This window comes from Aegilops tauschii, chromosome 6 (genome assembly GCF_002575655.3).
Source record: "Aegilops tauschii subsp. strangulata cultivar AL8/78 chromosome 6, Aet v6.0, whole genome shotgun sequence".
In the NCBI taxonomy this organism is placed as follows: Eukaryota; Viridiplantae; Streptophyta; class Magnoliopsida; order Poales; family Poaceae; genus Aegilops; species Aegilops tauschii.
In genome coordinates, this window is record NC_053040.3 from 137,704,720 (window position 1) to 137,776,808 (window position 72,089).

General features: G+C 45.1%; 1 protein-coding gene, 2 long non-coding RNA genes, 1 other non-coding gene and 1 pseudogene across 4 annotated transcripts; 2 read left to right on the forward strand and 3 right to left on the reverse strand.

Annotated features, from left to right (window-relative positions):
- Positions 1-19,585: 19,585 nt before the first annotated feature.
- On the reverse strand, positions 19,586-22,274 carry LOC109756387 (F-box protein At4g00755-like; annotated as a pseudogene).
- Positions 22,275-25,926: 3,652 nt separating this feature from the next.
- On the reverse strand, positions 25,927-26,032 carry LOC120967531 (U6 spliceosomal RNA). Its single transcript, XR_005761281.1, has one exon. It is a non-coding gene; the product is annotated as a U6 spliceosomal RNA (small nuclear RNA).
- Positions 26,033-32,548: 6,516 nt separating this feature from the next.
- On the forward strand, positions 32,549-34,567 carry LOC109756384 (uncharacterized). The gene is made up of 2 exons (XM_020315232.4): positions 32,549-32,902; positions 34,140-34,567. Exons 1-2 carry the CDS (start codon positions 32,713-32,715, stop codon positions 34,259-34,261), a joined length of 312 nt encoding a protein of 103 aa, XP_020170821.1. The 5' UTR covers positions 32,549-32,712; the 3' UTR covers positions 34,262-34,567.
- A 490-nt stretch (positions 34,568-35,057) lies between these two features.
- LOC120966287 (uncharacterized) lies at positions 35,058-39,699 on the reverse strand. Its single transcript, XR_005759715.2, has 2 exons — positions 38,772-39,699; positions 35,058-35,862 (listed from the first exon to the last, which is right to left on the reverse strand). It is a non-coding gene; the product is annotated as an uncharacterized lncRNA (long non-coding RNA).
- On the forward strand, positions 35,547-38,419 carry LOC123494338 (uncharacterized). The gene is made up of 4 exons (XR_006665185.2): positions 35,547-35,832; positions 36,271-36,475; positions 37,156-37,243; positions 37,770-38,419. It is a non-coding gene; the product is annotated as an uncharacterized lncRNA (long non-coding RNA).
- Positions 39,700-72,089: the final 32,390 nt, after the last annotated feature.

Sequence of the window (72,089 nt, forward strand, 5' to 3'; positions counted from 1 at the left end):
TACACTAATCCATGCATGGCAGATTAAGTTACAATTATTTGCTAATTGGGGGATAGAGAGGGGCATTAAAAGTGAGAGCGCTTGCATGTAATGGCTAGAGGGGAAAGGGGACTGACCAGAGCTTCCAAAGGGTGTCCTCTTACCTAAGTCCCTTTTGATACCTAAAAAGGGATGCGTGCATGAGAGGCAAGAGCAGAATAGATCTGGAGGTGAAAAAAGGCGCTTAATACCACTCAGATCTGAATTTTATGGGGGGCATTGCAGGAGCGATTCAATGATTCTGTCCACGGTGAAGTACTATTGCCCCTGCATTTTCCTGGACAAGCTTGCGGCAGAACTATCAGTGCTAGTCCATCATATGTGTCCATACTTTTATGCAGTAAGATCACTCAGAGATGTCATCATGGGCAAGGCCCAAAGGTTGAATAATTTCATAGCTCATGAAGATTTTGGGAATTAGAGAACACCATATACTGGTATCAGTCTGAGTATATACACCCTCCCAAGACTCCCCACAAAGGAGTACTCATGGTAAGCAATTAGTGGTGGTACATCAAGCTTTTTTTTGACGGGTTTTTTTTTTTTTTTTGACGGGAAGAAGCGCATCAAGCTTTCTACCATGAACTCTGAAGTCGCCTTAGCTTTGTAATTAACTCAGAGTTTGGGGTCGAAATTAAGGCAGACTTTTTATTCCTTACTGTTTTCCTGGATATAGAATGTACTACTGCCGGAAAGCTCTCACTGATGATTAGCAGTACTTCCATACGTGTAAGTGACATGACACATTCCATTTGAAGATTTGTTAGTACTGGTGCGTCGCTGTGGTGGCTCTTTGCATGCATGCATGCATGCACGGAGCTGCCATGCGTTATGGCCGCCGTGGATTCGTGATAAATGGTGTCTGCTTTCATTTGTGGTTGGTGCGTTGTTGATCGTATAAATGCTGGGTGGGGTACACGGACACGTATGGTGGGGCGGCAGCCACTTGTGTATGTAGTACTCCCTCCGTTCCTAAATATTTGTCTTTTTAGATATTTTAAATGAACTATCACATACGGATGTATATAGACATATTTTAGAGTGTAGATTCATTCATTTTGCTCCGTATGTAGTTATCTGTTGAAATTTCTAGAAAGACGAATATTTAGAAACGGATGGAGTAGTACGCATGCACGTATGTCCCCTGCCCCACGCCATTGTGTATTCCTGCAGGCCAGGGACACCGGTTTATTAGCCATGGCTAATAAGTAAAGCCATTTCTCTTTGTCGAGTAGTGCCTACTTTACCGCGACTCTTTTTTCACTGCCTTTTGTTGTACTACTACCCTTTGTTATTTGAGGGGGAGCTTTAATCTATTGGGCTAAAGCCTGGCTTTGAGTTCTCCGTCACATGGAACGAACCTTTGATGTTGGCTTAATTTGTTCTCTGCTGAAATGGGTTTGGTGAGTGCTGATGATTAGAGCAACTCCAAAGGGTCGACCCATTTCGTCCGCCTGCGTCTGTTTGGGTCGGCGCGGACAAAAGTGGCGGCCCAACGCGCCGACCCAAACCCAAATCACGTCCGCGTCGCGTCCGCGCCGACGCATTTGCGGCCCAAATTTGCGCCCCAAATGCGTCGGCGCGGACGCCGAATGGACGCTTCGCGCGCCTTCTCGCTATCCGCCGCGTCCCCACATGGCTGGCGGGTGTCAGTTTTTCCAACTTTAGTTGAACCGAGTGTGGCTACGCCCGGTCCTTGAGAAGGTTAAAACAGCACAAACTTGACGAACTATCGTTGTGGTTTTGATGCGTAGATAAGAACGGTTCTTGCTAAGCCCGTAGCAGCCACGTAAAACTTGCAACAACAAAGTAGAGGACGTCTAACTTGTTTTTGCAGGGCATGTTGTGATGTGATATGGTCAAGACATGATGCTATATTTTATTGTATGAGATGATCATGTTTTGTAACCGAGTTATCGGCAACTAGCAGGAGCCATATGGTTGTCGCTTTATTGTATGCAACGCAATCGCGCTGTAATGCTTTACTTTATCACTAAGTGGTAGCGATAGTCGTAGAAGCAATAATTGGCGAGACGACAACGATGCTACGATGGAGATCAAGGTGTCGCGCCGGTGATGATAGTGATCATGACGGTGCTTCGGAGATGGAGATCACAAGCACAAGATGATGATGGCCATATCATATCACTTATATTGATTGCATGTGATGTTTATCTTTTATGCATCTTATTTTGCTTATATCGACGGTAGCATTATAAGATGATCTCTCACTAAATTTCAAGGTATAAGTGTTCTCCTTGAGTATGCACCGTTGCGAAAGTTCTTCGTGCTGAGACACCACGTGATGATCGGGTGTGATAGGCTCTACGTTCAAATACAACGGGTGCAAAACAGTTGCACACGCGGAATACTCAGGTTAAACTTGACGAGCCTAGCATATGCAGATATGGCCTCGGAACACTGAGACCGAAAGGTCGAGCGTGAATCATATAGTAGATATGATCAACATAGTGATGTTCACCATTGAAACTACTCCATCTCACGTGATGATCGGACATGGTTTAGTTGATATGAATCACGTGATCACTTAGAGGATTAGAGGGATGTCTATCTAAGTGGGGGTTCTTAAGTAATTTGATTAACTGAACTTTAATTTATCATGAACTTAGTCCTGGTAGTATTAGCATATCTATGTTGTAGATCAATAGCTCGCGTTGTTGCTCCCCGTTTAATTTTTATATGTTCCTAGAGAAAACTAAGTTGAAAGATGTTAGTAGCAATGATGCGGATTGGATCCGCGATCTGAGGTTTTTCCTCATTGCTGCACAGAAGAATTGTGTCCTTGATGCACCACTAGGTGACAGACCTATTGCAGGAGCAGATGCAGACGTTATGAACGTTTTGACAAAAGCTCGGTATGATGACTACTTGATAGTTAAGTGCACCATGCTTTACGACTTAGAACCGGGACTTCAAAAATGTTTTGAACGCCACGGAGCATATAAGATGTTCCAAGAGTTGAAATTGGTATTTCATACTCATGCCCGTGTCGAGAGGTATGAGACCTCTGACAGTATTTTGCCTACAAGATGGAGGAGAATTGCTCAGCTAGTGAGCATGTGCTCAGATTTTCTGGGTACTACAATTGCTTGAATCAAGTGGGAGTTAAACTTCCAGATAAGATAGTAATTGAACTATAATATGCAAGGGATGACGAAAGTAATTCCCGAGCTGTTCGCAATGCTGAAATTGGCGAAGGTAGAAATCAAGAAAAAACATCAAGTGTTGATGGTTGACAAGACCACTAGTTTCAAGAAAAAGGGCAAAGGGAAGAAGGGGAACTTCAAGAAGAACGGCAAGCAAGTTGCTGCTCAAGTGAAGAAGCCCAAGTCTGGACCTAAGCCTGAGACTAAGTGCTTCTACTGCAAAGGACTGGTCACTGGAAGCGGAACTACCCCAAGTATTTGGTGGATAAGAAGGATGGCAAAGTGAACAAAAGTATATTTGATATACATGTTATGGATGTGTGCTTTACTAGTGTTTATAGCAACCCCTCGGTATTTGATACTGGTTCAGTTGCTAAAAGTAGTAACTTGAAACGGGAGTTGCGGAATGAACAGAGACTAGTCAAAGGTGAAGTGACGATGTGTGTTGGAAGTAGTTCCAAGAATTGATATGATCATCATCGCACACTCCCTATACTTTCGGGATTAGTGTTATTTGGTGTTTGTGTTGAGCATGAATATGATTTGATCATGTTTATTGCAATATGGTTATTTATTTAAGTTAGAGAATAATTGTTGTTCTTTTTACATGAATAAAACCTTCTATGGTCATACACCCAATAAAAATGGTTTGTTGGATCTCGATCGTAGTGATACACGTATTCATAATATTGAAGCATGCAAAGTTAATAATGATAGTGCAACTTATTTGTGGCACTGCCGTTTAGGTCATATTGGTGTAAAGCGCATGAAAAAACTCCATGCTGATGGGCTTTTGGAATCACTTGATTATGAATCACTTGATGCTTGCGAACCATGCCTCTTGGGCAAGATGACTAAAACGCCGTTCTCCGGAACAATGGAGCGAGCAACTAACTTATTGAAAATAATACATATTGATGTATGCAATCCGATGAGTGTTGAGGCTCACGGCGGGTATCGTTATTTTCTGACCTTCACAGATAATTTGAGCAGATATGGGTATATCTACTTGATGAAACATAAGTCTGAAATATTTGAAAAGTTCAAAGAATTTCAGAGTGAAGTGGAAAATCATCGTGACAAGAAAATAAAGTTTCTACGATCTGATCGCGGAGACGAATATTTGAATTACGAGTTTGGTCTTCAATTAAAACAATGTGGAATTGTTTCACAAATTCGTGCCACCTGGAACACCACAGCATAATGGTGTGTCCGAACGTCATAACCGTACTTTATTGGATATAGTGCAATCTATGATGTTTCTTACCGATTTACCACTATCGTTTTGGGGTTATGCATTGGAGACAACTGCATTCACGTTAAAAAGGGCATCATCTAAATCCGTTGAGACGACACCGTATGAACAGTGGTTTAGCAAGAAACCTGTCGCTTCTTAAAGTTTGGGGTTGCGATGTTTATAAGAAAAAGTTTCATCCTGATAAGCTCAAACCCAAATCGGAGAAATGTGTCTTCATAGGATACCCAAAGGAGACAGTTGGGTACACCTTCTATCACAGATCCAAAGGCAAAATATTCGTTGCTAAGAATGGATCCTTTCTAGAGAAGGAGTTTCTCTCGAAAGAAGTGAGTGGGAGGAAAGTAGAACTTGATGAGGTAACTGTACCTGCTCCCTTATTGGAAAGTAGTTCATCACAGAAATCTGTTCCTGTGACTACTACACCAATTAGTGGGGAAGCTAATGATGATGATCATGTAACTTCAGATCAAGTTACTACCGAACCTCGTAGGTAAACCAGAGTGAGATCCGCACCACAGTGGTACGGTAATCCTGTTCTGGAGGTCATGTTACTGTTGGAAATATGCCCTAGAGGCAATAATAAATGGTTATTATTATATTTCTTTGTTCATGGTAATTGTCTATTATTCATGCTATAATTGTATTGTCCGGAAATCGTAATACATGTGTGAATACATAGACCACAACGTGTCCCTAGTAAGCCTCTAGTAGACTAGCTCGTTGATCAACAGATAGTCATGGTTTCCTGACTATGGACATTGGATGTCATTGATAACGGGATCACATCATTAGGAGAATGATGTGATGGACAAGACCCAATCCTAAGCATAGCATAAAAGATCGTGTAGTTTCGTTTGCTACAGCTTTTCCAATGTCAAGTATCTTTTCCTTAGACCATGAGATCGTGCAACTCCCGGATACCGTAGGAGTGCTTTGGGTGTGCCAAACGTCACAACGTAACTGGGTGACTATAAAGGTGCACTACGGGTATCTCCAAAAGTGTCTGTTGGGTTGGCACGGATCGAGACTGGGATTTGTCACTCCGTGTGACGGAGAGGTATCTCTGGGCCCACTCGGTAATGCATCATCATAATGAGCTCAATGTGACTAAGGCGTTAGTCACGGGATCATGCATTGCGGTACGAGTAAAGAGACTTGCCGGTAACGAGATTGAACAAGGTATTGGGATACCGACGATCGAATCTCGGGCAAGTAACATACCGATTGACAAAGGGAATTGTATACGGGATTGATTGAATCCTCGACACCGTGGTTCATCCGATGAGATCATCGTGGAACATGTGGGAGCCAACATGGGTATCCAGATCCCGCTGTTGGTTATTGACCGGAGAGGCGTCTCGGTCATGTCTGCATGTCTCCCGAACCCGTAGGGTCTACACACTTAAGGTTCGGTGACGCTAGGGTTGTAGAGATATGTGTATGCGGAAACCCGAAATTTGTTCGGAGTCCCGGATGAGATCCCGGACGTCACGAGGAGTTCCGGAATGGTCCGGAGGTAAAGAATTATATATAGTAAGTCAAGTTTCGGCCACCGGGAAAGTTTCGGGGGTTACCGGTATTGTACCGGGACCACCGGAAGGGTCCCGGGGGGCCACCTATCCCGGAGGGCCCCGTGGGCTGAAGTGGGAAGGGAACCAGCCCCTAGTGGGCTGGGCGCCCCCATGGGCCTCCCCCCCCTGCGCCTAGGGTTGGGAACCCTAGGGTGGGGGGCTTCCCACTTGCCTTGGGGGGCAAGGCACCCCCCCTGGCCGCTGCCCCCCACCCTAGATGGGTTCTGGCCGGCGCCCCCCCCCCCTCCCAGGGGGCCTATATAAAGGGGGGAGGGAGGGCAAGAGAACTACAGCCTTGGGCGCCTCCCTCTCCCCCTGCAACACCTCTCTCTCTCGTATATGCTCGGCGAAGCCCTGCCGGCATCCCGCTACATCCACCACCACGCCGTCGTGCTGCTGGATCTCCATCAACCTCTCCTTCCCCCTTGCTGGATCAAGAAGGAGGAGACGTCGCTGCACCGTACGTGTATTGAACGCGGAGGTGCCGTCCGTTCGGCACTCGGTCATCGTTGATTTGGATCACGGCGAGTACGACTCCGTCATCCACGTTCATTGAAACGCTTCCGCTCGCGATCTACAAGGGTATGTAGATGCACCTCTTTCCCCTCGTTGCTAGTATACTCCATAGATGCATCTTAGTGAGCGTAGGAAATTTTTTAAAATTATGCTACGATTCCCAACAGTGGCATCATGAGCCAGGCCTATGCGTAGTTACTATGAACGAGTAGAACACAAAGAAGTTGTGGGCGTTGATGTTGCCAATTCTTCTTGCCGCTACTAGTCGTTTCTTGTTTCGGCGGCATTGTAGGATGAAGCGGCCCGGACCGACCTTACACGTACGCTTACGTGAGACAGGTTCCACCGACTGACATGCACTAGTTGCATAAGGTGGCTAGCGGGTGTCTGTCTCTCCTACTTTAGTCGGAACGGATTCGATGAAAAGGGTCCTTATGAAGGGTAAATAGAAATTGGCAAATCACGTTGTGGTCATACGTAGGTAAGAAAGGTTCTTGCTAGAAACCTACAAACCACGTAAAAACTTGCAACAACAATTAGAGGACGTCTAACTTGTTTTTGCAACATGTGTTATGTGATGTGATATGGCCAGAAGATGTGATGAATGATATATGTGATGTATGAGATTGATCATATTCTTGTAATAGGAATCACGACTTGCATGTCGATGAGTATGACAACCGGCAGGAGCCATAGGAGTTGTCTTTATTATTTTGCATGACCTGTGTGTCATTGAATAACGCCATGTAAATTACTTTACTTTGTTGCTAAACGCGTTAGCCATAGAAGTAGAAGTAATCGTTGGCGTGACGACTTCATGAAGACACGATGATGGAGATCATGGTGTCATGCCGGTGACGAAGATGATCATGGTGCCCCGAAGATGGAGATCAAAGGAGCATGATGATATTGGCCATATCATGTCACTATTTGATTGCATGTGATGTTTATCATGTTTTTGCATCTTATTTGCTTAGAACGACGGTAGTAAGTAAGATGATCCCTTATAATAATTTCAAGAAAGTGTTCACCCTAACTGTGCACCGTTGCGAAGGTTCGTTGTTTCGAAGCACCACGTGATGATCGGGTGTGATAGATTCTAACGTTCGAATACAACGGGTGTTGACGAGCCTAGCATGTACAGACATGGCCTCGGAACACACGCAATACACTTAGGTTGACTTGACGAGCCTAGCATGTACAGACATGGCCTCGGAACACGGAGGACCGAAAGGTCGAACATGAGTAGTATAGAAGATACGATCAACATGGAGATGTTCACCGATCTTGACTAGTCCGTCTCACGTGATGATCGGACACGGCCTAGTTAAAATCGGATCATGTTTCACTTAGATGACTAGAGGGATGTCTATCTGAGTGGGAGTTCATTAAATAATTCGATTATATGAACTCAATTATCATGAACTTAGTCTAAAATCTTTACACTATGTCTTGTAGATCTAATGGCCAACGTTGTCCTCAATTTCAACGCGTTCCTAGAGAAAATCAAGCTGAAAGATGATGGCAGCAACTATACGGACTGGGTCCGGAACCTGAGGATCATCCTCATAGTAGCCAAGAAAGATTATGTCTTAGAAGCACCGCTAGGTGATGCACCAATCCCAGAGAACCAAGACGTTATGAACGCTTGGCAGCAGCGTGCTGATGATTACTCCCTCGTTCAGTGCGGCATGCTTTACAGCTTAGAACCGGGTCTCCAAAAGCGTTTTGAGAAACATGGAGCATATGAGATGTTCGAGGAGCTGAAACTGGTTTTTCAAGCTCATGCCCGGGTCGAGAGATATGAGGTCTCCGACAAGTTCTTCAGCTATAAAATGGAGGAGAATAGTTCTGTTAGTGAGCACATACTCAGAATGTCTGGGTTGCACAACCGCTTGACTCAGCTGGGAGTTAATCTCCCGGATGACGCGGTCATTGACAGAATCCTTCAGTCGCTTCCACCAAGCTTCAAGAGCTTTGTGATGAACTACAATATGCAGGGGATGGAAAAGACCATTCCTGAGGTATATTCGATGCTGAAATCAGCGGAGGTGGAAATCAGAAAAGAACATCAAGTGTTGATGGTGAATAAAACCACTAAGTTCAAGAAGGGCAAGGGTAAGAAGAACTTCAAGAAGGACGGCAAGGGAGTTGCCGCGCCCGGTAAGCCAGTTGCCGGGAAGAAGCCAAGGTATGGACCCAAGCCCGAGACTGAGTGCTTTTATTGCAAGGGAAGTGGTCACTGGAAGCGGAACTGCCCCAAATACTTAGCGGACAAGAAGGCCGGCAACACCAAAGGTATATGTGATATACATGTAATTGATGTGTACCTTACCAGTACTCGTAGTAGCTCCTGGGTATTTGATACCGGTGCGGTTGCTCATATTTGTAACTCAAAACAGGAACTACGGAATAAAAGGAGACTGGCGAAGGACGAGGTGACGATGCGCGTCGGGAATGGTTCCAAGGTCGATGTGATCGCCGTCGGCACGCTACCTCTGCATCTACCTACGGGATTAGTTTTAAACCTCAATAATTGTTATTTAGTGCCAGCTTTGAGCATGAACATTGTATCTGGATCTCGTTTAATTCGAGATGGCTACTCATTTAAATCCGAGAATAATGGTTGTTCTATTTATTTGAGAGATATGTTTTATGGTCATGCCCCGCTGGTCAATGGTTTATTTTTGATGAATCTCGAACGTGATGTTACACATGTTCATAGTGTGAATACCAAAAGATGTAAAGTTGATAACGATAGTCCCACATACTTGTGGCACTGCCGCCTTGGTCACATTAGTGTCAAGCGCATGAAGAAGCTCCATGCAGATGGACTTTTGGAGTCTCTTGATTACGAATCATTTGACACGTGCGAACCATGCCTCATGGGTAAGATGACCAAGACTCCATTCTCCGGAACAATGGAGCGAGCAACCAACTTATTGGAAATCATACATACCGATGTGTGTGGTCCAATGAGTGTTGAGGCTCGCGGAGGATATCGTTATGTTCTCACTCTTACTGATGACTTAAGTAGATATGGGTATGTCTACTTAATGAAACACATGTCTGAAACCTTTGAAAAGTTCAAGGAATTTCAGAGTGAGGTTGAGAATCAACGTGACAGGAGAATAAAATTCTTACGATCAGATCGTGGTGGAGAATATTTAAGTCACGAGTTTGGTGCACACTTAAGGAAATGTGGAATAGTTTCACAACTCACGCCGCCTGGAACACCTCAGAGAAATGGTGTGTCCGAACGTCGTAATCGCACTCTATTGGATATGGTGCGATCTATGATGTCTCTTACCGATTTATCGCTCTCATTTTGGGGCTATGCTTTAGAGACTGTCGCATTCACTTTAAATAGGGCACCGTCGAAATCCGTTGAGACGACACCGTATGAATTATGGTTTGGAAAGAAACCTAAGCTGTCGTTTCTAAAAGTTTGGGGATGCGATGCTTATGTCAAGAAACTTCAACCTGAAAAGCTCGAACCCAAGTCGGAAAAATGCGTCTTCATAGGATACCCTAAGGAAACCATTGGGTATACCTTCTACCTCAGATCCGAAGGCAAGATCTTCGTTGCCAAGAACGGGTCCTTTCTGGAGAAGGAGTTTCTCTCGAAAGAATTGAGTGGGAGGAAAGTGGAACTTGATGAGGTGATAGTCACCCCTTCCGAACCGGAAAGTAGCGCAGCGCGGGAAGATGTTCCTGTGGTACCTACACCGACTGGGGAGGAAGTTAATAATGATGATCATGAAGCTTCGGATCAAGTTACTACTGAACTTCGTAGGTCCACCAGGTCACGTTCCGCACCAGAGTGGTACGGCAACCCTGTCCTGGAAATCATGTTGTTAGACAACGGTGAACCTTCGAACTATGAAGAAGCGATGGCGGGCCCGGATTCTGACAAATGGCTTGAAGCCATGAAATCCGAGATAGGATCCATGTATGAAAACGAAGTATGGACTTTGACTGACTTGCCCGATGATCGGCGAGCCATAGAAAACAAATGGATCTTTAAGAAGAAGACAGACGCGGATGGTAATGTGACCATCTATAAGGCTCGACTTGTCGCTAAGGGTTATCGACAAGTTCAAGGGGTTGACTACGATGAGACTTTCTCACCCGTAGCGAAGCTGAAGTCCGTCCGAATCATGTTAGCAATTGCCGCATACTATGATTATGAGATATGGCAGATGGACGTCAAAATGGCATTCCTTAATGGCTTCCTTAAGGAAGAGTTGTATATGATGCAGCCGGAAGGTTTTGTCGATCCTAAGAATGCTAACAAAGTATGCAAGCTCCAGCGCTCAATCTATGGGCTGGTGCAAGCATCTCGGAGTTGGAACATTCGCTTTGATGAGATGATCAAAGCGTTTGGGTTTACACAGACTTATGGAGAAGCCTGTGTTTACAAGAAAGTGAGTGGGAGCTCTGTAGCATTTCTCATATTATATGTGGATGACATATTATTGATGGGAAATGATATAGAATTCTTGGAAAGTATAAAGGCCTATTTGAATAAGTGTTTTTCAATGAAGGACCTTGGAGAAGCTGCTTATATATTAGGCATCAAGATCTATAGAGATAGATCAAGACGCCTCATTGGTCTTTCACAGAGTACATACCTTGACAAGATATTGAAGAAGTTCAATATGGATCAGTCCAAGAAGGGGTTCTTGCCTGTATTGCAAGGTGTGCAATTGAGCACGGCTCAATGCCCGACCACGGCAGAAGATAGAGAAAAGATGAGTGTCATCCCCTATGCCTCGGCCATAGGGTCTATTATGTATGCCATGCTGTGTACCAGACCTGATGTAAACCTTGCCGTGAGTTTGGTAGGAAGGTACCAAAGTAATCCCGGCATGGAACACTGGACAGCGGTCAAGAATATCCTGAAGTACCTGAAGAGGACTAAGGATATGTTTCTCGTTTATGGAGGTGACGAAGAGCTCGTCATAAAGGGTTACGTCGACGCTAGCTTCGACACAGATCTGGATGACTCGAAGTCACAAACCGGATAAGTGTATATTTTGAATGGAGGAGCAGTAAGCTGGTGCAGTTGCAAGCAAAGCGTCGTGGCGGGATCTACATGTGAAGCGGAGTACATGGCAGCCTCGGAGGCAGCACAAGAAGCAGTCTGGATGAAGGAGTTCATTACCGACCTAGGGGTGATTCCCAATGCGTCGGGCCCGATGACTCTATTCTGTGACAACACTGGAGCTATTGCCCTTGCGAAGGAGCCCAGGTTTCACAGGAAGACCAGGCATATCAAGCGTCGCTTCAACTCCATTCGTGAAAGTGTTCAAAATGGAGACATAGATATTTGTAAAGTACATACGGACCTGAATGTAGCAGATTCGTTGACTAAACCTCTCCCTAGAGCAAAACATGATCAACACCAGGACGCAATGGGTGTTTGATTCATCACAATGTAACTAGATTATTGACTCTAGTGCAAGTGGGAGACTGTTGGAAATATGCCCTAGAGGCAATAATAAATGGTTATTATTATATTTCTTTGTTCATGGTAATTGTCTATTATTCATGCTATAATTGTATTGTCCGGAAATCGTAATACATGTGTGAATACATAGACCACAACGTGTCCCTAGTAAGCCTCTAGTAGACTAGCTCGTTGATCAACAGATAGTCATGGTTTCCTGACTATGGACATTGGATGTCATTGATAACGGGATCACATCATTAGGAGAATGATGTGATGGACAAGACCCAATCCTAAGCATAGCATAAAAGATCATGTAGTTTCGTTTGCTAGAGCTTTTCCAATGTCAAGTATCTTTTCCTTAGACCATGAGATCGTGCAACTCCCGGATACCGTAGGAGTGCTTTGGGTGTGCCAAACGTCACAACGTAACTGGGTGACTATAAAGGTGCACTACGGGTATCTCCGAAAGTGTCTGTTGGGTTGGCACGGATCGAGACTGGGATTTGTCACTCCGTGTGACGGAGAGGTATCTCTGGGCCCACTCAGTAATGCATCATTATAATGAGCTCAATGTGACTAAGGCGTTAGTCACGGGGATCATGCATTGCGGTACGAGTAAAGAGACTTGCCGGTAACGAGATTGAACAAGGTATTGGGATACCGACGATCGAATCTCGGGCAAGTAACATACCGATTGACAAAGGGAATTGTATACGGGATTGATTGAATCCTCGACACCGTGGTTCATCCGATGAGATCATCGTGGAACATGTGGGAGCCAATATGGGTATCCAGATCCCGCTGTTGGTTATTGACCGGAGAGGCGTCTCGGTCATGTCTGCATGTCTCCCGAACCCGTAGGGTCTACACACTTAAGGTTCGGTGACGCTAGGGTTGTAGAGATATGTGTATGCGGAAACCCAAAAGTTGTTCGGAGTCCCGGATGAGATCCCGGACGTCACGAGGAGTTCCGGAATGGTCCGGAGGTAAAGAATTATATATAGGAAGTCAAGTTTCGGCCACCGGGAAAGTTTCGGGGGTTACCGGTATTGTACCGGGACCACCGGAAGGGTCCCGGGGGTCCACCGGGTGGGGCCACCTATCCCGGAGGGCCCCGTGGGCTGAAGTGGGAAGGGAACCAGCCCCTAGTGGGCTGGGCACCCCCCCATGGGCCTCCCCCCCTGCTCCTAGGGTTGGGAACCCTAGGGTGGGGGGCTTCCCACTTGCCTTGGGGGGCAAGGCACCCCCCCTGGCCGCCGCCCCCCACCCTAGATGGGTTCTGGCCGGCGTCCCCCTCTCCCAGGGGGCCTATATAAAGGGGGGAGGGAGGGCAAGAGAACTACAGCCTTGGGCGCCTCCCTCTCCCCCTGCAACACCTCTCTCTCTCGTATATGCTCGGCGAAGCCCTGCCGGCATCCCGCTACATCCACCACCACGCCGTCGTGCTGCTGGATCTCCATCAACCTCTCCTTCCCCCTTGCTGGATCAAGAAGGAGGAGACGTCGCTGCACCGTACGTGTGTTGAACGCGGAGGTGCCGTCCGTTCGGCACTCGGTCATCGGTGATTTGGATCACGGCGAGTACGACTCCGTCATCCACGTTCATTGGAACGCTTCCGCTCGCGATCTACAAGGGTATGTAGATGCACCTCTTTCCCCTCGTTGCTAGTATACTCCATAGATGCATCTTGGTGAGCGTAGGAATTTTTTTTAAATTATGCTACGATACCCAACAGTTACTTGACCATGACGAACCTACGAACTATGAGGAAGCGATGATGAGCCCAGATTCCGTGAAATGGCTTGAGGCCATGAATCTGAGATGAGATCCATGTATGAGAACAAAGTGTGGACTTTGGTTGACTTGCCCGATGATCGGCAAGCCATAGAAAATAAATGGATCTTCAAGAGGAAGACAGACGCTGAGAGTAGTGTTACTATCTATAAAGGTAGACTTGTTGAAAAAGGTTTTTGACAAAGTTCAAGGTGTTGACTACGATGAGATTTTCTCACTCGTAGCGATGCTTAAGTCTGTCAGAATCATGTTAGCAAATTGCCATATTTTATGAAATCTGGCAAATGGATGTCAAAACTACGTTCCTTAATGGATTTCTTAAAGAAGAGTTGTATATGATGCAACCAGAAGGTTTTGTCGATCCTAAAGGTGTTAACAAAAAGTGCAAGCTCTAGCGATCCATCTATGGACTGGTGCAAGCATCTCGGAGTTGGAATATACGCTTTGATGAGTTGATCAAAGCATATAGTTTTATACAGACTTGCGGTGAAGCATGTATTTACAAGAAAGTGAGTGGGAGCACTACAGCATTTCTAATAAATATATGTGAATGACATATTGTTAATCGGAAATAATGTAGAATTTTCTGGAAAGCATAAAGGAGTATTTGAAAGGAGTTTTTTCAAAGAAAGACCTCGGTGAAGCTGTTTACATATTGAGCATCAAGATCTATAGAGATAGATCAAGACGCTTGATAAGTTTTTTCAATAAGTACATACCTTGACAAGATTTTGAAGTAGTTCAAAATGGAACAGTCAAAGAAAGAGTTCTTGACTGTGTTACAAGGTGTGAAATTGAGTAAGACTCAAAGCCCGACCACGGCAGAAGATAGAAAGAGAATGAAAGTCATTCCCTATGCCTCAGCCATAGGTTCTATAAAAGTATGTCATGCTGTGTAGCAGATCTATTGTATACCCTACACTGAGTTTAGCAAGGGAGTACAATAGTGATCTAGGAGTAGATCACTGGACAGCGGTCAAAATTATCCTTAGTGGAATAAGGATATGTTTCTCGATTATGGAGGTGACAAAAGGTTCGTCGTAAAGGGTTACGTCGATGCAAGTTTTGACACTGATCCAGATAACTCTAAGTCTCAATCTGGATACATATTAAAAGTGGGAGCAATTAGCTAGAGTAGCTCCGTGCAGAGCATTGTTGACATAGAAATTTGCAAAATACATACGGATCTGAATATTGCAGACCCGTTGACTAAACTTCTCTCACAAACAAACATGATCACACCTTAGTACTCTTTGGGTGTTAATCACATAGCGATGTGAACTAGATTATTGACTCTAGTAAACCCTTTGGGTGTTAGTCACATGACGATGTGAATTATGGGTGTTAATCGCATGGTGATGTGAACTATTGGTGTTAAATCACATGGCGATGTGAACTAGATTATTGACTCTAGTGCAAGTGGGAGACTGAAGGAAATATGCCGTAGAGGCAATAATTATTTATTTCCTTATATCATGATAAATGTTTATTATTCATGCTAGAATTGTATTAACCGGAAACAGGATACATGTGTGAATACATAGACAAACAGAGTGTCACTAGTATGCCTCTACTTGACTAGCTCATTGATCAAAGATGGTTATGTTTCCTAGCCATTGACATGAGTTGTCATTTGATTAACGGGATCACATCATTAGGAGAATGATGTGATTGACTTGACCCATTCCGTTAGCTTAGCACTTGATCGTTTAGTATTCTGCTATTGCTTTCTTCATGACTTATACATGTTCCTATGACTATGAGATTATGCAACTCCCGTTTACCGGAGGAACACTTTGTGTGCTACCAAACGTCACAACGTAACTGGGTGATTGTAAAGGTGCTCTACAGGTGTCTCCAAAGGTACTTGTTGGGTTGGCGTATTTCGAGATTAGGATTTGTCACTCTGATTGTCGGAGAGCTATCTCTGGGCCCACTCGATAATGCACATCACTATAAGCCTTGCAAGCATTGCAACTAATGAGTTAGTTGCGGGATGATGTATTACGGAACGAGTAAAGAGACTTGCCGGTAACGAGATTGAACTAGGTATTAAGATACCGACGATCGAATCCCGGGCCAGTAACATACCGATGACAAAGGGAACAACGTATGTTGTTATGCGGTCTGACCAATAAAGATCTTCATAGAATATGTAGGAGCCAATATGGGCATCCAGGTTCCGCTATTGGTTATTGACCAGAGAAGTGTCTCGGTCATGTCTACATAGTTCTCGAACCCGTAGGGTCCGCACGCTTAACGTTCGTTGACGATATAGTACTATGAGTTATGTATGTTGGTGACCGAATGTTGTTCGGAGTTTCGGATGAGATCACGGATATGACGAGGAACTCCGGAATGGTCCGGAAGTAAAGATTGATATGTGGATAGTAGTGTTTGATCTCCGGAAGGGTTCCAGAATTCATCGGAAGGGGTTCCGGATGTTTCTCGAAATGTTTGGGCACGAGAACACTTTATCTGGGCCAAAGGGGAAAGCCCACGAGGTTTTTGGAAAGCGCAAAAGGAAGTTTTGCGGTGTCCAGGGGTCTGGCCCTGGAGTCCGAGAAGGACTCTTGCCTTTCGGGTGAAACCGACTTTGTGGAGGATTTTACTCCAAGTTTCGACCCCAAGGCTCAACATATAAATAGAGGGGTAGGGCTAGCACCCAAGGCACATCAAGAAACACCAAGCCGTGTGCCGGCAACCCCGTCCCCTCTAGTTTATCCTCCGTCATAGTTTTCGTAGTGCTTAGGCGAAGCCCTGCGAAGATTGTTCCTCACCAACACCGTCACCACGCCGTCGTGCTGCCGGAACTCATCTACTACTTCGCCCCTCTTGCTGGATCGAGAAGGCGAGGACGTCACCGAGCAGAACGTGTGCAGAACTCGGAGGTGCCGTGCTTTCGGTACTTGGATCGGTCGGATCGTGAAGACGTTTGACTACATCAACCGCGTTGATAAACGCTTTCGCTTACGGTCTACGAGGGTACGTAGACTACACTCTCTCCTCTCGTTGTTATGCATCACCATGATCTTGCGTGTGCGTGGGAAATTTTTTGAAATTACTACGTTCCCCAACAGGTTCGCCTTCGAGCACGAGGAGGCGAGGCGACGGGGCGTGCGCGAGGTCGACCGGAGGTCGCCGCCACCGGCGCTCATCGTCCGCGAGGAGGACCAGGCGACCCTTGCGGCCGTCTACCGGGAGAGCGAGGAGGACGAGCGGCGCAGGGCGGAGGCGGAAGAGGAGGCTCGGTACGAGGCGGCAATGGCGCAGACCCTTGCCCTCTCCGCGGCGGGCGACAGCGTGGTGCCGCCGGTGGCCCCGCCGTCCCCCATCAAGCCGGAGCCGGAGCGGGAGCCGTCCCCCATCGAGCGCTACTCCTGGACGGGAGTAGTGCGCGAGTGGGTACGCGCGCCACCGGTCTGGATGGGAGCGACGCCGGCGCAGGAGCAGGCGTACCTCGAGCACTGGCGCACGATCAGGGTGGCCGAGGAGCGCCGCGACAGCGAGTACCTCGAGATGCTCGAGCGCGACCTCGAGGAGGAGGAGCGCGAGGCCGAGGAGGAGGCGCGCCAGGCCGCGGCTGCACAGGCAGCCGCACACCCCCCCGCGCCGGCACTGCCTGCGCCGGCACTGCCCGACATGACGGCGCTCTGGAACACGGCGTTCGCCTGGGCCGGGCCGGCGCCGACGCTCATCGACCTCACGGACCCCGAGGACGACAACGACGACGCCTAGGGCAGCGCGCCGTCTCGTTGTTTAGGCTGTTTTTATTTTGTTTAAATGCAAATGTGGACGCGTGGACTCTCGCCGGCCTTCGTGGCCGGCTTTAATGTTTAATTAATGTTGTTTCTCTTTTTTAATATGCATGCATTCAATTTTTTTTTCGCCGTCAAAATAGCTTCAGGCTAGCATTGGGCGCACGCGCCGACCCAAATGCGGAAGCGAACATCCGTGTCTGTCTGGCCGATCCAAACGAATAAAAAGCGGACGAAATCGTCGTCCGTTTGGGTCGGCCCGTTGGAGTTGCTTTTAGGGATGAGAAATTGTTGTGTGGGGACTTAGGCGAAATTGGCTATAGGAATGTCACAACACTCTAGACTCTAGAGTGGTGGCTTTATCTGCCACCGGACGTACGTAATATCTCAACACGCAAATCGTAAATTCATGTTGGGCAGCTAATTCATTTTGGGCAAGGGCCACACCGCAGCCTATATAGCAGTGTGTTCCAACCCAACAGGAAACACCTTTTGTGTTCTACAGTACATAATAGAGACACTACTCTTCATCACTCAACTAGCACAGTAGAAATTTGGTGGATGATTTGCTAGCAGGCTGCAGCGTGTGCCTCCTTGAACACTGCTCCAAAATTAAGTTAGATACAGTAACCGAGCTTGTCAGCATTGTTCAAGAAGGCAAGCACGATAACACTGTCGTCCTTGCATTATTCACTAGTGTCAAAAACGCTCTTATATTATACTGACGGAGGGAGTATCATTTAGGTGCCCTATGCAACAGAAGGAAGCGTCCCTGACAAATTAAAACCCTCTCCATTCACCATGATACGCAGGCCTTCCAGAATTGCCAGCAGCAGAGAGCGAACAGCAGGTGCAGTTCGCAGTTTATAATGCCGATGAAAATTACCAGTACGGCATCAGCCATTGCGGGACGCGATACAGATTGCAAATATTCCCTCTATTCACTTTTATAAAACCTTGAAGACATTTCAGACAATATGTAAAACAGCCTATTTTAAGTTGTATGAAACGACTTACAACAGTGAACGGAGGGAGTAGAAGGAATGGCAAGATATACAATGGAATCCGGTAACTGTATGTAGGACGACAGCTCCACCAGCTCCGCAGAATACAAGGATATGCGGAGTACCTCTTTGCCCACTCCATGATTTTCAATTACGGCTCCGGCCGCTCCGGGAGCGGAGTCATGGAGTGGAGAGCCTCCGAACAGGGCCGTAATGAAAGGCTTTGCAGATTCTACCATGACTGAACTGGGCACTGAAATGCTAATGATATGTCTGGTTGAATGATGCCTGAAGAACCACAAACACCAGCATTTCCAGGTTTACGCCTCACAGCATGATAATGCAAATGTTCGGCGGCCAGTGCCAGGACTAATTCAGAAAAGATGAAGGTGATACTTTCAAGGCAAAATGGCGCCACATTTATCTATAGTATGCATGAGACAGTGACTCTTCACTAAGAAACTAACCTTGTTTTTTGGGGGAAGATGGTCTGGAGAAGTTATAGAAGGAAATATCCGTCTCACGTATGAAGAGAGCTTCAGGTTTGGGCTGTCCGTGATGAAGCTTCATACTCAGATAAAAGGATATCGTTGTGTGATAGATAGTGGCCATGCGAGTTATTTTCCTCTGCCATGTTGACATTCACATGGAAACTACGGTTTTTGAAATGTTAAATATATCTAAAGGGACTGGTTCTGGACATGCAACGCCAGATTACGATCCAAGCATGCACAAATATGGAAATCCAATCTATAGTCTCGTTCAAAACTTACCAGGATACCAACATGGTGACTGATGGCATAATGACTCGTGCTTCGCAGATGCCATGGTCTTGGGGCCACATCAAGGCATCAAGGTTCCACCCGGTAGTCCACAAAGGTTCCAGAGCCTAAGTCCCAGGCAAGCTCAAAGAGTAAACGCTCAGTGCTGGAGATGCAACTCCACGACGATTAGGATTGCATTCAGCATATATATACAGTAAGTCTACAGTATCATGCATTCATAGTGTGCCATAAGATTCAGTAATCCATCCGCAAACAGCATTTATTTGAAAAGTAATATATGACAAATATTCACCACTAAACGAAAAACACAAGAGAAAACACGAGCAAGCTTGAGCAGAGTTGCAAACCATAAGAGCAACTTGTCTCGATCAGGTCCTCTAGGTTCCAGAACCGAGGCTTCAGAAATGCTTGCAACAAAAGCTTGCAGAGTTCCGAGGTGTTCACTAAACTACAAAGAGTAAAACCACGGCAGAGTTGTAGCTGCAGTCCAGCACACAAATCTACACAAGATAATCATCGTCTGAGATGCCACCTACATCATCTTCATGATCATCGTCTGAGATGCCACCTACATCATCTTCATGATCATCGTCTGAGATGCCACCTATATCATGCATGTAATGTACAGGCTCCAGAAGTGCACTCACTACTACTGCTCTGTGATTCATCTGCCTGTATCTATCAACAAGATAGTGCCACTCCGGCGAGTCTTTGGTATCATCTTGCAAAAAGTCATCGATGGATAGGTCCTTGGCACCCGGTAAGTACTTGAGGATTGAATAACCTTCAGGATCCGAGATTTCAACCATGAAAAGTGGTGAGAGTGAACGCCCCATCACTTCAGCATGGCAAACGCTGTTACATGCAAAAGGGGGAAAAGATACTGATGTTTCAGCATTTCTAATTTACATCATTTCGGGTTTACAAGGCTCATACGCATTTTGAGGCCAACTTTGACCAGCAATTTCACTACCAAAATATAATCATATGTCATAATAAATGTATCATCGAATTTGCATTCCAAAAAAGATTTAATGATATAATTTTTATGGCACACAACTCATATACTATTGGTCTAATTGACGGTCAAAATAAATCTCAAAATGCATGCAGGCCTTGTAAACCTAAAAGGAGCGAGTATGCGAGGAAAAGGACCTAAATTGAGCAAACTTTACTACAGGATTCAGATTAACGCTTTATAATATTATGCAAGAAACTGACAAGTGCATCTTCTAAATGCTACGGTACAAGCACCACAAAAACAATATATGCACCATGATGAAGTGTGAGGACAAAGTTGCTGACAATCATTATTTAACAGAAATAAGTTCCTGACATGCACAATTTCATTCTTCATGGTGCAGTGAACGAGTATTAAGTTTTGCATTTCCACTGGCAGCCTGAGACTGGAGTTACATCAAGCCTCTGAATTTGGATCATCATGCCATTTTTTGCAAAAGCTAATCATGCCATATTCAACTTACCATATGTAGTACATATCATCTGCTTCTTGTTTCTGTACTCTGCCCAAGAGTTCAATCATCACCACACCACCAATGCAAAGGACAGGGCGTGGGAGCTTGAAGGATTGTAGTTCGTTTTTCTATCACACCACAAATAGATGATATCATAAGGTCATCGCTATATCCAATATCAACCAACATGCTAATTTGCTAGACCATGGCAAGTAGAACTAAAAAGATTACATCATTAGTGGATCTCGTAATCACAAATTACTGACTCGTTATTTGTCCTAAACATGAGAAATTCTGGCTAAGTGGAATATAAGAGTTCTTTGACTGAAAAAAGTAACTATGCGGAGTCTCATCGTAGAATTTTCCCATCAATCTGTAGATATATATCAACAATAAAAGGATGCACCAACTCACCTGTAACATAGGGAACGCTGGCGAAGTGTAAGTCCACGTGTATTTTTCATCAGCATTTACCATCTTATTCTCATAATCATCCATTACAAACGTCTCTGATCCTCGCGGAAGCTTGTAATGGCCCATCCGAAATCGCACCATCTTTGAAGAGTATATAGGGTCACCATCCTGAAAAAAGGCTGGCAATTCGAAGCAAAGGGGCATATAAATACTATCGATCAATCACCTGACAGGATAAATCTAATCAAGACAGAAATTTGCAGTGCCTTGGGATCCTCAACTAATTTGGGACTATAGTACTTAGCCTAATCAAGCAAGCAATCAATTAATGGTGTGCACTATGAAAGAGCTCGAGCAATTGCAATACCACGGCTAAATCAATCAATAATAACGCACCTTGGTACGGTCGCACCCGAATCTCATCGACAATGCAGATGTCAGAGTTGAGCCTGTAGGTAAGGCTCTCGGGCGGAAATTGATAATCTCCTCCTCGTCGAGGGTGTTCTCCATGGTCTCTGCTGGGAAGTCGTCGGTGCTGGAGGCGCCGATACAGTCCAAGATGCATTCCGCGGAGGGCTCGGCGGAGTCGGAGACGTAGGCGCCGGCGAGGTTGGAGTATATCCTGTAGTCCCTCTCGTAGCCTGATTCAGGGGCGGCGGTTGAAGGCGGCGATCTGGACACCTCTGCGGCCGCGGCGACGGTGGCGACCTCGGGGCACAGGCGCAGGCAAAGGCTCTTGCTCAAGCCGCTCTCGACCACTGCGCGGAGGAGGGGAAATCAGGGCGCGGCGATGGTATATATTAGAATCGACAGCCATCGGGGAGGAGGGCGAGAATTGCTCACCGCATCTGCGCCAGGTTCTGGAGACAGCGGCGGCGCGGACAAGGTCGGCGGGGTGGTCAAGGCGGCTGAAGACGCATGCTGAGACGTCAGGGCCGATCCACTCCAGCAGGTCCGCGCTGCAGCACTCCTCCGCCATGGCGGATGGGGAAGTACAACAAGTTTTCGAGAAAGAGAAGAAGGTGGGGACGATAAGGGGGTCTTTTTTTTTTCTATTTATTAGATTCCTTTTTACTATTACTAGTAAAAAACGATTTGGTAGATGTCTTATCCGTTTACTTCACCTTCATCTTTGGAACCGCCATTACACAAAGAGTAGCAACAAAACTCTTTTCAAATCCCCATCACCCCTGCAGGCTGCAAGTGGAGGTGATGCAACACCTTTGGACTTGTTGTTTGACTCGGATTCTGCTGCAGCGTCAGATTGTTTCATCTATATCTCAATGCTCCGGACGAATTTGAAGGTGAATCCAATTGGGTTGGAAAGAACACGAAATATACTTTCCAACAAAAAAGGAATCACCCAATTCGAAGTCCGTATGAAAAAGTTGTTGGCGTTTTGAGTCAGGTATGTCTCTGCAGTCCGAATCTGAATTCAGAACGTGGGCGACTTGGACTCTATCTTCTCTTGGCCCAAAAATGACGTGAGAGGACTTTTTGAACAGAACCTAAACTTCTCCTTTTCCCTTATCTTCATATGTGGATTGTACAAATATCTCATACACCTGCAATTAGACAAAACACAAAAGTGTGTGAAGTATTTTTGTTCTGATAACATAAATAGATTATTGAATAGTTTGCACTAGAAATCACCTGATAAATATGCATGTATGCAATATTTTTGGTCGTATCCAAGGTAGTCATGTCCTCATCATCCTCCCTTTCTTGAAAACAAAGCCGTCCTCGGCGCTGCTTAATCTGAAATGTGGCTAACAAAAGAGACAAGGTATACATGTTGTATATTCAATCTCGTCCAATCCTGCTACTTCCTATCTGTCAATCTTTGTCGAGTTGGGTTTATTTTTCATTCAAGAAAGTTACACATACTCACGTAGACGCATCATTCATATGCATGCACACCCTATTCATAGCATCTTCATGGTAGAGTTGGCGAGTTATTGAGATTGATGAAGTCATCACAGTTGATTCATTCTTTATTGACGGGAATGAGCGCCTACCACTAAAAGAAATTATGGGTTAAATTTTCTAATCCGGCAATCCTCATTATTCAAATCTTGCAACGTTGGATGATCCATTGTGTTTGCTATATGTTTAAATCCTCCGCCTCTAGACACGATGCTCAATCCCTATCGCCGCGCACACTCACAATCGCCGCACCTAGAAAACTGCAAAAGAGGAACGCAGCAGCATTGCTTGTTTCATTTTGAGAGAATTGCACGATGGCCTCACGTTGAGCTCACTTTCTCTAGTGAGGACTACAAGCATCCTCGTGACAAAGGCAGTTGCTCACCGTGTTCTGCCTCGTCTCTTTTTGAAAAAACTTCTGATCTATTCATTCATGTACATAGACCACCTAGCGACGACTACAAGCACTAAAGCGAACCGAAGGCCCACCGTCGCCATCGCCCTCCCTCACCGGAGTCGGGCAAAACTTGTTTAAGTAAACAGTAAAAAAAATTGTCGTACTAAGACCCCCAAAGGACCAGCGCACCAGAAAAGCAACCATCACTGATGAAAAAACGTAGATCGTAGACACATAAACGTAGACGAACGAAGATCGAATCAACGCAGATCCATCGAAAACAAACAACGATCGAATCCCATGAGATATGTCGAAGACACACTTTCACGTGCACTCTGACGGAGACACACCGCCGAGACGAGGGCTAGGCGGGAAGAACCATATTTCGTCTTCAGTAGCCGCCGGCGCCTCGCCTTCTTGAGCTGGACACAAACCTCATATGGTTTGACACTTATTGGCCTTCTTACCCCCTTCACGTGATTCTCAAATGAAAGTATGTAGATCCAGTACTTGCAATGAAATGTATATAGGATACCACAATTATGGAAATGAAAATAGTAGATTTCCTCTTTCATGTTGTTTGAATTCATATCCTTGAAGGGTGTCTTTTTTTTCTACTACGACATGCGAGTATTGCACTTCCCAATCGTGCCAAATAGAAATATATTTTTATTTAGGGTTGACTTAAAGTAATTGGTAAATTTTATGATATGTCTTATGTGCTTTGAAAAAACATGATTCATAATTTGGAGTTTTAAATGTGGTTGTGTACTTAGGGTCTCTTTGATTCAAAGGATTTTTCATAGGATCTTTGAAGGATTATAATCCTTAGGATTTTTTCCTACGTTGGGGGCCTCTTTGGATTGAAGGATTTTTCATAGGAATATTGGAGGATTCCAATTCATTGCATTTTTTCCTAAGGAAGCCCTTTGGATCAAAGGAATGACACCTCCAAAATTCCTATGGATTGCATTTCTACACCTCAATCCTACAGGAATTTCAACATCCACTCTAGCCTCTTTTTTACACTGATTCGCGTAGGATCGAGGCACTTTTCCTATGTTTTCTGTATTCCATCTAAATGATCATTCCTGCAGTTTCCCTCTGTTTTGTAATCCTCTCTTTTGCACCTACAATCCCATCAAATCCCTGTGTTTTTCAAATTCCTGTGTTTTCTAATCCTATGATCCAAAGAAGCCCTGGTTGTTTGATTCGTAGGATTGAATCCTGTAGGATTTTTTCCTAAGGGTTCATTTGTACTACATTTCACAGGAATTCTAACATCCACTCCAACCTCTTGGAAAAAATCCTTTGTTTTTCCCATGACACAATCAAACAAACTCAAATTCTATAGGATCCAATGGACATGCCATTCCAATCCTACGTTTTTCCTATTCCTATGTTTTTGCAATCCTATGAATCAAAGGGGCCCTTAATCTTCATGGACTGCTACTTGACGTGTTGTAATAAGGTGGTCCTGTTTTTGCGCAGTTCTGCATTAGAATCAATGTTCCAATCAAGTTAACAATGGTAATTCTTTTGATCAACACATCACCATAGGGGAAAATGCTTAGTTGAACCCCCCCCCCCCCCCCCCCCCCCGCGCCACCAACTAGGCGACACAGGTAGTTCCGAGGCCAAACGCCGCCTCCTCCTCTTTCCCCACTCCTCCCTTGTCGTCGCGGTGCAAGATGTCTGTCGAATCTCGGTGGTCGCGGCAGCGGCGGGGCTTCCTCGAGAGCGCAAGGCGCGATCTGGATAGCAAATAAACGGCGTCCGCAAGTCCCATTTAGTTAGATTTACCTATCTCGATAGTTCAGTTTCCCCGAAAATATAATAATAACTTAACTTTAAGATTATAAGTGGGTTTAAACCGGACCAGTTTATATCCCTAATCATGAGACTGTCCTGGTGGACACGTACGGTGTGGAGGACGCTTGGAGACGATGTGAGGGGGCTTTGCAAGGTTCTATTGGGCCGGATCAGGACTTGGGCAGACCTGCATCTTGGCGGGGAGATCTTGTCGTCCTGCAACGACGACCAACGGTGGCATGCGCCAATAGTGTGTGTCTCAGTTGCATTGCCGTCAAGGATCTATAGGTGGCCGACGCGTGGATCGACCTCTTCGTGCGTCCTTTTCCACGACAAGGACTGCGATCGGTGGTCTTGGTTGTTCAGCATGCTATGAGTCGTCCTTGCGTGTGGCGGGGCGGTAGCGCCAAGTTTTGGGTGGCATCGGGCAACGCCCTGCCACTGGATCGTCCTCGCTAGGCCTGTCAGCGGAACGAGATGCACGCGCAAGAGGTTTCCGCACACACATTTTCCTCTCCCACTGTGGTCTCAGCTGCATTCACGCTCAATCCACGTAGAATAAACAAGTGTTTTTTGTTTTTGCAGTGTCATCCTTACGCAAGACCATTCTAATCTTTTCCCTATTGTTGCAACTTTATCAAATGGGACATAAGCAAGCATCTAGAAGGCCACTTTAATTTTCATGCATCCTTGTTGATAATGAGAGGTGAATGAGATTTTCTTTATGTTGCACACGGTATTCTCACACATGTTTATTGTGTATGTCGGAGTAATTGGACACGGGTATCCCGAAGACGGCAAGACAATATTTCAAGACATCGGGGCTAGCAAAGCCCCTCAGTCCGACTGCCCGGCCGCTCCTGCCGGCTCCCCGTCCGACTGCTCCACCCGGCCGGCTGCCCGGCCGGCTGCCAGCTGACCGACTGCACCGACTAGCCGGCTGCCGACTGCAGTCCGACCCGGCATCGACAAGACACCGACAAGACGGCCATACCGCGGACAAGACAACCGTACCGCGACACCGTCATGTATAGTGTCACTTGTCCCCTGGTACTATTCATGAAGTGACCTAGGGAACAAGCATGACATGCACCATGCCTTGCTCCCATACCTCCACATAGCTTAGATACAAAGCTACCTCACACTATAAAAGGAGCCATCCATCCATCCATCCACACACTAACTCTCACGCACACTCACGGCTATGAGCATGGCCGGCCACTAGCATGCCCTATATGCATATACCAAATCAGATGCACTTGGCACTGATCTCAGATATAGCTCCAGGAGCAACCCTGTACCAGATATACTACAGATACACAGACATGCAGGAGTAGGGGTATTATCTCTCCGGAGAGCCCCGAACCTGGGTAAACTACCGCGTGCTACTCGCATACCCGCTCCCGGTCCTATCAGCAGCAGTCTTACCCTCACACAAAGCCCTTGTGGCATCTGTCGATTCACACCCCCCGTGAGAATACCACGACAGTTGGCGCCCACCGTGGGGCGGTACTATGCTACCGCGCTGCTGCTAGTTTCGCAGTCCGGGCGGGACCATCTTCGCCATCACCACCGCGGCGTCGCGCCATCCCTTCGATAGCGGTCCAGGGCTCGATATCGACTCACCCTCGGAATGGCCGCGAGTGGCGGCGCGTCCTCGCCGTAGGCCTCGCCTTCGCCATCACCGCCGCGGCGTCGCGCCGTCCCTCCGATAGCGGTCGAGGGCTCGATATCGACGCACCCTCGGAATGGCCGCGAGGGGCGGCGCGTCCTCGCCGTCGGCCTCGCCTTCGCCATCACCGCCGCGGCGTCGCGCCGTCTCTCCGGTAGCATTCGGGGGCTCGACTTCGACCCACCCCCGGAGCGGCCGCGCGGGACGGCGCGTCCTCGCCGTTGGCCTCGCCTTCATCACCACCACCGCGGCGTCGACTGCGTCGCCGCCGTCCCAGCCTCCCCTTCGCGCCCGCGCACGTCCCCGTGTCTGCGCGCCGGCCGGCCGGGTCGCCGGCTACGCCACGCCGCTCCAGCCGGCTCCGCCTTTGCCCCTCCGGCCACGCGGCGACCTCCTCCGTTCGCCCGCCTCCACCCCCGCCCATGGCCGCCTGCTCGCTTCGGCCGGCTCCCGCAGTCGCCGGCTCGCGCCTCCGCCAGCCGCCCCCGAGCGCTACCCCGGCCCTGGCTTCCTTCTACTCCGCGCGAGCGCCGCCGACGGGCCAGCCCGAGCCCTCCGCCGCCGGCTCTCCTGGCGCACCTATGACCGGCTGCGTGGCGCGCCTAACGCGCAGTCGCGCCGCTCGACGCCGTCTCCGCCGTCTGCGTCGAGTCCGGCTCCGCCCCGCAGCCGTCACGCCGCCTCCTTCCTCGCGGGACCACCAGCCGGCTTTGCGCCTCCGCGGCCGGCTCCGCCTGCTCCGCCGGGCCGCCTCCTCGCACCGGCTCGGCCGCGCGCGCGCTTGCTCCACCTCGAGCCTGGCCGCGTCCGGCTCCCCGGTGCCGCCCCGCGCCCAGCCAGGACCCGCGAGCGTCGCGCGCGGCGCCTCCCGCTCCCCCGACCGCCGGCTCCGCCTCCGCTCGCGGCTGGGTCGCGCGCGCCGGCTCCGCCTGCCGACCCGGCGACCCGACCGGCTCCGCCTGCTCCGCCGGGCCGCCTCCTCACTCCCGCTCGGCCGCGCGCGCGCTTGCTCCACCTCGAGCCCGGCCGCGTCCGGCTCCCCGATGCCGCCCCGCGCCCAGCCGGGTCCGGCGAGCGTCGCGCGTGGCGCATCCGGCTCCCCCGACCGCCGGCTCCGCCTCCGCTCGCGGCTGGGTCGTGCGCGCCGGCTCCGCCTGCCGGCTCCCCCCAACACGGACGACCGGCTCCGCCGCCTGCCGTCTCCGCCGCAACTCGGCCGCCGGCTGCCGCCGTCCCGCTCCTGCCGACTGGAAAAAAAAGGAATGGGGGCGGGTGAGAGAAGTCAGGGGCCGGCTGCCCAGGCCGGCTGAGAAAAAAGTGGTCGAGTCCAAAAAAAAGAGAGAGAAGGAAAGAAAGAGGTCGGCTGGGATAAAGAAAAGGAAAAACTCCGTCTATCCGTCCGCCTGCTTCATCACTCGGACGGCTGGACGCAACCTGGCCTGCCTGTCCGCCTCGACGCCTGGCTGGTCGAACCTCGGCCCAAATCTCGGGGGCTACACCCAGCGGGTGCGCTGACGCGCCCCCGCGAGGAGAGAAGACAAAGTAGTCGCCGGGAGATCCGGCCCGACTGCTCAGCAGTCGGCCCGAATCTCGGGGGCTACACCCAGCGGGTGCGCTGACGCGCCCCCGCGAGGAAAGAAGACAAAGTTGTTGCCGGAAGATCCGGCCCGACTGCTCAGCAGTCGGCCCGAATCTCGGGGGCTACACCCAGTGGGTGCGCTGGCGCGCCCCCACGGAGACAAGAGAAGAGTTTCGTCCGGCTGCCAGCAGCCGGCAGAAGAAGAAAAGGGTGCTGTAAGACACCTCGCCGCCTGACTAGCCAGGACCCTCCTTCGAGCGGCCAGGGGCTCGAAGGCTACACCCAGCGGGTGCGCCGGCTCTCTCCGGCAAACTCCGCCTCGGCTACACGAAAACCAATGTGAGCTCCTCACCCGTAGATTTTTCCACCGCGAGAGCACGGATAACCCCGAGCGATGCTCGGGGACTATCTCCGCATTTCATTACAGTTGCATCACTGTTCGCCCCGGCGCCAGCCAGAGTTGGCCCGGGGGCTGGCCGCTTGGCCTGAGACGTTAGTTCCCGCAGACGGCTTAGTAGCGTGCGCGGTATGAAAAGCCCACTCTTAGTCACAGACCGCAGAGCGGCTGTCCGACTGGCAAGAGTGAACGCTGGAGGCCACCCACGCGAAAAACGTCCGGGAAGAAAAACGCTTCGGGCGACCCGACCGTTTTCTTTATGAGTATCTACTCGGTTAAATTCGCTCCCAGAGTCTGAGTATTGTACACTCCACTCCGCGGCCCACTCTCAGCCACAGACCGCAGAGCGGCTGTCTGGCAAGCGAGAGCACAAGCCAAAGAGCGGAGGGAACATGAAAAAGATTGAAGGGGGCTCGGACGAAACCGAGTTGGCACCCTCCGCATAAAACTTGCAGTGCTAAAAAGCAATCATTCGATATATCTGCATGGACTAACTTTGTCTTTTGCATGATCATTTCCATGAACACTCGCGAAAAAACCTCCGCCCGACTTTGCCAAGTTGCCCGGAGGCTTGGGGGCTACTGTCGGAGTAATTGGACACGGGTATCCCGAAGACGGCAAGACAATATTTCAAGACATCGGGGCTAGCAAAGCCCCTCGGTCCGACTGCCCGGCCGCTCCTGCCGGCTCCCCGTCCGACTGCTCCACCCGGCCGGCTGCCCGGCCGGCTGCCAGCTGACCGACTGCACCGACTAGCCGGCTGCCGACTGCAGTCCGACCCGGCATCGACAAGACACCGACAAGACGGCCATACCGCGGACAAGACAACCGTACCGCGACACCGTCATGTATAGTGTCACTTGTCCCCTGGCACTATTCATGAAGTGACCTAGGGGACAAGCATGACATGCACCATGCCTTGCTCCCATACCTCCACATAGCTTAGATACAAAGCTACCTCACACTATAAAAGGAGCCATCCATCCATCCATCCACACACTCACTCTCACGCACACTCACGGCCATGAGCATGGCCGGCCACTAGCATGCCCTATATGCATATACCAAATCAGATGCACTTGGCACTGATCTCAGATACAGCTCCAGGAGCAACCCTGTACCAGATATACTACAGATACACAGACATGCAGGAGTAGGGGTATTATCTCTCCGGAGAGCCCCGAACCTGGGTAAACTACCGCGTGCTACTCGCATACCCGCTCCCGGTCCTATCAGCAGCAGTCTTACCCTCACACAAAGCCCTTGTGGCATCTGTCGATTCACACCCCCCCCCCCCCCCCCGTGAGAATACCACGACAGTGTACAAACGAGTAACGTGTTGCCATGATTTTTGTATCTATGCTTCAATGGGAGTTTTCTCGTGTTGCACATGTGTCTCTTTGCTGTTGCATGTGTTGTTCAGAATTTCAGATATGTTAGTCTTCATATCATGTGAATTGCGATGCATTTTCAACGATTTGTTGTAATGAACGGGGTATTGTTGCATACATATAACTATTTGTTATGTGGTCACATTTGAGACGTTGCAATATTTGTCTGATTGTTTACGCGAGTGGGGATACATGTTATGTGTGAGAAAAAATGCATGCAAAATTTTATGTTGGGATGGTCAAAAGGCCCAAATTTGGAACTTAAAATAGATCTGACACTTGAGTGGCTTAATGTTTTCCGTTCCAGCCGACTAATGTTTGTCGTTGCTTTTCCCCTTTTTTCCTGAACCGATTAACCCTAGTTTTGTTTGCAGAACTTGAGCCTACGTTAGAGATTGAGAGATCATACTCTCATGCTTAAAAAGAATCATGTTTAATTTTACTCCTTCCTTCGTCCGACCTTCCCTAGGTACATTGTTCCTAGCCCCCTTCCCCCTCCCAATTTTTTTTTCTCCTCCCATCTCTATATGACTATTATTGTATTTTTTTAAAATGCCTCAATTATCCCAAGTGTTAATTTAGTCGACAATTTAAGTCATTTTTTCTATGTCATTACAATACCAATAAAATGTCAGGTAAATCAAGGTGTTTTGTAGGAAAAGACACTAAAATGTAGTGTTATCTCTACTACTTAAAAAGAGTACGTTCCTTTCCTTGCCACCAGAACACTTTGTCAACCGGATCTCCCTCCCACCACATTTCTTCATCGGGGTATTTTTCGTTCAACCAGGTTTTTAGTCCCACCGCACCCTTTTTCACACCTTCCCCGTACGCTAATCAATCACCATAATTTACTTACCTTCTGCACCAATTTCATTTTAGTTTACTTACAAACATTTATTTACACAATCACGGACAATATTCGATATACATTTATTTACACAATCACGGACACGATTTGATAAACATTTATTTATACGATCACATTAATATGAGCGGGTTTTTAAATCACATGCTGGCGTACTAAAATATGTATAGTCTATTGCAATGCACGAGCATTGTTCTATTAAATGTATAAATGAGAGACCCGTAAAAAAGCCTATCCTATTGGAATGTATTGACGCATATGTTGCAACAGGCAATTACCTACGAAAAACCTTCACATCGCAAACAGCGGGCTCCAAAACAAGATTACCTATTCCGCGCGTAGGTCGCCAGGAAGCGCGGAAACGCGTACCCCCCTCACGCGCTATTTTTTGTATGGGTCGGCCCATTTTCCAATTTCATCTCCACTTGTTTTGGGAAGGTGAAACTTCCCTGAATATGTTTTTCTTTTCCTTTCTTTTCTTAATTTCTTTTTTCTTTTTCTTTTTCTTTTTCTATTTCCTTTTTCCTTTCCCATGTTTTACTTTTTTCTTTCTTCATTTCTTCATTTTACCTTTTAATTTATTTTTTACTATTCCTTTTTGTTTTTCAACTTGCGAACATCTTTCAAACGAGTGAACATTTTTTGAAATTCATGTACGTTTTTTGAAATCATGCATTTTTTTAAAATTCGTGAACATTTTTCACAAATTCTTGAACATATTTCTAAATCCTGAAAAATTACGAATTCATGAACTTTTTTTGAAATTGCATAAAAAAATTGCACTCGGGAACACATTTTTGAACCGGGAAATATTTTTTGAAATTTGGGAACAGTTTTTGGAATTCCTGAGCTTTTTTTACGTACATTTTTTGTGTTCATGATTTTTTAAATCTGCGGAAATTTTTTGAATTTGGGAAGAATTTTTGAAATTCTCAACCATTTTTTGAATGTTTGAACATTTATAGAAATTCATGAACACTTTTTGAAAATTTATGATTTTTCTAAAAATCATGAACATTTGTTGAATCTGTGAGGATTTATAATTTTCCAAACATTTTTCGAATCATGAAATATTTTTTGAATTCACGAAAAAACCAATAACAAAGGGGCTTCCTGCCCGGCACATGGGCCGCCCCGTAGTTCACCTCCAAAACCAGCTTACTCCTATTTAACTGGGCTTTGCCAGGCCCGGTTCCAAAAGACTCGCCTCGGAATTGTAGCCCATCGCGGTCGCGTCGTATACTACAACGGGTTGACCCGGCGCTCCCGTCCAATCCGATCCAAATCTGCTTCCGCAAGCGACCCACTAAGCCGATCTCTCCCCCTTCTCTCCCCTGCGCTGCATCTTCCGTCCCCAACCAGACCACCACCAACCTGCGACGACGATCCGCACGCGAATCCACCTCGAGAAACCCTAGCTAGTCCCGGCCCGGCATGGCCTACGTGGACCACGCCTTCTCCATCACCGACGAGGACGACCTCGTCGGCGGGGCCGTAGGGGGCCCGCGCGGCGCCCCCGTCAAGGAGATCGCCTTCGCCGCCGCCCTCCTCGCCTTCGGTGCCCTCGGCGTCGTCGCCGGCCTCTTCATGGCCGCCAACCAAGTCGGCGGTGACACCGCGCACGGTGAGATCGAATCTCTTTTCGCCCCTCTCCGCTTCCATTTTCTTCTTTCCCTATATGCCTATAAGAAGAATTGTTACTGCATCTAGGACCCTGAAGTTTTTCGAAAGTCATCTTTTGATCCCGAGCTCATATGCTCCCGCATGAACAGTAAAATCGAAAAAAATTCAAAAAAATTCCAATTTTTTTTTGAGAGAAACATTGACAAAAGTTCTAAGTGCCTGCAAAAATTCATCATGAAATCACATTCCTGTAAGGCGTGGCAAAAAAAAACAAATTCAGTGCTTCAAAATGCTTTTGAAAGTAGCTTTTTTAGAGTACTGTTTTTGTTTTTTTTGCCATGCCTTCTAGGAATGTGATTTCGCGACGAATTTTGGCAGGCACTTAGAACTTTTGTCAATGTTTCTCCCAAAAAAAATTTGGAATTTTTTGAATTTTTTTCGATATTTTTTCGATTTTACTGTTCATGCGGGAGCATACGAGCTCGGGATCAATTCCTCCGCGTGTTTTTGCAGTTTTCTAACTACTGCTGTATGAGTGTCTTAAGAGCTACTAGTAATTCATGGCTAGAAGTAGTATTTCTAAGGTTGTGACTTGTGAGAGAGGAATTGATTGAGGTTTATTTGGCTGAGACATAGTATTTACTCCGTAGTACTAGTTGTTTGGGAGCTGGATAGGTGACTTATTTTTCTGGTATATATGAGTATGACCAAGTGATTGCTGAGAAATATGTGGGCATTTGTAAGGCCTTAGGAAAATTTAGGTGTGTATGAGATGCTTGCGTTTTCTGAGGTCTCTAGTACTTTGGGCTCAAATTAGGGGTGCTTGTATTCAAACTGCACAATGTTCATAGTGAAGTGCTCCAGGAAACCCAGCAGTGAGAACTACGGAGAGTGGGTACTAAGAGCTTCTCATCACCACTACGAAGTGTAGTATAGACTATAGTTAGGTTATTAAAAAACAATCCCAATATTCCTCTCATCTCTAATATATGTAATCATGGTGTGGCTTTATGGTAGGATGTCAGTTGTACATGTGAAACTGAAAAATAAAATGTTTTGATTTGCAAAGCAAAAGCTTGGACATTTTGCTTGCACTTTGACTCTCATTCTAAGTATTGATGCAATATGAATGTTTCAGTAGCACTTCTGAAGATATCTGCTTGAATAAACTTTGTCTATAATTGCCGCTGGAATTTTTGCCCCTTACTCAAACATCTGCAACTATCTCTTTGGAACAGGAATCTTCTTCATGGTTTTGGGCATTGTAATGTTCATCCCTGGATTCTACTACACAAGAATTGCTTACTACGCATACAAAGGATACAAGGGCTTCTCTTTTTCAAACATCCCACCAATCTAAATAACAGGTGTTTGCAAACTCGTTCGGGTCCTTCCGTCCAATGGCTCTACTGATAAAGCAAGCAGCCTTGTTGTTCTCGTTGATCGTATGTATACATTCCTTCTGCTTTGTAGAATGAACTACTGGTAGATTTGTGCATATAAATGCTACCATAATCATGTATTATGGTGTAGTGGGCAGAAAGGTTGTCAACTGTGTGATTATGTTGAGTTGCTGGAGTGTGCTGCCTCCCATGTCTGAGAGGAAGAACATTATGTGGAATATGTTACTGTGTAGTAAGATCTTTGGCTGCCTGCATTCTCTGAACTGTTTTTATGCGTTCTCTTTAGCAATCTATGTGCCTTTCATCTCATCCGAGTAAGATGCCTCAACTGCATAGTAAATGTTTCTTATTGTGGTGGTCATTATCAATTCCAACTGAAGTCAGAGGCACAAAGTTGTTTCTAGTTACTGTGATTTGCTCAGCTCAACACCGAAAGTGTTTTTTGTGTTATTCCATTCATTTTTATCCCTGAACAGTTGGTTAGTGCACATTTAGAGCAATAATGATGATGTATCACAGCTTCTTCAGCCTTTGATGCTACAAAGAATTTATCATATCAATAGGAGCTACAACTTCCGAGCACATCACCACTCAAAACTCTTCTTCCAGGTTCAAATGTTTAGGTTCAGGCAGTGGTTCTTGCCTTGATGCAGCAGTAGCTTAACTTTCTTCCGATCTGCAATGTAAGGCTGTATACGTACGTTGCTGCCAATCTATGAAATTCTGTGGGTTCAAAAAGAGAGAGTTTATATCTGACGATATAAATACATTTCGATGAGATGAAAATTGACCAAGTTACAAACTTATTTAGTACTCCCTCCGTTTCGAAATAATTGTCGTTGGGAGTTTCTAGTGCAATTTCCGCCGCGTTACGACATTTCTGTCGTTTCCGAAACTACCCTCCCACTCTCTTGCTCGCTCAGCTCAGCCACTCGCTCGCTGGCTCCCGAACCCCTAGCTCACCGCCACCGGCGCCTCTCCGTCGCACGCGTCGCCGGCGCCTCTACCCCGCACGCAGCGCCTCCGCCTCTCCCTCTCGCGTCGTCGCCGCCTTTCCATGTTGCCATACGCCGTCGCCTCTCCCTCTTCAAGATTTCATTTTCACTCCGGCGGCTGGATCTGAAGCGCGGCTGCTCCACCTTCCTCAGGGTGGCGGGGATCTCCGGCGGCTGGATCTGAAGCGCGGCTGCTCCACCTTCCTCAGGGTGGCGGGGATCTCCGGCTCGCTGCGCAGGGGAAGGGCCCGACCGCCGGCGGCCGCTGCGGGCAGAATGGGAACTCCGTCGGCGACGTCGTCGGCGTCGGCGTCCCAGGGACAGGGCACGGCGGCACGCACTGCCGTTGCCGCCGTCCGCCAGCGCGCCGCTGGCCGACAGGAGCAGCCACAGCCACGAGGCCACGACGAGCAGGACTGCCGGCGACGGGTTGGTGCAGTCCCGCGAGGACCGCGCCGTGTGGGATGCCGAGACGACGTTGCCAGAGAAGGAGTCTCCGACTACCTCACGCCCACCGCTGGCCTGCACATTAGGTAACCCACCCGCCGCTGGCCTGCATATCACTGAATAAATTTCTGTAAATTTCAGAGATGATGCATGAAGTTTTGTACTCTGAAAGTTTAGGAGTACACTGGATAAATTTCTGTAAATTTGTGAGTACTACTGCTTGTAGGGCGGCTTGTACGGCGTGTACTCTGAAAGTTTAGGAGTAGATGATGCATGCAGCTGCTTATGATAAATTTCAGTAACCATTGTGCTCGTGTGTGCTCGTGTGTTCATTGTGCCTTTGGCTTAAAATGGTTACTACTCCTAAACTTTCAGAACATCACCTTGCAGTGTTCAGTAATGGAATAAAAGTTTAGGGCTATCTGGAGTTCATTGTGCTCGTGTGTTTATTGTGCACTACTGCTGCTGCTTGTGCATCTGTTTCAGGCTTTGAATTTGCTTTTGTTCTTGTGATTGTCCGTCAGGTCGACGAGCCCGTACGCCAGTGTGAGCAGCCTGGGTTGCCGGGTGCTCGCTGTCCGGCAGCACACCACGGCGCGACACGGGGTGGTGGAGGCCGAGCTCACCCAGGTCGAGACCATATGGTGGCAGTAGGAGGAGACTGAGCACCGTGTGGTGTGGGCGCCGATTGAAAATCACCAGCGAGTCCTACTTCAACTGCGATGCATTGTGAGCCTCACTTGCCGTCCTCCCTCTCTTTTTCTTTTGTGAGAGCAAAAATGCATTTCAGTTTTGAGTTTGCTCTGCTCTGAGAGAGAGAGGGCACTTCCTTGTTGTTTGTATACACTGTCGAGTCAAATTGCCTAACTTCTGAATGTCTACATGACCATTCTTTGCTTCTGTCAATGAAAATCAGTGTTAGCAATGTTCAGTTTTACCAATGTGTTCTGAAAATAAAAATCCATCTAGTGAGCACATTTGCTAGGAGTACAATGTTACACATGCCAATGTTCAATTTTGAGAGGGAATACTCCATTTGGTGAGCACATTTGCTGGCTTGCAACAAGAGGATTAGCAGTAGTTCAGATTCTCAGTATCTTCTCTGTAGGAGTAGTTTCAGTTAATTAACTGAAACTTTCTACTCCTCTTCTGCAGGAGCATCTTCTTCCTCTCTTCTCTCTTCTTATCTCTTCTGTCTCTCTTCTTATCTCTCCTCTCTTCTCTTATCTTATCCTCTCCTCTTCTCTTATCTTAAGTCCCTACTGCTTACTCACTCTGTCATTTTCCAGTAAGTCCCTGCTCATTTTCTTAGCTTTATTTTGTACCTGTAGGTTCTATCTCACATCTCTGAGCCAAAGTTTCTCACATGCTTGTTTATTCAATATTTTTCTGACATACGCGTAATACAGATGGCGTGCCCAAAGTGAAGTCTGACCGCACTCTCCTTAAGGCAAGGGATTTGGGTTTTGGCTATCCGGAGACTTTGAAAGATCAGAGGTAACATACTTTTAGCCGTGAAGGGTGAAATGCTCAAATGTTTTTGTGCCAATGAAAGATCCAGCTTCCATCTATGCCGTGAAGGGTGAAATGCTCAAATCTTTATTTTGTTTTCGTGGTACCCCTTTTGTGCCAATGAAAGATCTTCCTGACAGAGAGGGCTTAAGGATCTTCCTGTCAGAGGAGTACATTATTTTGTTTGACAGGAGTATTTCAAGATCAATACATTATTTTGTTTGACAGGAGGGCTTAAGGACCTATCATGGTGATTTCATATCAAAATTGAGGAGTACTCCTGTTCATTTGGAGAACTCAAACAGCAATTGATATGCATCAAAATTGGGATCAACAGTAGCATGGGGCCTTATCATTCTGGTTTTTGGATGACTTAGTTAATCAAATTCCTCAATTGAGGAACACCTGGACTTGTCATTCCGGTCTTGGGATATGGACTTATCATTCTGGTTTTTGGATGATTAGTTAATCAAATTGACATCAATTGACCTGTTTTTTGGATCACTTGCAGATTCTCTTGATTGGAGTGGAGAGGAGCAGAGACGAGAGGAGCAGCAGAAGTGGACAGCGCAGCGGCTGACCTCGAGCTCTTGATTGCAGTGGGGGGAGGCGGCCGGCGAAGGATCTGTGGCCAGCAGCGAAGGATCCAAAGCTGTGGCGGAGCAGGCAGCCGGCGGGAAGGGCGGCTGGCGAGGGAGCTGCGGACCGCGGCGGGGAAGGGCGACCGATGAGGGAGCTGCGGACCACGGCGGGGGGAGCTGCGGACCGCGGCGGGGAAGGGCGACCGATGAGGGAGCTGCGGACCACGGCAGGGAAGGGCGGCCGGCCGGCAAGGGAGCTGCGGACCACGGCGGGGAAGGGCGGCCGGCCGGCAAGGGAGCTGCGGACAACGGCGGGGAAGGGCGGCCGGCCGGCAAGGGAGCTGCGGACCGCGGCAGGGAAGGAGCCCAGCGAGGGAGCAGCGACGGCGGAGAAGCCTGGCGGAGGGGAGGAGCGACGGAGGAAGACGCCTCCCGGTCAATTTCAAATCAGGGGTAGTATTGTACTTTCACACTGTAGTACTAAAACAATGGTGTCAAGCTATTGGGCCACACCATTAGCCTTATTGTAACAATATTTAAACAGCACCTTCCTGATCATAGTAGATTGCTTCTGCTAAAACTTTCGGTGTTCAGTTGGATGTTTGCAACTAAGAATCTTACTCCCATGGCTGTCTGGTCACACAAAATTGTACCACTGCTAACATGCAAATTTGTATGTAGTCCACATTAAAATATGCAAAGCATTTTATTGTTAACAGAGGGAGTACTAAATTAATACTCCGTATTATATATATTTCATTTTTACCCTTCATCAGGAAAATTCTCATTAACAATGTGAGGGATGACATTGAGCTGTTAGTTTTTGGTTCATTTTGTAGTACAAAAACAGAATATTCATCTACCATCAAATGGTGCCGATCGTTAAGACGTGTGCATGATTATTCATGGAACCGTTGAACATCAGAACTAACATTGTCAATTGCAACCGGAGAAAGGGCTAAACACCGCCCAGCCTTGTCCGTTGCGATGTCTGAGAAGTGCTGGTAGTCCATTTAACTAAGTTCCTCCTACGTCAGAACGTGCCACCAGATTTTTTTTGAACAGTTTAAGATGGTAGATCTGACGAATTACGGACGTAACGTGATGTAGAAAGAAGATGGACGAAAAATCAAACAAAATGAAGAAAAACTTAAATCAGAGATCGATTGGGGGAAGTATGCCCGCTTTAAATTTGGATGGGGCAAGAGCACACGACGCGCCCATCCAATCGTGAAGCGGCCGTCCGTCTCTCTCGGCACTTTGTGCAAAGGGCAACTCGTCCATGGATACAACCGAGCACCCGTTCGTCTGAGCCGTCTCAAAACAAATCTAAAAAAGTCACAACCTTTCAATCAACGATGGAACAAGATGCAAACGAATGAAGCAAAGTATCGCCAGATATTGTGGCTTGGAATTAAAAGAAGATGGATCTCCAAACAATCTTCTCCTGGCTATCAATCTAGGCTCCATGCGGCAGACAGGACGCCATTGAACGGCGCCTGCTGTTGACTCATGATATAGAGCCCAAATACATCCCGATCTATAACTAACATCAGAATCAAAAGAGATAAATATCCATCAAGTTGATAGATGGATCAACAAAACAAACAGAATCGATCTGAATTCCACAAACTAAGCAGCATAAATAAAACACAAAGCAAAAAAAAGTGCGATGAGAAAGAGGAATTGTTGCGGCGGCCGGATGAAGAGGGAGGGTGCGATGGATGGGATGGTTTTAGGGTTGGTGAAGCCCCTTGCATTTTATAGCTGCGGTCCTGCACACGCGACCTATCAGCGTTTGACACGTGAGCCGGGTTACAAGAGTCTGACTGGGCCTTTTACCAGCACATGGCGCCACGGCCCAACATACATTATTCCAGGCCGATATTGCTTTTTTTTTTCTACAGCGCTCTGATTTTATCGTGCCTCCCGCGCGTTTGCAGGCACCTTGTTTAGCCCAACATGATCTTTTTTTTTTTATCATTGATTGTAAATTTTATAGGTAGCTTACCAAGCTGACCGTGCTGATCAAGGAGATTAAAATGCGGCAGCATGCTTTCCGCCTTCCAAGTTTTATTTGTACATTAAAAAAATGTGAATTAAAAAAATTGCAGCCATTTTTCTAAATGAAAGCCTTCTGGCGCACTTTATTGGAGTAGTAAACTTATGTCATTCAAGAGCTCATCCAAAATAAAACTCGAAGGATTACCATCCCAGGAGATTACATAATTTGAAACAAAAGAATAATTAGCTAACTTGTGCGCAACTTGATTAGCTCCCCACGGACAACTCGATCCAATCCTCCTGCAACAAGGAAGATTTCTGCTAGGACGGCATTATAAGGACTCCAAATTTTGATGATTCTTGTACATGATTGAATGAGCTCCATGCAGTCAGATTCGACCGTCATTGGTGAACATCTCAATCTCTCTAGAAAATCCAAGCCTCCCGACATTGTTATAGCTTCAGGCGTAGTGGCATCCATCACACGATCAATGTGCCAGGTTGAGTCCGCCAAAGCTCACCACGGTCTTTTAGCAATGCGTCATATTGGTGGCATTTGGTATCCACGCCAGTGTTCAGTACCAACGTCGTCAAAAAAGCCATGGTGAGATGTTTTCTATTCTTTCATCTTTTTTGTCCATAACATAGTATGGTGAGATGTCTAACATTGCGTGCTCTCTATTTGATCTTAATGACGGGGAGTTTAGAAGTTATCTATGAAGATGTTTTCCTGAGTGGACATCCCCATTGTCGGCACCGCTGGAGTACGCCATGGACCAATAGGGTGTGTGCTACTTGTGAGCTGCGTTGGAATTTCCTCGAAGAGAAGAGGAGTGCAGTACAGTAAAGGTAAGTATTTCCCTCAGTTAAGAACCAAGGTTATCAATTCAATAGGAGAATCACACACTCGGCAGGAGAATCACACAGAACCTTGTTAGAAGTACATGCACACACAAAAGCAAATACTTGCTCCCAACACAAATAAGAGGGTTGTCAATCCTCTTGGCGGTTACTTGCAAGGATTAAATCATATAGTGATAAATAGATAAATTGCAAAGATAAAATAAAATAAAATAGAAAAATTATAGCAATGTATTTTTGTGTTTTATATATGATAAAAGTAGACCCGGGGGTGATAGTTTTCACTAGAGGCTTCTCTCGTGAACACATAACATACGGTGGGTAAACAAATTACTGTTAGCCAACTGGTAGAAACGCCCATAGTTATGACGATATTCAAGGCAATGATCATATATATAGGCATCACGTCTGAGACAAGTAGACCGACTCCTGCATGCATCTACTACTATTACTCCACCCATTGCCCGCTATCCAACATGCATGTAGGGTATTAAGTTAATAAAAACAGAGTAACGCCTTAAGCAAGATGACATGATGTAGACAAACTAAACTCAGGTAATATGAATAAACCCCATCGTTTAATACTTAATGGCAATAATACAAATATGTGTCTTGTCCCTTTCTGTCACTGGGATAGAGCACCGCAAGCTTGAACCCATCACAAAGCACCTCTCCCACTAAAGATAAATCAATCTAGTTGGCCAAACCAAACGGATATATCAGAGAGAAATAGCTATAACTATCATGCATAAATTGATGGAAATATGCCCTAGAGGCAATAATAAAGTTGGTTATTATTATATTTCTTTATTCATGATAAAGGTTTATTATTCATGCTAGAATTGTATTGACCGAAAACTTAATTACATGTGTGGATACATAAACAAATACTATGTCCATAGTGAGCCTCTCTAGACTAGCTCGTTGATCAAAGATGGTTAGGGTTTCCTAACCATGCACATGTGTTGTCACTTGATAACGGGATCACATCATTAGAAGAATGATGTGATGGACAAGACCCATCCATTAGCTTAGCATATGATCGTCCAGTTTATTGCTACTGCTTTCTTAATGTCAAATACATATTCCTTCGACCATGAGATCATGCAACTCCCGGATACCGGAGGAATACCTTGTGTGCTATCAAACGTCACAATGTAGCTGGGTGATCATAAAGATGCTCTACAAGTATTTCCGAAGGTGTCTGTTGAGTTGGCATGGATCGAGATTAGGATTTGTCACTCCGTGTATCGGAGAGGTATCTCTGGGCCCTCTCGGTAATACATGATACGTCTCCAACTTATCTACTTTTCCTAACGCTTTTCCTCTTGTTTTGGACTCTAATTTGCATGATTTGAATTAAACTAACCCCGGACTGACTCTGTTTTCAGCAGAACTACCATGGTGTTGTTTTTGTGCAGAAATAAAAGTTCTCGGAATGGAACAAAACTTTGCGAGGATTTTTTATATCAGTAAAGAGAATTTCTGGAGCCAAGAGCCACCGGAGGGAGGCACCTGGGTGGGCACAACCCACCAGGGCGCGCCTGCCCTCCCAGGCACGCCCAGGTGGGTTGTCCCCACCTGGTGGCCCCACAGACCCTGAAACCAATGCTATAAAATCATATTTTCTAGCAAAAATCAAGGAGAAAGAATTATCGCGATCCACGAGACGGAGCCGCTGTCACCTCCTGTTTTTCATCGGGAGGCCAGATCTGGAGTCGTTTGGGGCTCCGAAGTGGGGGGATCTTCGTTCTTCTTCATCACCAACCCTTCTCCATCACCAATTCCATGATGCTCCCCACCGAGAGTGAGTAATTCCTTCGTAGGCTCGCTGGTCGGTGAGGAGTTGGATGAGATTCATCATGTAATCTAGTTAGTTTTGTTAGGGCTTGATCCCTAGTATCCACTATGTTCTGAGATTGATGTTGCTATGACTTTGCCATGCTTAATGCTTGTCACTTTGGGCCCGGGTGCCATGATTTCAGATCTGAACTGTTTATGTTATCACCATTATATCCATGTTCTAGATCCGATCTTGCAAGTTATAGTCACCTACTAAGTGTTATGATCCGGCAACCCCGGAGTGACAATAGTCGGGACCACTCCCGGTGATGCCCGTAGTTTGAGGAGTTCATGTATTCATCGTGTGTTAATGCTTTGTTCCGGTTCTCTATTAAAAGGAGGCCTTAATATCCCTTAGTTTCCAATTGGACCCCGCTGCCACGGGAGGGTAGGACAAAAGATGTCATGCAAGTTCTTTCCATAAGCACGTATGACTATTTATGGAATACATGCCTACAATATATTTATGAACTGGAGCTAGTGCTGTATCGCCCTAGGTTATGACTGTCACATGATGAATATCATCCAACAAATTACCGATCCAATGCCTACAAATTTATCCTATATTGTTCTTGCTAAGTCACTACTGTTACCGTTACTATTGCTGCTGTCACTACTATCAAAACTATCATACTACTTTGCTACTGATCACTTTGCTGCAGATAATTAATCTCTAGGTGTGGTTGAATTGACAACTCAGCTGCTAATACTTGCAAATATTCTTTGGCTCCCCTTGTGTCGAATCTATAGATTTGGGTTGAATACTCTACCCTCAAAAACTGTTGCGATCCCCTCTACTTGTGGGTTATGAAGACCTTTTTCTGGCGCCGTTGCCGGGGAGCATAGCTATATTTGTTGAGTCACTTGGGATTATTATCAATTTATCACCATGAAGAATCTGAAGGATGCTAAGACTAAGATTTATCCCTCTAAGACGAGGGGAGGTAAGAAACTGCCATCCAGTTCTGCTTTAGATTCACCTTATGTTATAAGTAAACTTGCAACACCACCACATGCTATTAATCCCGATATGTCGCAAGTTATTGATGATGCTACTTCTACTATGAAAGATGCTTATGATGATGCTACTACCTTGCTTGATGATGATGATGTGCCACTTGGTGATTTTCTTGATGAACAAATTGCTAGAGTAATACAACATGATGTTGTTGAATCTGATGATGAGCTTGAAACTGAAACTCCTGAAACACCTTCTAGAACTAGCCTTCCTAGATATGAATTGCCTAAGGTACCGGAAAGTTATGTTATGAATGAGGAGACAACTAGAGATATTCTTGCTTGTAAGGATAGAGATGATCTAGAGAAATTGTTATGCAAGTATAAAGAAAAAATCTCTGAATGCTAGAATGCAATATGATCCTAAGTTTGCTACCTCACCTATCTTTATTGATGATAAGGATTATGAATTCTCTGTTGACCCAGAGTTAATTACTTTGGTCGAATCTGATCCTTTCCATGGTTATGAAACTGAAACTGCTGCGACACATCTTACTAAGTTGAATGACATAGCCACCCTTTTTACTCATGATGAGAAGACTCGTTATTATTTTATTCTCAAATTATTTCCGTTCTCATTAAAGGGTGATGCTAAAGCTTGGTACAATACTCTTGCTCCTGGTTGTGTGCGTAGTCCCCAAGATATGATTTATTACTTCTCCGAAAAATATTTTCCTGCTCATAAGAAACAAGATGCTTTACAGGAGATATTTAACTTTGTTCAAATTAAAGAAGAGAGTCTCCCACAAGCTTTGGGGAGGCTTGCCAGTTACTTAATGCTTTGCCTGATCATCCTCTTAAGAAAAATGAAATACTTGATATCTTCTATAATGGACTAACCGATGCTTCTAGGGATTTCCTAGATAGTTGTGCTGGTTGTGTTTTCAGGGAACGAACTGTTGGACAAGCTGAAGAATTATTGAATAACATATTGAAAAATTATGATGATTGGACTCTTCCTGAACCGCCGCCTAAGCCCATTCCGAAGAAGAGGGGTATATTATATCTCAGTCCTGAAGATATGCAAGAGGCAAGGAAATCTATGAAGGAAAAAGGTATTAAAGTTGAGGATGTTAAAAATTTACATCCTATTGAAGAAATACATGGGCTTAATACACCACCACCACCCAAGGTGGTAGAGGTAAATTCTCTAATGAAGTTCAATGACAATGACAATCCTCACAATATGCACCCTAGCCAATGCCTTTATGAGTTTGAAAACTATATTAGAAAGCAAGATCACTTCAATGCAAATGTTATGAAACAATTGAAATACAATTCTGATATGATTTCTCGCTTGAGTGACTTGTTATTTAGAATCTCAAATGATGTTAGAGGTGTGGGAAAGCATGCTTCTATGGTAGAAACTCAGTTAGAACAAGTTGCTAAATCTCAAAGAGAATTGCTTGATGAAATGAATAACAATATACCTGACTTTGCTGTTAGAGTTGCAACTATAGGAGGTAAAATGACTCAGGAACCACTTTATCCTGAGGGACACGCAAAAAGAATGGAACTGGATTCACAAAGGAACAACACCACTGCACCTAGTCCTTCTAAAAAGAAGAAGAAAAAGAGAAATGGTAGGACTTTGCATGCCTCTAGTGAACCTGAAATAGAAAAACCTCCTGATAATGATAATGAAATTCTATCTCCGATGCTGAAACTCAGTCTAGTAATGAACATTCACCTTCTGATAATGAAAAAGATAATGCTGATGTTCATGAAGATAATCAACCAAACAATGACAAAGAACGAGATAATGATGTTGAGATAGAACCTGCAGTTGATCTTGATAACCCACAACCCAAGAATACACGATATGATAAAAGAGACTTTATTGCTAGAAAACACGGTAAAGAAAGAGAACCGTGGGTTCAAAAACCTATGCCTTTTCCACCTAAGTCAACTAAAAAGAAATATGATGAAGAATTTGAACGCTTTGCTGAAATGCTAAGGCCAGTGTTTTTGCGTACTCGCTTGATTGATATCTTGAAAATGCCTCCTTATGCAAAGTACATGAAAGACATCATCACCAATAAGAGAAAAATACTGGAAGCTGGAATCTCCATCATCCTTGCTAATTATACTTTTAAAGATGGAGTACCTAAAAAACTTGGAGATCCTGGAATACCAACTATACCTTGCTCCAGCAAAAGAAATTATGTGAAAACTGCTTTATGTGATTTAGGAGCTGGTGTTAGTGTTATGCCTTTCTCTTTATATAAAAGACTTGACTTGAATAAACTCACACCTACTGAAATATCTTTGCAAATGGATGACAAATCAACTGCCATACCTATCGGTATCTGTGAGGATGTGCCCGTTGCTGTTGCTAATGTTACTATTTTGACTGACTTTGTTATACTTGAGATGCCCGAGGACGACAACATGTCGATTATCCTTGGTAGACCCTTCTTGAATACTACAGGGGCTGTTATTGATTGCAATAAAAGCAAGGTCACTTTTCATATCAATGGTAATGAGCATACGGTGCACTTACCGAAGAAGCAATTCCAAGTGAATGGTATTAATGTTATTGAAAAATCTCCGACAATCACTATTAGAAGTTTTCTAATACCTCTACATACTGTTAAAAAGAAATATGAAATGCTTATTGTCGGGGACATTCATATCCCCGTTGAGGTAACTTAGTGATTTACGAAAGTTCTTCGGTTTCATGCTAATCAAAAGTGGTTGTTAATAAGACTTGATCAACCTTATTAATGGATCATTTTTTAGAGGTATGAAGTTGATGAATTTAGTAAGCACTACCTTCTGTCCCTATCTTTTGTTTTATGTTTTTACTAGTTAAATAAAATAAAATGCCATGTTTTGTCTGTTTTCTTAATTTCTGGTGCAATAAAAAATGACCCAAAAATAAAAGTTCTCATAATGCTCTGAAAATTTAATATGATTTTTTTCTAAATATTTAAGAATTTCTGGTGCAAATAATATCAGAGGGAGGTGCACCAGGTGGGCACAACCCACCTGGGCGTGCCAGGACCCCCAGGCGCGCCCTGGTGGGTTGTGGTCCCCACGTGAGCCCCCACACTTATATCTTCATCCCACATCATCACCTACCTCCAGAAAACAGATCTCCATTGCTCTCTCTCTCTCGCGCGTTCTTGCTCTCAAACCCGCGGATTTCGATCTCTTTGCTCGAAGCTCCATTTCCGAAACTGTTTCGGGGGATTGTTGCTTGGTATGTGACTCCACCGTTTGTCCAATTAGTTTTTGTTTTAGTGGTTCATATTTTGAATAATTAGCTACTCTTGGTGCTGCAGTAGATGAGCTTGCATGTTGAATTCTTAGAGTTCTAAGTAGTTTGAATGCTTGCTATTGCATCTATGTATCCCTATGAGTAGTTGCTATCAATTTTGTGAAGTTTTGTTGAGAAAAATTTGTGGACTAAAAATTTCAGAATTTTTGTTCATAGGAAAAGGATGAATATCTTTAGGAAAACTATTTACACGGGAATGCTCCCAACAAGCAAAAGAAGAACAAAGAAATCTTTTTGGGTTTTCTTTTTAGTGCTACGGCTAACTACTCTAGAAAGAAAATCAACAAGAAGCAGGAAATATTTTTGTATTTTCTAAAGTTTTTCAAACACACAAGAAGAAAGCGAGAAAAATAAATTTAACATGGATAATACAATGAAAAAGTGTGGACACCGACAACATGAATGAAATGTGTGAACATGAACATAATGTCGGGGAGGAACACGTACTCCCCCAAGCTTAGTCTTTTGGCCTAACTTGGTAAACAATCAGTAGCCTGGATAGTAGTCAGGGTGCTGAGGAGCAGGCATCCACGCATCCCACTGCTGAGGCTCATCCTCTGCTGCAGCCTATTCGTTCCGGTAGGCGATGATATCCGCAGGCATAATCCTATATCCGCCCCTGGCAACAGGATCAAACAAAGCAGGAGCAGGCAATGGAATAATATCACGAGTGTCCACGCTGAAAATCAGGTTATACGGAATAGGAATGTTAGGGTAACCTCATGCAATAAAATGGTGGTGTTCCATGGCTGCGTGATCTAGGTAAACCTTGGTCAGAGGGTAATCATGAAGGCGTATCTCAATATTAAAGCGAGCCGCCAAGCGAGTAGCAAAAATACCACCATGTATTTTACCCTTGGACTTATTAATGTGGAGGCGACGTGCCACAATAGCTCCCAAGCTATAAGTGTTGTCGCCCTCTAGTGCACGACGTAAAACAACAAGGTCTGGTGAACTGAGTGCACCCACCTTCTCTCTAGCAAGCAAGCATTTTGCAATGAAAAGAGCAAAATAATGAACAGCAGGAAAATGCAAGCCAGCGGCAGTGATACCCGACACCCCTCTCTCATCTCCCACTGTCAAGGTACGATAAAAGGCCTCAGACTCTGCCGGCCTAGGCTCTACCAAACCACCATCAGCAGGAAGCAAGCATATTTCACAAAACTCAGTAAGCGGTATCTAATGGAAATCAGCGTATAAATTAAACTGCACCTCAGGAGGATTATTCCTAGGAAGGAAATTAAAACTTTGAACAAAGATGTTTGTGAGGAGATGATACTGTTCACATTCAGCTGCGATGAAGTCGGTGAGGCCGGCATTAGCAGCATATTGTGTAAACTCCTGAAGGATTCCAGCCTCTTCCATGAACGGGGTATGCGGCCATTCGCACGGCCGTACTTCCGCCAACCTCCGGGGATGGAGATCACTGTCAGACGACTCCCCAATAACTCCCTTGGAGTTCTTCTTAGAAGCAAACTTTCTCATTTTTTGCTTTTCCTTTTTTTATTTGCTTGTTCCAGAAAATTAAAAACTCCAAAAATATTTCAGTGTGTTTCTCTGAATTTATTTTCTTTTTATCGAGTCGTGCCGAGGAGAAGACCACGATGAAAATGTTGAGTGGCTCTCATATGCATAATTGTTTACCTAACAAAGAGCCCATATTACCTTGTCTTTGATACGTCTCCAACGTATCTATAATTTTTTATTGTTCCATGTTGTTATATTATCAATCTTGGAAGTTTTACAATCATTTCATAGTCATTTTATATCATTTTTTTGTACTAACCTATTGACATAGTGCCAAGTGCCAGTTGCTATTTTCTGCATGTTTTTTACATTGCAGGAAATCAATATCAGACGGAGTCCAAACGCAACGAAACTCCACGGAGATTTTTTTGGACCAGAAGGAACGTAATGGGCCCTGGCTGCGCCTGGGGGGGGGGGTGCCCCGAGGGGGGCACAACCCACCAGGGCGCGCTAGGAGGCCCAGGCGCGCCCTGGTGGGTTGTGCCCACCTCGGGTGCCCCCCGGACCGCCTCTTTGCTCTATAAATACCCCAATATTCCAGAAACCCTAAGGAGGTCGACGAAATATTCATCCAGCCGCCGCAGAGTCCAGAACCACCAGATCCAATCTAGACACCATCTCGGATGGGGTTCACCACCTCCATTGGTGCCTCTCCGATGATGCGTGAGTAGTTCTTTGTAGACCTTCGGGTCCGTAGTTAGTAGCTAGATGGCTTCCTCTCTCTCGCTGAATTCTCAATACCATGGTCTCTTGGAGATCCATATGATGTAACTCTTTTGCGGTGTGTTTGTTGGGATCGATGAACTTTGAGTTTATGATCAGATCTATATTTTTATATCCATGAAAGTTATTTGAGTTTCTTTGATCTCTTATATGCATGATTGCTTATAGCCTCGTATTTCTTCTTCGATATTTGGTTTTTTTGGCCAACTTGGTCTATTTATCTTGCAATGGGAAGAGGTGCTTTGTAGTGTGTTCGATCTTACGGTGCTTGATCCCAGTGACCGAAAGGGAAACGACACGTATGTATCGTTGCTACTAAGGATAAAACGATGGGGTCTATCTCTACATAGATAGATCTTGTCTACATCATGTCATCGTTCTTATTGCAGTACTCCATTTTTCCATGAACTTAATACACTGGATGCATGCTGGATAGCGGTCGATGTGAGGAGTAATAGTAGTAGATGCAGGCAGGAGTCGGTCTACTAATCTTGGACGTGATGCCTATATAATGATCATTGCGTGGATATTGTCATGATTATTTGGAGTTATTTCAATTGCCAACAGTAATTTGTTCACCCACCGTTTGCTATTTTTCTCGAGAGAAGCCACTAGTGAAACCTACGGCCCCCGGGTCTTCTTTTTCATATATTTGCCTTTGCGATTTTATTTTTTCCTTGCATTTATTTTCAGATCTATTAAACCAAAAATAAAAAAATACCTTGCTGCGTTTTATTCCTATTTATTTTATTTGGCGTTCGATCTATCAATCTACTACAATTTACCTCACGTCCGTTTGCCTATCTTGAGGCGCCGTACCCTGGAAGGGATTGACAACCCCTTTAACACGTCGGGTTGCGAGGATTTGTTATCTGTGTGCAGGGGATGTTTACGTTGTGTTGCTTGGTTCTCCTACTGGTTCGATAACCTTGGTTTCATATCTGAGGGAAATACCTACCGCCGTTGTGCTGCATCATCCCTTCCTCTTTGGGGAATACCGACGTAGCTTCAAGCGACATCAATAGGAATTTCTGGCGCCGTTGCCGGGGAAGATCTTCAACATATACCAGGTTCCTAATCACAAATCTCCTTGCAATTTACATTATTTGCCATTTTCCTCTCGTTTTCCTCTCCCCCACTTCACAAAAAATTGCCGTTTTATTCACCTCTCTTTTTCCGTTCATCGTTTTCTTGCCGGATCTGTTTCTGTGTGCAATCTTGTTCGCCGTTATTATCATGGATAGTTCTTCCTCTATTGCTTGCACTCCCGAGAACGAGGTTCTCAACTTTAAACAAAGGGGAGGAGAAAATTTAAAGGATGCTTGGTATAGGATTTGCAATGCTCATAATAGATCTATCCGTAAGCAATCTACCGTTGTTCTTCTTTGTTGTTTTTATGTTGGCATCACCACCTGGTATAGATTCGTCCTTGATACAATTACCGGTGGAAATTTCTTGATGAGTCCTTCTCTCGATGCTTTTAATGCTATGGGAAATTTAGTGGGCTCACCACCTCTCATGATTAATGAAACAACTTTAACACTTGAGCATGTTATGGAAAGACTAGATGCTATTGAAAAGAAAATGCTCACCGAAGATCACATGGAAATTATAGATAAAAAGATGCATAATTTTGCCACCAAGATTGGGTCAAGAGCGGGAGAAATTTTTAAGTTGTTAAAAGAAAAGGGTACCATAATCCATGAAAGAATGGAAGAAAGCTCGTCTCGAATTGATAAACTAGAACAAATCTTTAGTAATCTAAGCACTGCTTTTGCTTCTGCCAAAACTATTGAAAAAACTCCCGTAAAGAGTGGCAAAGTTACTCAAGTTACTAAGAACAAGGGTGCAACTTCTAGTAGTGGTAATAAAGAAGATCTTAAGGTGATTAGTATTCACCCAGATTTTGTTGAAGTGTTAAGAGATCCTTTTTGCAAGAATGAATTCTTTCAATTTATTCCTAGGAGTATTGTTATTGAAGACGTTTATGTTAAATCTTTGAAGGATTCTAAGTGCTTTATTGAGTTGGACAAAGATGAAAAAACTTAGATCCTTGCCTTATGCCTAGCTAAGGGCGTAAAACTATTGCGCTTGTTGGGAGGCAACCCAACGAATAAAATTTATTTTTACTTTTTGCTTTCTATTCTTGAGTGTTTACACAATTATGCTACTGTTATGATTGTGTTTTTTGTGTTTTAATTAGTGTTTGTGCCAAGTAGAACCAATAGGATCTTCTTGGGTGGTAGTTGTTTGATCTTGCTGAAAAAGACAGAAACTTTGCGCTCACGAAAACAATTCTCATTTTTTTTTATCAAAAAGAGCTTTTGCCCTGATTCTTTTTGCAGAAGATTAATATACAAATTACCCAGGTCATTCTAGTTTTTCAGCATTTTTTGAGTTCCAGAAGTTTTCGAAATAGTCAGATTGCTACAGACTGTTCTGTTTTGACAGATTCTGTTTTCTTTGCTTTGTGTGCTTATTTTGATGGCTCTATGGTTTTCTTTGATGAGTTTTTGCCATAGAAAAATTGGAATACAGTAGATATAGTGCAAAAACAAAATATGAATTGGTTTGGTACAGTACTTATAGTAGTGATTTGCTTTCTTATACTAACGGATATCACGAAGGTTTTGTTGAGTTTTGTGTGATTGAAGTTTTCAAGTTTTGGGTTATCTTATGATGGATGAAGCACTACAAAAAAATACACTTCTGTGATGATACGTGTTTGTCACAGTAGGTCGCGTTTTTTTGTCATGCATGTACATCCATGACGATTTTATGACAGAATCAAGATAGTCATACCTGTGCTGTCGTAGAAGTGTTCCATGACATTACCAAAATTATCATCACGGAAGTGTCCACTTCCATGACGATAAATCGCGCGTCACAGAATTGCTTTCGTCAAGGGTGACCGACACGTGGCATCCACCATAACGGAACGCCTTTAAGTTATCGGGTCCGGTTTTGGATCCGATAACCCGCTAACAGCCCCGACCAATGGGGATTTTCCACATGTAAAATCATCATTGGCTGGAGGAAACATGTGTCGGCTCACCGTTGGGACAGATGTCATCCACTCATTGGACCGAAGGCGCCTATGATACATCGACACGTGGCACGGCCGAACAGAGGCCCATTCCTATGAAAAGGCCGGCCCATTTGACTTGGTCAAAAGGTGGCGGGCCGGCCCACAGAAAGCCTGTTAACGGCCTGTTCGCGTATAGCCCATTTACAGCCCGCTAACCAGGGCCCGTTATGACCTATCCGAATTAGGCCCAGTAGCGTCATCTGGGCCGTCCAATATGATTCCAGCCCATTTTAAGTTCCGGCCCATGTATGGCCCATGACGTCTTTCAGCCCATATGAGGCCCTTTGTAACTCTTGGCCCATTAACGGCCAGTGGTGAAACTGGCCCGTAATGAACAGTGTATCACTTTATACCCATTAACGACCCATTAATCCATTGGGCCATTTGCAGCCCATGTTATCTTTTGGCCTTCTCAGGGCCCATTTATTCTTGGGCTCATTTCCAGCATTCGGTTACTTACGACCCGTTACTGCCATTTTCTGCTTGTGGGCCTGATACGTCTCCACTGTATCTACTTTTCCAAACACTTTTGCCCTTGTTTTGGACTCTAACTTGCATGATTTGAATGGAACTAACCCGGACTGACGCTGTTTTCAGCAGAATTGCCATGGTGTTATCTTTGTGCAGAAACAAAAGTTCTCGGAATGACCTGAAACTTCACAGAGATTATTTTTGGAAATAATAAAAAATACTGGCGAAAGAATCAAGGCCACGGGGCCCACACCCTTTCCACGAGGGTGGGGGGCGTGCCCCCTGCCTCGTGGGCCCCCTGGAGCTCCATCGACCTCAACTCCAACTCTATATATTCGTGTTCGGGGAGAAAAAAATCAGAGAGAAAGATTCATTGTGTTTTACGATACGGAGCCGCCGCCAAGCCCTAAACTCTCTCGGGAGGGCTGATCTGGAGTCCGTTCGGGGCTCCGGAGAGGGGAATCCGTCGCCATCGTCATCATCAACCATCCTCCATCACCAATTTCATGATGCTCACCATCGTGCGTGAGTAATTCCATCGTAGGCTTGCTGGACGGTGATGGGTTGGATGAGATTTATCATGTAATCGAGTTAGTTTTGTTAGGGTATGATCCCTAGTATCCACTATGTTCTGAGATTGATGTTGCTATGACTTTGCTATGCTTAATGCTTGTCACTAGGGCCCGAGTGCCATGATTTCAGATCTGAACCTATTATGTTTTCATGAATATATGTGAGTTCTTGATCCTATCTTGCAAGTCAATAGTCACCTACTATGTGTTATGATCCGGCAACCCCGAAGTGACAATAATCGGGACCACTCCCGGTGATGACCGTAGTTTGAGGAGTTCATGTATTCACTATGTGTTAATGCTTTGGTCCGGTACTCTATTAAAAGGAGGCCTTAATATCCCTTAGTTTCCGCTAGGACCCCGCTGCCACGGGAGGGTAGGACAAAAGATGTCATGCAAGTTCTTTTCCATAAGCACGTATGACTATATTTGGAATACATGCCTACATTACATTGATGAATTGGAGCTAGTTCCGTGTCACCCTATGTTATGATTGTTACACGATGAACCGCATCCGGCATAATTCTCCATCACCGATCCAATGCCTACGAGCTTTTCACATATTGTTCTCCGCTTATTTACTTTTCCGTTGCTACTGTTACAATCACTACAAAACCCAAAAATATTAATTTTGCAACCGTTACCGTTACTTCCATACTACTTTGCTACTAAATACTTTGCTGCAGATACTAAGTTATCCAGGTGTGGCTGAATTGACAACTCAGTTGCTAGTACTTGATAATATTCTTTGGCTCCCCTTGTGTCGAATCAATAAATTTGGGTTGAATACTCTACCCTCGAAAACTGTTGCGATCCCCTATACTTGTGGGTTATCAAGACTATTTTCTGGCGCCGTTGCTGGGGAGCATATCTCTATTCTTTGAGTCACTTGGGATTTATATCTGTTGTTCACTATGAAGAACTTGAAAGACGCGAAAACAAAAATTTATCCCTCAACTACGAGGGGAGGTAAGGAACTGCCATCTAGCTCTGCACTTGATTCACCTTCTGTTTTGAGTAAACTTGCGACACCTAAACCTGCTTCTGCTATTAATTCTGATATGTTGCATGTTATTGATGATGCCACTTCTGCTATGCATGATACTTATGATGAAACTACTTCTATGCTTGATACTACTGTGCCACTTGGTGAATTTCTTGATGAACAACTTGCTAGGGCTAGAGAGAATGAAATTATTGAAACTGATAATATTGATGAAAGTGATGATGAAGATTCTCCCCCTAGATATGAATTGCCTGTTGTGCCTGAGGGCTATGTTATGGATGAAGAAACTGCTAGAGACTTTCTTGCTTGCAATGATAGCAGTGATCTTAAGAAATTATTAGCTAAGCTGAAACAAAAAACTCTGAATGCTAGAATGAAATATGATCCTGCTTATGCTACTTCACCTATCTTTGTTACCGATAAGGATTATGAATTCTCTGTCGACCCTGATATAATTACTTTGGTTGAATCTAATCCTTTCTATGGCTATGAATCTGAAACTGTTATGGCACATCTCACTAAATTAAATGATATAGCCACCCTGTTCACTAATGATGAGAAAACTCGCTACTATTATATCCTTAAAATATTTCCGTTCTCATTAAAGGGTGATGCTAAGATATGGTTTAATTCTCTTGATCCCGGTTGTTTGCGTAGTCCCTAGAATATGATTTATTACTTCTCTACTAAATATTTCCCTGCTCATAAGAAACAAGCTGCTTTAAGGGATATATATAATTTTGTGCAAATTGAAGAAGAGAGTCTCCCACAAGCTTGGGGGAGGCTTCTCCAATTACTTAATGCTTTGCCTGGTCATCCTCTCAAGAAAAATGAAATACTTGATATCTTTTATAATGGACTAACCGATGCTTCCAGAGACCACCTGGATAGTTGTGCTGGTTCTATTTTCAGGGAAAGAACACCAGATGAAGCTGAAATTCTATTGAATAATATGTTGACTAATGAAAATAATTGGACACTTCCTGAACCAACTCCTAAGCCAACTCCAAAGAAGAGGGGTGTTCTATTTCTCAGTCCTGAAGATATGCAAGAGGCAAATAAATCTATGAAGGAAAAGGGTATTAAAGCTGAAGATGTTAAGAATTTACCTCCTATTGAAGAAATGCATGGTCTTAATTTACCGCCTATTGAAGAAATATATGATCTTAATTCATCACCAATTGAAGAAACTCATGGTCTTGATAACCCGACATAGGTAGTAAAGGTAAATTCTCTCTATAGATATGATAAAGCTGAAATCCCTCCTACTAAGTTTGCTAGCCAATGTTTGGATGAGTTTGATAACTTTATGGTTAAGCAAGAAGATTTTAATGCTTATTTTGGTAGACAATTAAAACAAAATGCTTATATGATTGAACACTTGGGTGATTATATGTCTAGAGTTAAAGGTGAACTTAAACTCATTAGTAAACATGCTTCTATGGTTACCACTCAAGTAGAACAAGTACTTAAAGCTCAGAATGATTTGCTCAATGAATTGAATAGTAAGAATAATGATTTTGCTGTTAGAGTGGCTACTAGAACTGGTAAAATGACTCAGGAACCTTTGTATCCTGAAGGCCATCCTAAGAGAATTGAGCAGGACTCTCAGAGAAATAATATTGATGCATCTAGTCCTTCTAAAAAGAAGAAAAAGAAAAATGATAGGACTTTGCATGCTTCTAGTGAACCTGTTGCTGACACACCTGAGAATCCCAATGATATTTCTATTTCTGATGCTGAAACACAATCTGGTAATGAACATGAACCTACTGATAATGTTAATGATGATGTTCATGTTGATGCTCAACCTAGCAATGATAATGATGTAGAAATTGAACCTACTGTTGATCTTGATAACCCACAATCAAAGAATCAACGTTATGATAAGAGAGACTTTGTTGCTAGGAAGCACGGTAAAGAAAGGGAGCCATGGGTTCAGAAACCCATGCCCTTTCCTCCCAAACCATCCAAGAAAAAGGATGATGAGGATTTTGAGCGCTTTGCTGAAATGATTAGACCTATCTTTTTGCGTATGCGATTAACTGATATGCTCAAAATGAATCCTTATGCTAAGTATATGAAAGAAATTGTTACTAATAAAAGAAAGATACCGGAAGCTGAAATTTCCACCATGCTTGCTAATTAAACTTTTAAGGGTGGAATACCTAAGAAACTTGGAGATCCAGGAGTACCCACTATACCATGCTCCATTAAAAGAAATTATGTTAGAACTGCTTTATGTGATCTTGGAGCCGGTGTTAGTGTTATGCCTCTCTCTTTATATCGTAGACTTGATTTGAATAAGTTGACACGGACTGAAATATCTTTGCAAATGGCTGATAAATCAACTGCTATACATTATTTTGCTCTCTTCATAGGTAGGTGCATAAATGGTAAAGATGAAGCATGTCACATGTGTGTCCCTGACCTCAGTGTTCTCAGGAGTGCTGTGTTAGGAGATAAAAATTATAATTTGGGAGCCATTGTTGCACGTAGGTTGCATAATAATAGATTTAATGGAGATTACTTTGGTGGAATTTATGCAACCTGTTTAGCTAATTTTCTTGGTGTAACCATACGTGAGGATGATATTGAGTTGCCTCCTGCTTATTTAGATTACGAGGCTATGGTTCGTCATCGTTTTGTTGAGAGGAACGATCAGTTCCTCCAGTACCGACTAATCTGTGACAGACGATGCACCTATCACGTCGCTCTCCCTGCTTCTACCTTCTTTGACTTTCAGGCAAAGGGGAGATATTTCATAACCAGGGAGGAGGCGAACGAGTACGAGAGGAGGGCTGAGATAGCTCGCCTCCAAGCTGCAGCCCACAATGCAATGACTGCTGCATCACAATATGACCCCAACTACAACTTTGGATATCCGCCAGGCCAGCCGTGGCAATAGACCAACTTAGGCCAAAAGCCTAAGCTTGGGGGAGTACGTATTTCTCACCGACATTATATTCATGTTCACACACTCATTGCTAGATGTCGGTGCTCATACTCTTTCACTGTAATATCCATGCTAGTTTATTTTCCTTTTTATGCTTTCTTCTTGTGTGTTTGAAAAACCTTAAGAAAACCAAACAAAAAAATTAGTTGTTGCTTTTAGCTAGTTTACTTTCTTGCTGTAGTAGTAATAATTAAAAGAAAACCCAAAAAGATTTCCCGTTCTTCTTTGGCTTGTTGGGAGCTTTCCTGTGTAAATTGTTTTATTTCCTTTCTTTTTTTGGGGGGTCGATAGGAGAAGACCATAATGAAATGTTGAAGTGGCTCTTATATGCATTATTGTTGATTTAACCAAGAGCCCATATTACCTTGTCTTCTCCTGTTTATTGAATGCTTGCAGATTCCAGCTTAGTCCAATGCACGTGCACAATTATTATTATTCACATCGTTCGGTCGTGCAAGTGAAAGGCAATTATGACGATATATGATGGACTGATTGAGATGGGAGAAGCTGGTATGAACTCGACCTCTTTTATTTTTGTAAATATGATTAGTTCATCATTCCTGATTCAGCTTATTATGAATAAACATGTTTGCAATGACAATTAGAGATTATAGTTACTTATGCCATGCTTAATTAGCTAGGAGCTTATAATGGTTTACCTTGCGTGCCAACATGCTATTAAGATGGTTGTGATGTGGTATGATGGGGTGGTTTTCTCCTTTGAATGATTTAAGTGACTTGACTTGGCACATGTTCACACATGTAGTTGAAATAAAATCAACATAGCCTTCATGATATTTATGTTCATGGTGGATTATATCCTACTCATGCTTGCACTCAATGTTCATTAATTTTAATGCATGTTCATGACTATTGTCGCTCTCTAGCTGGTCGCTTCCTAGTCTTTTCCTAGCCTTCACTTGTACTAAGCGGGAATACTGCTTGTGCATCCAATCCCTTAAACCCCAAAGTTATTCCATATGAGTCCACTATACCTTCCTATATGCGGTATCTACCCGCCGTTCCAAGTAAATTTGTATGTGCCAAACTCCAAACCTTCAAATGAAATTTTGTTTTGTATGCTTGAATAGCTCATGTATCAACTAGGGTTGTCCGTATCTTCCATGTTAGGCGGGTTATCCTCAAGAGGAGTGGACTCCGCTCCTCACTCACGAGAAAATGGCTGGTCACCGGGATGCCCAGTCCCATGCTTTATGCAAATCAAATCAAAATAATTGCAAACAAAACTCCCCCGGGACTGTTGTTAGTTGGAGGCACTCGTTGTTTCGAGCAAGCCATGGATTGATGCTTGTTGGTGGAGGGGGAGTAAAAACTTTACCATTCTGTTTGGGAACCGCCTATAATTTGTGTAGCATGGAAGATGTCGCCATCTCTTGGTTGTTATGTTGACAATGAAAGTATACCACTCAAAATATTATTTACCTCTGCTTTAAAACCGAGCTCTGGCACCTCTACAAATCCCTGCTTCCCTCTGCGAAGGGCCTATCTATTTACTTTTATGTTGAGTCATCACCCTCTTATTAAAAAGCACCAGCTGGAGAGCACTGCTGTCATTTGCATCCATTACTGTTAATTTATATTGGGTATGACTATGATTGGATCTCCTTTACCATGAATTACAATGTTTAGTCAGTCCTTGATCTTTAAAGGTGCTCTGCATTTATGTTTTGCGGTCTCCGAAAGGGCTAGCGAGATACCATCTTGTTATATCATATCATGATTGTTTTGAGAAAGTGTTGTCATTCGAGATTTATTATTATTGCTCGCTAGTTGATTATGCCATTGACATGAGTAAACATGAGACCTAAGAGTTATTGTGAATATGGTTAGTTCATAATCTTTGCTGAAAACTTGAATGCTGGCTTTACATATTTACAACAACAAGAGCAAACAGAGTTTGTAAAAGTTTTTCTTTATCACTTTCAGTTTATCATCTGAATTGCTTGAGGACAAGCAAAGGTTTAAGCTTGGGGGAGTTGATACGTCTCCGTCGTATCTACTTTTCCAAACACTTTTGCCCTTGTTTTGGACTCTAACTTGCATGATTTGAATGGAACTAACCCGGACTGATGCTGTTTTCAGCAGAATTGCCATGGTGTTATCTTTGTGCAGAAACAAAAGTTCTCGGAATGACCTGAAACTTCACGGAGATTATTTTTGGAAATAATAAAAAATACTGGCGAAAGAATCAAGGCCAGGGGCCCCACACCCTTTCCACGAGGGTGGGGGGCGCGCCTGCCCCCTGGGTGCGCCCCCTGCCTCATGGCCCCCCTGGAGCTCCACCGACCTCAACTCCAACTCTATATATTCGTGTTCGGGGAGAAAAAAAATCAGAGAGAAAGATTCATCGCGTTTTACGATACGGAGCCACCGCCAAGCCCTAAACTCTCTCGGGAGGGCTGATCTGGAGTCCGTTCGGGGCTCCGGAGAGGGGAATCCGTCGCCATCGTCATCATCAACCATCCTCCATCACCAATTTCATGATGCTCACCGCCATGCGTGAGTAATTCCATCGTAGGCTTGTTGGACGGTGATGGGTTGGATGAGATTTATCATGTAATCGAGTTAGTTTTGTTAGGGTTTGATCCCTAGTATCCACTATGTTCTGAGATTGATGTTGCTATGACTTTGTTATGCTTAATGCTTGTCACTAGGGCCCGAGTGCCATGATTTTAGATCTGAACCTATTATGTTTTCATGAATATATGTGAGTTCTTGATCCTATCTTGCAATTCAATAGTCACCTACTATGTGTTATGATCCGGCAACCCCGAAGTGACAATAATCGGGACCACTCCCGGTGATGACCGTAGTTTGAGGAGTTCATGTATTCACTATGTGTTAATGCTTTGGTCCGGTACTCTATTAAAAGGAGGCCTTAATATCCCTTAGTTTCCGTTAGGACCCCGCTGCCACGGGAGGGTAGGACAAAAGATGTCATGCAAGTTCTTTTCCATAAGCACGTATGACTATATTCGGAATACATGCCTACATTACATTGATGAATTGGAGCTAGTTCTGTGTCACCCTATGTTATGATTGTTACATGATGAACCGCATCCGGCATAATTCTCCATCACCGATCCAATGCCTATGAGCTTTTCACATATTGTTCTCCGCTTATTTACTTTTCCGTTGCTACTGTTACAATCACTACAAAACCCAAAAATATTACTTTTGCAACCGTTACCGTTACTTCCATACTACTTTGCTACTAAATACTTTGCTGCAGATACTAAGTTATCCAGGTGTGGCTGAATTGACAACTCAGTTGCTAGTACTTGAGAATATTCTTTGGCTCCCCTTGTGTCGAATCAATAAATTTGGGTTGAATACTCTACCCTCGAAAACTGTTGCGATCTCCTATACTTGTGGGTTATCAGGGCCAAATTCAGCCCGTGGTTAGAGTCGGCCCGTTTGTGGCCCGTTAATACGTTGGGCCTATTAACGATGGCCCGTTATGGTCGGCCCATGAACGGATGACTCCAACTCTAGCCCGTTTACGGCCATAATGCGGTCTGTTTTTGGCCCATGTTTGGCCAATCGATCATATGGCCCGTATAAGGCCCATTGATGATACGGCCCGTAGAAGGCCCATTGTTTCTACGGCCCGTAGAAGGCCCATTGTTTCTACGGACCGTAGAAGACCCATTGTTTCTACGGCCCGTAGGAGGCCCTGTGTCACTACAGTAAATATGTAGCCCATGGCCTGTTAAAGGCGGGAAACTACTATAGGTTTAGACCTGCTAATGGCCCAAGATGATTATAGGCCCACGTTTTGGCCCATATGAGTAATGGTCCGGCCTGAAGACCAACAACACTGAGATCCACTGAACCTTCCGGCCTAAATTACAGCATACCGACCAAAGAATAAACCTAGACTATACAATAAAGAAATTACGGCATATTACATCCACTGGGAATCAAAGTTCGCTACCGGTGATAATAAAGTGCAACATGACCGCGGATTACATACACTGGGCATCAAAGGTCGCCACCAGTGCATATAAACGCGCCGACAAAAGAATATACAAAACTGAGAGCACTTCAGAAGGCACTAGACCTGGCAAGGTCGGGCCCCGCAAGCAGCCGAACAAGCTGATGAGACCTCAGTTGTGTCAACGATAGATGCTTCATCCCTAGCTGTATGGCACCATTGTGCGCAAGGTAGTCCCCTGACATCTTCATTACATCTTTGACTTCAAGTCGGAGCTGAGCTAAAGCAATCCTTTCCGATTTAAGTTGAGACTGAACAAGTCGAACTGATTGAGGCAGCGACTGCACAGAGGTTGTCTCACACCTGCTGGTGAGTAGCTTCAACTCACTGTCTTCATCAAGACAGGACCTTGGGATCATCTCGCTGTCCTCAAGATGGTTTGGCTCACTATCTTTCCTAAAGTTCTGCCTGGCATAAGAGATACGACTCTGAAAGAGAAACAAGGAGACACGTAACAGGTTTCACAATTATATAAGCAAATAAATGGATCTGTTCTACATAAGGAACATGTTTTTACAACTACAATTTAAAACTGGTAGTTGTTGCAAACATCCAATCAGATGTAAACAGCAGTGGAGGAAATGATGCCTATCCAAATCTATACTAAAACAAAGTTTGAAGGCTTGAGAAGGATGAACTTACATTACATGTTAACACGGGCTGGACAAAGCCCTTCTCCATGTTGATGGAAGGATAATTCAATAAATCCCCCAAAGAAAATTCTTTATAAGCATTGCCATTATTCTACATTTTGCAAAGAGTAAATGTAGATCAAATAATATTGGAAGAAATAGAGGATAATGAAGCTCAGGTGCAGACTGATGATACATAATCAAATAGCAATTAATTAAGTACAGCGTTACAAGGCAAAAGGTACTGACAAGAGGAATGCAGACATCAACGTGTGTAGTGGCATTGGCTTTATTCAACATTTTGGTAAGAGTAAATGTAGATATGATAATTTGGAGAAAGTGGAGGGCAGGGCAGATAAGATGCAGAGTAATGCTAGACAATCAACTATCGCGCGATGCATGTACAGTAATACCACCACTGTCCGTTATTACTTGTCGCTCAAATGGATGTATCTAGCACTATTAAGTTCTAAATACATCCAATTGATCAACAATTAATTCGATACAGAGGGACTACATGACAACAGGTACTTACATGAGCAATCCAAAACTTCATAACCATTGTGTTAATTCTACATTTATCTAAGAGTAAATATAGATCTTATAATTTCAAGCAAAGGGAGGATAAAGAAGCGAACATTTACAGTGATGCTACATAATCAAACAGCAATGAGTGTAAGTATGCTGACAAAGGGCAAGAGGTACTGACAAGAGCAATGCAGAGCCCAGTATTGTCGTGAGATCCTATGACACTTTGAGCAAGGAGATTCATCTGAAATTAGTTTTCATACAAGAGAGAAGGTAAGGCACATGCAGAAATTTAGGAGTTCAAATTTTGAATTGATATCATAGACAGTACCTGATGCTGGGCTCTCAGCAGTTCTAATAGGGGTTTGGCCACTGGAGTAGGGGTAAAGTCTGGTACAGTTGGGCCTGTGTTTTCTGTGGCTGCTGATCTATCTGATTTAATAGGTATCACTACCTTTTCCAAATACCTAGTTTGTACTCCTTGAGGATCTGCACTCACCCTCTTCCTTTTGGACATCTATTACGAAAGAACAACATTTGACTGAAAAAACATAGTATGACGACACATGGAATAGGTACAGAAAATGGATAGGTATGGCATATACTCATATATGATGCTTAAACTAAGCAGATGGTGTAACAAAGTAGAAGTAATGCAAGAGGTCAGATGCAAAATATGTGCGACCAATACAACCTTGCCAAGTTAGAGCATGCACCTTGATGGGTGAATAAGATAGGCCATCCTCCACCATGCCAAGTTTGTTAGCCAGTGGATTGTTCCGCAATATTCCTCTCGTGCGCCCATTCTCATATTCATTTTGATAATGTTCAATACCTGACATGCATGAAAACATAAAAACAAGTGAGATTATCTTTGTAATGCAGAAGTGATTCTAATCCAATACTTCCTCCCTGTAAACCCCTTTGTGCTATCTCTGCAATTCTTCTAAGAGGTGCCATGCATGCTGTAATTTGGTGTGTGCATTAATATAATGTGGCCTACTACTCAAAATATGAGAGCTCCAGAAGTGATGATACTTCGCAGATGACAGCTTCAACATATAGTAAAGAAGAACAAGTCGACCTGACCTGACAGATTCAAAATATACTAAGGGAGAATAACTCGACCTGACCAGTCGACCGCAAGAGAAGAGGATCATCTTAAAGAAGAGCAGAAGAGCAAGCAGATTGAAGATATTACAAGTCTTTCTATACAATGTCAGTTGGCCACCCATGATGAACTAGAGCGCACAGAGAAATACCATTCCTTCCGGTTTCTCCATATGTGGCTCACATGCATTTCGAAACTAAAGTAGGAACATTTAGCTGACCAATTAAACATCTCTCAGTTTTACTAATATCATCATAATATCAGATTTGAATTTGTACAACTAAGCTTGTTTAGCTCGATGGGTGGAGCAGTGCTATTACGACACGAACCACGTAGGCTGATCGTGGTCATCATAAAATGGGGAAACCGTAAGCATGATGAGTATAGTGTTGACCGTGGCAGTGGGATGGCAGATCTGAAGCTGCAAACCGCGCAAAGGGTAGTTAGCAACCGATGTTTGCTTTGAAATAACAACTAAGATTTGGTATGGACAAGAAAGTATAGTCAACAAGTGACAAAGAAATGCAATTCTGCTATCTCTCTATATGTCGCGACATGCATTTGGAAACTCAAGTAGGACCTTTAGCTAACCAATTAAATGTGTCTGTTAACTAATATCAGTATCATATCACAATCATATTTGAACAACTAAGATTTAGAATTTTGAGTGTTGTGTTGTTTAGCTTGAAGGGTGGAGTAATGCTAGTACGACAGAAAGCACCTACGCAGATCATAGTAGAGTAGATAAAAGGGGAAAACCCTAAGCATCAAGAGTAAAATCAAGAAAGTGGAACTAGCTGGACCAGTGGGTGGCGCACATGCTTTTCGAAACGAATATAGGAACATTAGGTGACCAATTAAACGTTCTCTGTTTTAGTAATATGAGCATCATATCAGATTCGTATTTCAACACGTAAGCTTTGGAATTATGAGTGGCATGTTGTTTCGCTTGATGGGTTGAGGTCTTGAGGAGCAGTGCTAGCACGACACGAAGCAGTGAAGCACCTATGATGATGGTAGTGAATATAAAGGGGGAAACCATAAGCTTTATGAGTATAGTGACCGTGACATGGTGGATATGAAGGTGCAAACCGGACAAAGCTACTTCGCAACCAATGTTTGCATTCAACTAGCCACTACGATTTGGTACGGACAAGAAAAGTACAGTAAACAATTTAAGATCTATTTTCCGGGTGAGATCAATAACTTAAGCACATATGGAAGAGTACCACCTCTCTTGCGACGCCGTGTAGGCCCCTGCTGATACGTTGAGGGTGCTGCGGGTGCGATGGCTGTCGGCGGCGGGGAAGAAGACTTTAGATGGCAGACGGCCGGGTCGGGGGATAAATCCTATTGCCGTGGACGAGGCGGTCGTAGGAGCGGCAACGGCAAGGTGGACGACGGCGCCGACGAAGCGAGACGACGCGATGAAAGGATCCTGGTCCGGTGCCGTGGATGAGAGACGTCCATCTCTTGCAGTGGACGACGAGGTAGGGGTAGCGGCTCCGGCAAGGTGGAGGATGGGGTGGTGGACAAAGGAGGCTGGCCGCAGTGGGGAGGTTGTCGTGGTGCCAACGGTGTATGAATGGGGAAATGGAGGGGGAGGGGGATCTCAAACTTTGGGACGCGCTTGTCTGAAATGTGGGAAAGTTACGAACTTATCCCCCGTTTAAAATTTCGGACATCACGTCAGTTGGGGATAGGACGGTAATCTCGCATCTCCCAAATATTTGTCGGTAACGATTTTGGGCGAGGAGAGGGTGTTTTGCCGCCCACGGTTGGCGCCCACGGTGTATGAACGGGGCTGACAGGTAGGGCGGTTGTGTCACGTATGAGGGAAGTTACACATCTGCCCCTATTTAAAATATTAGCCTACATCGATTTCGGACAAGGAGAGTTTGTTTTGCCGCCCACCGTGGATGAATCAGGAAATGGAGGGTGAGACACATGTCTTTTGGACGAGCTTGAATCAAATGTGTTTTGCCGCCCACGTTTGGCACCCACCGTGTCTGAATGGGCTCAGAGGCCGTCGTGTCACGTCTGATTGAAGTTACTAGTCTACCCCTATCGACAGTAGTGTAAATCCGGTCGATAAGGATGTCAAGTGTCAGGGGTAGACAGTAATTTCCATCTCGCAAACACTTGCTTCGGGCAGCCCACAAATGATAGTGGGTGTTTAGCCGCTTCGTTAAAAACTTGGGAGAATTAGCATTCACGTTCGCCCTAGGCCCTGGCAACTAAATCCAAATCCAATTTTTATTCGATTACGAATATCCATAGATAATTCTACGTTGTGTTATTTATTTCTGCAAAACCACAACAAAGATTTATTCCACCTTTATATATGATTATGATTTAGAAATGCCGTGATCTTCGAATTCAGTAGGTTGGATACACTTTGAGTCAAACAGTTATTTCATCCAATACAATATGCTCACACGAAAAACAGTTCACCTTATGTCAATCATACAAGTACTGAGGATTACCTCGCCTAAAAAATTCGGATCATTACAACACATGGACAGCATAGGGGGTCTTACAACATAATCCATTCAGAGACATGACACAACATGCAAGTACAATAATCTAATGACAATTTCAACTGCTATCTAAAGAAGAACTGGGATTACCCTGGGCTTCAGATAGAAGAAGCAGCAAGACCTCTTCCGTCTTCAAATGCAACATTCTTACTTCCTCCAATTCTTGGGTTGCTTGCATAATGCGTGCAGCTAATTGCATAATTTCCAGCTTCAAGATCGAGATTACCTCATTCATGGCAGCCACACCATCTCTTTCTGCCTCTAGTAGAGCCTCAAGAACTATAATATCTGTGCTCAGACTGCTCTCTGGCGGTGTTGCCTCTGAACTGCTACCATCTGGTAACATGGATGGCGCACTGCTTCCACAAATAGATTCTGGGGTTGTACATTGTGTCCTAGTGTGAACGGCATCCTGAAAGGTTTCTGCTGGACATAAGTAAGAGATAGTTATCGCATGATCCAGGCAGTAAGCTTACATGGTAAATGACATACGAATTATTGCCGAGCATGGCAAGCTATATTTAAATGGTTCGAAGCAGCATCAGCCGAAAAGAAATTAAAATGGTAAGATGAAACTAGGGATGTAAGTGGCAAATAAACGACATCCGCCAGTCCCATCTAGTTAGTTTTTGCTAGCTCCCTGGTTCATTTTCCTCAAAAAACAAAAACTCTTTTGAACTATCATACCACTAGTGGACTTTAATCGGGATTAAACGAGACCCAGATGACATCCCTAGTTGAAAGGGAGTGTACCACCGCTATATTTAAGTTGCCAAGGCATCTAAGCAGTTGAAATAATCTGAGAAAGCACTTAACAGTGTGGCCTCATATAAACTATGAAGGCAGTCTTGTGATGAAGTTCAGAGGAAAAGTTAAGGACTCAAATGAACTAGGCATCCATTTCTTTATGATAGTACAGCAGGCACTGCTGACATATTGGCCAACTCAGGTATAGCGTAACAAGTAACAAACAAGCATTCGAATCAAGCAATACAGCAAAGCAGACAACTGAACTATTTGTTATTCTGTAGGATTACAGGTTCAGGCACAAGCCAAGAAAGCAGCCCACACGCATTACATTTCACATGTACTAAAACACACTGGCTTATCATATGTTGCTGTGAAGCCTCGCTGCTGTTGCAATGTTCTTTGAAGATATCGTCAGCATCCCGTGGTTGCAAATCTACTTGTTGTAGTTTATTCTGCATCCTCTATTTAGGTAAAATTAATTTTAATCGCATGCACTGGTTCGAATTGATCATCAATGGTTCATCTAAACTAATGAAAGAAGGGTGTGTTCATACACGACAATATATCTGCTTCCCTCTATTTTTATGCTTGTTCGAGGTGCCAGCCCCAAAAGAACAAATATTTTGCTTGATGGGGTTGGCAGCTCCATAATTAATAGAAGCATCAAATTAGTCATGCAACTTGGGAAGATCAAGAACACACAAAAAAGTAATGAACAGAGGCTCGGAGCAGTGATGTAATAGCTAGCATCAGAAAATGTAGGGTAAAACGAACAAAAACCAGCGGAACCACATGCTAGTTTGCTGATGTGTAATTAAGCATAGAGAACATGAAGCAGTCTGATGGAACCAACAGGTGGCATCAGAACAACACCATTATCATAAATATAGCATGCAAGAAGTAAAATAGTAGGCAGTGATATCTAGGAAGTATAGTAATACTTAGGACAAAACTAAAGCATATTAACTATATGTGCACTGGTATGTAATTTAGCACATGTAACATGTTCACTGCCAGAAGTATGGCCCTACAGGTGCAAGCAGAATAACGTGTCTCATGAAAAATTGAATGATGCCCTGAAGAAATTCAAAGGTGCGGTGCTTATGCTAAGAAAGTGAACGTAGGCGCCGGCCGTTGGATAATAGTACCTGATTCTCGGCGGCGTATGGGTATCGTTGTCATACTTGATAGCTAAGGATCGTCGATGGTGCTCGTGTTGCGGTTGAGTTTGGGCCGGCTGTCGCCGTCGCTTAAGCGGCTCCGGTGCTACGGTTGCGGCACCTATCGACATACAAGAAAGCTCATCTGTGGTAAGTGAACAGTTGCACGATAAAGAGAAGAACCGAAGGAGTACAAATCGAAATAACCTGATGAGGCTGCGGCGTCGGTAAAGCAGGCCCGGTGGAGTTGAATATGGCGTCCGTGGAGCGGGTCCGGTGCAGTGGACGAATGATGAGGACATAGACCTGGGGTAGGGTAACAGGCCTGACCTATACGTCCTACCTAAGGTCCTTGTCCTAGAAGCAAAGAAGTTCAAGAGTAAATAGAGGGGGCCCAACAAAGGTGTCGAGTGCAATCCACTCGACCTACCATTCACTCGGAGACCCCTCCTTATTTAGGTCACTCGACCACTAAACCACTCGACGTGCAGAAGACCTAAAGCCACTCCGCGCAGCAACGGTCGGGCGTTTACTCATATACTTAATGATCATTTATAACACTTTATTACAGACGTTACCTGTAATGCTCTCTCTTTATGTACATTGAACCCTGTGTAACGGAGGGGAGCTGGGGTCCTGGCGCACTCTATATAAGCCACCCCCTCCTCTGGGACAAGGGTTCGCACCCTTGTAAACACACACATACATAATCCAGTCGACCGCCTCTGGGCTCCGAGACGTAGGGCTGTTACTTCTTCCGAGAAGGGCCTGAACTCGTAAAACTTGTGTGTACAACTTCGCCATAGCTAGGATCTTGCCTCTCCATACTTACCCCCTATTCTACTGTCAGTCTTAGTACCATGATAGTTGGCGCCCACCGTGGGGCAGGTCTCTTAGCGACTTGTTGGAGAAGTTGCAATTTTTTCCGGTTCCCATCATCATGGTTTCTGGCGGAGGATTGGCCGAGGGCCGCGAGATCCATCTCGGCGCGCTCGTGTTCGTCGCCGACGACTCTGCTTGGCTCCAAGAGGCTCCAATCGACGTCGAGGCGCTCCCCGTCCGCGGGGCAATGCACTTTCGTGCGTGCGTCCGCGGCGTCCTTCTTCGGCAGCCGTCGACTCAGTATCGGTCGGCTCCTGTGGCGTCCTCGCTCCCTGCTGCTCGCCGGCGCAAGCGTTCCGGTCGGTCGTGGCTCCAGTGGTGGGTGAGGCACGCGGTGCCTCGCCAGTCGGCCACCCCACAAGTTGCGGCAATCGAGCCCGACGAAACACTCTACGGCCTGTTCGACTGGCTCCGTCGAGACTGCATCCGAGTGCGACAGCAATGATCCCATGGTGGAAGTCCTGATAGTCAACGGACCGCGCAGTCCTCCTGGCTTCCCCCGTGACGACAGTGGCGGCGATCCGTCGCACTTCCACGAGGAGTACCGCCCCAAGCCCCTCTCTTTGCAGCAGAGGGAAGAGCTTCGCCGCCGTAACATGGATGCACTTCACACTCCTATCGTTGGAGAAACCCCCGAGGCCCAGGCTTTGGAGGAGGCGCGCCTGGCCAACTTGGCTGAGCGCACTCGACTGGAGAACCTCCAACACGCACTCGACGAGCGTGCTCAGCAGTGGATTCCTGAGTCCAGTCGACGACAGCTTTTTCCGCCTCCAACTCAGGTATACCGAACTCTGATCCAGAATCTCAGAGCTGCAGCCCGAATAGCAGAGTCGATTCAGCCTTCCCAGTCAGAAGCTGGCAGAGGTTTGATGCAGATCCGGGCTTTACTCCGGGCAGCGGGAGAGCAGGACACAGCAGTGTCTTAGTTGCGGAATAGGATTCATAGCAGATCTATGATGGCAGACACAGTTCAGTCGGCTCACAGCCCAAGATCGCCTCCAAGGCGTGAGGGACGTGGAGATCGGCGAGATTAGTACAGAAACCGTGAGCAGTATGATCACCGACTCGACCACAATGATCGTTGTCGAGTGCCCACGCCTACCCCAAGGAGTGGGTCATACGTGCCTCGGCAGCATGATGACAGACGCCCTCACAGTGGTGGGCGAAGGATTCCAGTCGACCCTCGAGAGCCGGGCTTTGACGCGAGATCTATTCTCGTTCAGGGTCTGGTTGACAGGAACAGAGCTCACAGAGAAGGTCATGACAGAGACTATCCGACTAGCAGCAAAGTGCATGTCTCAGGCCCGGAGTGTTTCAGCAGAGCCATCAGGGCTGCAGTGATTCCTCCCAACTTCAGGTTGGTGACTGGAGTCAGCAAGTTCACTAGTGAATCCAAGCCTGACACTTGGCTTGAGGACTACCGAGTGGCTGTTCAGATTGGCGGCGGCAATGATGAAGTGGCCATGAAGCACCTTCCTCTGATGTTGGAGGGCTCGGCCAGAGCGTGGTTGAATCAGTTAGCACATTGCAGCATATATAGTTGGGATGAACTCGCCCGAGTGTTTGTTAGAACCTTTGAAGGTACATGCAAACGGCCATCAGGTTTAACAGAGTTGCAATCCTGTGTGCAGAAACCGAATGAAACCTTGAGGGATTATATCCAGAGATGGATCACGTTGCACCACACTGTGGAGAATGTGTCAGATCACCAAGCAGTTTGTGCCTTCAAGGAAGGTGTCAAGTATCGAGAATTGAACCTGAAGTTCGGTCGGACCGGGGATATGTCTCTGAGTCGGATGATGGAGATTGCCACCAAGTATGCTAATGGTGAAGAGGAGGATCGACTCCGGAGTGGCAAGCACAAAACAGTCGCCCAAGAAACCGGAGGAGGGAATTCCAGTTGGAAGCAGAAGCGCAAAGCCGAGCCAGCTGCTCCTGGTGAAGCCTTAGCCGTGACTCAAGGAAAGTTCAAGGGGAAGCCCAAAGGGCCGTGGAACCCCAAGAAAGTGAAAGATCAAGATGGAAATGATGTGTTGGATTTACCATGCCACATTCACACCAAAAAAGATGAAGAGGGTAATTTCATTTACCCTAAACATACCACTCGACAGTGTCGGCTCCTGATCCAGCAGTTCCGAGAGAAACAACCCAAGGAGAAGGAAAAGGAGTCAGATAAGGGTGAGGATAAAGAAGAAGAAGATGATGGTTTCCCCAACGTCAATTCCACTCTGATGATTTTTGCTGATGTTGAGAGAAAAAGTCGACTGAAGTCATTAACAGAGAAGTGAACATGGTCGCTCCGGCGACACCCAGTTATTTGAAGTGGTCTCAGACTGCCATTACATTCGACCAGCCTGATCACCCAGCGCACATAGCCACCCCTAGGAGGCAAGCGTTGGTGGTCGACCCAGTTGTTGAAGGCACTCGGCTGACTAAGGTACTGATGGATGGTGGCAGTGGCCTGAATATACTTTATGCTGAAACCTTGAAAGGGATGGGCATTCCGATGTCCAAACTCAGTGAAAGCAATATGAGTTTCCATGGGGTTATACCCGGCAAGAAGGCTGAATCACTCGGCCAGATCGCCCTCTATGTGGTTTTCGGTGATTCCAAGAATTACCGCAAGGAAAAGTTGACATTTGAAGTCGTGGATTTCCAGAGTGCTTATCATGCTATTCTGGGTAGGCCTGCTTATGCACGTTTTATGGCTCGACCATGTTACATGTACCTCAAATTGAAGATGCCTGGTCCCAGAGGAGTGATCACTATCATTGGCAATCGGCAGAAGGCAGAAGAGTGCTTCCAGAAGGGCTCAAAGATCGCCGATGCACAAATGGTAGTAGTAGAATTGCAAGAGTATCAGAAAAATGCAGATCCGAGTGATTTGCTGCGAGCCAAGAAGCCTGCCATAGACTCTGCATTTCAGTCGTCCGGTGAAACGAAGCCGATTCATATTCACCCGACCGATTCCAATGCTGCTCCGACTCACATCTCAACAACACTTGACAGCAAATAGGAAGAAGTGCTCATCCAGTTCCTCCGTGAGAACTGGGACATCTTTGCATGGAAACCTTCTGACATGCCGGGTGTTCCCAGGGGGCTGGCTGAGCACCGTTTACGAGTCGACCCAAAAGTGAAACCATTCAAGGAACATCTTCGACGGTCCGCCGTACAGAAGAGAAAAGCAATTGGTGAAGAAGTGGCTCGGCTCCTGGCAGCTGAGTTCATCCGAGAGATTTCCCACTCTGAGTGGCTCACCAATGTTGTCATGGTCCCCAA

Coding starts and splice junctions, on each gene's coding strand:
- LOC109756384 (XM_020315232.4), top strand. CDS start 32,713: ATGGCCTACGTGGACCACGCCTTCTCCATCACCGACGAGGACGACCTC. Junction 32,903..34,139: donor CGGCGGTGACACCGCGCACG/GTGAGATCGAAT, acceptor TCTTTGGAACAG/GAATCTTCTTCATGGTTTTG.